The sequence below is a fragment of the Cygnus olor genome, chromosome 1, assembly GCF_009769625.2.
Source record: "Cygnus olor isolate bCygOlo1 chromosome 1, bCygOlo1.pri.v2, whole genome shotgun sequence".
Classification (NCBI taxonomy): Eukaryota; Metazoa; Chordata; class Aves; order Anseriformes; family Anatidae; genus Cygnus; species Cygnus olor.
This window is the reverse complement of record NC_049169.1, coordinates 28,784,581-28,856,669: the sequence shown is the minus strand read 5'-3', so window position 1 is coordinate 28,856,669 and position 72,089 is coordinate 28,784,581. Positions and strand designations below refer to the sequence as shown.

The 72,089-nt window shown below is 39.3% G+C and overlaps 1 protein-coding gene across 3 annotated transcripts; it reads right to left on the bottom strand.

Moving 5' to 3' along the window:
• Nucleotides 1-15,586: 15,586 nt before the first annotated feature.
• Nucleotides 15,587-61,055, bottom strand: GPR85 (G protein-coupled receptor 85). Of its 3 annotated transcripts, XR_005817976.1 has the most exons (4): nt 59,477-61,055; nt 57,796-57,890; nt 19,585-19,697; nt 15,587-16,584 (listed from the first exon to the last, which is right to left on the bottom strand). XR_005817976.1 is itself a non-coding variant. In XM_040550495.1 (2 exons), exon 2 carries the CDS (start codon nt 57,713-57,715, stop codon nt 56,603-56,605), a length of 1,113 nt encoding a protein of 370 aa, XP_040406429.1. In that variant the 5' UTR covers nt 57,716-57,890; nt 59,477-61,045; the 3' UTR covers nt 55,249-56,602. The 3 variants fall into 3 exon arrangements, 2 of the variants coding, with proteins under 2 accessions (XP_040406429.1, XP_040406437.1); XM_040550495.1 differs by lacking the exons at nt 15,587-16,584; nt 19,585-19,697 and having other exon boundaries at nt 55,249-57,890; nt 59,477-61,045; XM_040550503.1 differs by lacking the exons at nt 15,587-16,584; nt 19,585-19,697; nt 59,477-61,055 and adding an exon at nt 58,994-59,052 and having other exon boundaries at nt 55,249-57,890.
• Nucleotides 61,056-72,089: the final 11,034 nt, after the last annotated feature.

The following is a 72,089-nucleotide window of genomic DNA, read 5'->3' as shown; positions in this document are numbered from 1 at the left end:
GGTAGTTTTACAGGATTTAAAGTTCCTAGAGTGGGCCAGCACACAATATGCTTTGCTTGAAAAGCTTTCCCCTTCCTGGTCTGAGCAGAGCAGAGCAGTTCTCCTTGTCTCATGTTGGACACACAGGGACAGAAGGTCCTCAGTGTCTCGGTATCTATACACCCCCAGCCATCCCACCCTCCATCATACTGAAGTGTTGCAAGTGAGAGGTTTAATCACAGAATAACAGAATGGCTGAGGTTGGAAGGGACCTCTGGAGATCATGTAGTCCAACCCCAATGCCAAGCAGGATCACCTAGAGCACGTTGCACAGGATCACATCCAGGCGAGTTTGGAATATCTCTGGAGAAGTAGACCCCACGGCCTCTCTGGGCAACCTGTCCCAGTGCTCTGTCACCCTCACAGCAAAGAAATGTTTTCTCATATTCAGTTGGAACTTCCTGTGTTTCAGTTTGTGTCCTTTGCCTCTTGTCCTGTTGCTGGGCACCAATGAAAATAGTCTGGGCTCAGCCTCTTTATACCCTACCTTCAGATATTTAACAGAGAAGAAGACACAGAAAGAAGCTAATAGGATTCAGTTGTGAGACAAAAAGAAAAAAAAAAAGAAAAAAAAAGACAACCATTCATTCTGCTGCTTACAAATGGTTTCTTTTCATTTCCCCTTATAAAAAAACTCACTTCGTTTTTTATTGTCTTCTCCAGCTCCTTGTGAAACTCACACACACAGTAATCGTTCCTTGTTTCCTCCTGTCAAACAGAAGGTGACATACTGAACAGTTGAGGGGTTTTGTTCATAATAAGCTGCAATGTCTAAAATAAGAGAAAAAGACTCAATTTTAAAGTAGTCTGGAGAGTAAGAGGACAGTTTTCTGTCTCAAAGAAACCCAGTCTTAATTTATGTTAAAGTAGAAGCTTTTTTGTTAGGACTATGAAATAAATTGTACCACTCACGGCTTCTGATTTTCAGTATTAACACTAGCTGTGGGATCTAATCTAATCTAATCTACTTTCTATTGTCCCAACCTGAAATGATTAGTGATATATCATTAGCTAAGACTTTTTTTTTTTTTTTTTAATATTGAAAAACCCAGCCTCAATGAATACAACCCTTTTTCAATGAGCTCAGTCTCAATAGCACCCTGGTTCAGGCTGCCTGCACCTTGTGCCACTCTAAAACCAATTACAAAGCTGTCATCAGGAGACAGGCTGTGAAACAAATCTACACGTGTCCTGGTAATTTTCTGCACCTTGATACATCTTGTAGCGCTGGCTGCTTCAAAAACTCCCATGCCTGACCTGAAAGGCCAATTTTGCTTATTGTTCACTTGACTTCAAGTTTCAAACAGCTCAACACAGTGGTAACAGCTTAAATGAAGTTATATATAGGAAATAATATTCCATTGAATAGATTAGTTATAATATGTTTTCCAACTCCATTATGAATATTTTGAGGCTCTTTTTTTTTTTCTCAATTTGAGCATGAAAGGTGAAAAATCACTAAACTTGAAGTAACCTTGTGTGAATGGCAGATGAGATGCAAGTTAAACATGTTGCAATAAATAAATATACACTTTAAGTTCTATAATTTTCCATTGCATTAATTTGTCTGAATATATTTAGATCAGTAATTTAGACTGGAAATTAAGGCTGTTTATGGCAACTGCTCTATGTCGATGGAAATGTCGTTTGATGTGCTATATTTTAAAACCATGTCATTGACTTTTGAAAAGTGCTTCAAAGTTAAACACACAAAATTACTTTGACAAAACACTATTTTACCATACAATTAAAACATAAAAGATTAAAAGCTAAAGGTCTTGCATATTTTATGTATAAGATTTAATTTTTCTAAGAGCAATTTAACTGACCTGGAATTACTTCTATAGAAAGACATTGTCTGATGTAGTCAGACTATCTTATACAAATCTTTCTTTCTCTCTTTAGTTTTTAATTCTGCATTTATTAATATATGCACTAACTTAATGTTTGGCATTTTAATTTTTCAAAGCCTAGTTGAACAGTCCTATGGTGACAGAATGAAAGTGGAAATTTCAGGAAACTCAACGGGATCCCTGAATTAATATTCCTTTCCTAGGAGAACGTGCTGAAATTGCAGGTTTTCCTTTATAGCATCCATAGGCCACTTATGAACGAGAGCATCCTTTGCCTGTGTGCCTGTAGGTGGGTGTCCTTCGTTCTCCCAACTAGCTGCCCAGTTTTTGGTGAGCAAGCCCAAAACCTACACAAAGTCTTTACTTTCCAGAGGGGCCAGTGTTAGTGCCAGAAATAACATCAAGGATATGAGTCAAGCTTTGCCAATGTTGGGTGTCCAGAGCAACCAAAAGAAACAAGTGAGAACTTCCTACCAGGATACCTTACCTCAAGAATGATTGCCCAACTTCAGAAGAAGAAATACATGTTTTGCATGCTTCTAGAGATGTGTACTGGTGGGGGGGGAGTGAGGAGGCATGTAGCAGGGATGATTGTTCCTACTGGTCTTTGTGCTGGAAACCAGCAGGCTCCAAACATTGCCTACAGTGGCAAAAGGATGATTCTGGCAGGGAGGATGGGACTGTCTTCAAAGGGAAGAGCAAGAGGATGGGTATATGAGAATAGGGAAGAAAATTTAGCACAGGTAGTTGGGAAAGAAGGCCAATGATAGGAATAATAAAACACTCAAAATGAAACTATAATAGTTGTAAAATTGAATGCAGTTTTTAAATTAACAAGTAAAGCTTTGACACACATAAAAATTCCATTTCACTTAGAAAGAAAAGAAGAATGGAGAAGGTAAACTTCCATTAAATACAGAGAGAGTTTTCATTCTGTATTTTCTATTGTTGTCTCTGAAGGGGTGCTTGGATGAAAATGGAAACCTGGATGACTATGTGAATGCTTACTGAATCCACCTCTCCTCTTTCTAATTGAAAACCATGCATGGCAAAGCCCCTGTCTGACCGGCAACATTTTGAGAAGCAGACACTGACTCTGCGTGTCCCTGTTGTTGATTGCCTATTCTGATATGCTTTACTCTGTGCAATGACAATATGTAAGTAAACAGGCATGACTGGTAACTTGCTTGTAGATCCATAAGCTGCAATTGCATGACCATTGCACTGTTTGTAGACAGTGGCTTTCAACATTTCCATCCAGTTCAAGCTTAACAGAGACATTCATCATCCTAAATGTTTCCTCAATTTTTTTTTGACAGTGAGAAGTGAGAACTCTTTTTTCCCCTCTTTTTACATTTAAAGGTACTTAAAAATGAGTTGAGCCTGTTTAAAATATAGCTTGTTTGTAATAAAATGGAATCCTACATTAATGCTTTGAAAATCTTTAGGAATTAAAGGCCTTCGAACAGATTAAACTGTCAGATTCTGTCCACTGTGCTTAAAAGCACCCATATTATACAATTCCTTCCTTGAACTGCATTTTAAAAGCTTTCTTAAGCTATGATATTCCAGTGGAAAGATTGTTCCAAAGCTTCAGTTTGGTTTAGGTCTTCCTTCCAGTCCTTAGATGTGTGTCTACATCTTCTTTCTAATTTCAAGGGTGTGAGCAAGTACTACTCGCTTGTTTCTGTGTCAGTTTGTTTTGTGGCTTGGTATTTCTTTTCCCTTCCTGTTGTTTATCCCTGAGTCATATCCTTTGGTCTAATTACCAAACCAATTTTTTCTGATATGATAAACTGGGCTTCCCTAATCATCCAGGCACTCTTCAGACACACATCCATCTGGTGGTGCTGAGGACCCAGTGCCCATACATTCAGAAGGTCTTCATTTGGATTTAATTTAGTCTTTTTCTATGAACTGAATGCCCATGAGCAGTCGGTGCACTCTAAATGTGCCTGTGGAGCTTATTTTCCAGTTTAGATTTTCCTGAAATGAATCTGGCGTGTATGCTCTATGACCAGTGTGTGATGTGGATCAAGGCATCATGAGCAGTGATTCACCTAAAAAGCACCCTCTTCATCCAGACTAAAATGCTGCTGTAGACAAACCCTAATAAACTCCACACTTCCTCACTTCCTTGCGGAACTGGGATTTATTCCAATGTCCTTTTCCAAAATTCTTTTCATTTTCTTTATACCAAGGGTCATGCAGGACAATTGGTTGATGTCCTCCATTGTTGCCCATTAAAATAAACAGTAAAATTTTTAAAGAAAGCTAAAACAGAGTGTACTGTAGGCAATTAACAGATATGCTACTTCTTTCTATTCCAAATGTCTTGATATGATTTTTTTCTTGTAGGATAAGACAATTAAAAGAAAATACATTTTTTATTATGAAATAATTTTAAAATGCAAGTACTAAAAATAGTGATCATTTATGCACTTCAAATAAATGTGCTTCTGTTTTAACGGCTTTTTTTTTTTTTTTTTTTGGCTATTCCAAATGGCATGATTTTACTAGGATTTAAATGTGTTGAAAGGCACATTAACCAAGAGAGGGGAAAAAAAGGAGCTATATATAGTTTTACTGTCCCTTTAGGGAACCATTGCTTGAGCTTCATTAATATGCATTTTAGCACAATCTAATTTACTCATATGGCTGGCCCCAGGTGTTTGGAAAGGCAACCAGAGGAAAATCAGATCATACTAAAATTAGAGACAAGAAATATTGAATGCCTTCCCTTTTAGGTCCTTGAAAGGCACATATTAATTATAACTGGATGAATTTATGAAAACTAATACTATGAACAGCTCCAATAGCAATTATTTTTGAAAAATGATATCTACCAATATGTGTATTCAGATCAAAGTGCAGAGAAAATGCTCTGTTAAAGAAAATATGTATATACTGCCCCCTCAAAACATTAAATATTTAGTGCAGTGCCCCCGTGTCACTCTTTTGATGTAGATTTATTCACTGAAAACCACAACACAGAGCCTCATATCTTATGCGATGTTTCTTGCACAGCTTTCGATGGGGCAGAGCATTAGATATTGATGGATTTGCCCAGTCCTCCTAAAGAGCATATCTCTGCTGGGTTACAGAAAAACAAGGCCAATGACACTGGTGAGCAAAAAGCCACAAGGTGTGGGGGAAAAAAGGTTAAAAAACTGCTCTGCACTGTCACTGTGTCAATAGGAGGGTTTGGCAAGCAAGCGTTCACAGCTGGTCTCTGAACTGCTAACAGGATGTAGTGGTGCGATAAAGGGGCTTTATATATTAATTTCCTAAGTGTCTTCTTGATTTGCAGCAGGAAGCATAAGCAAAACAATGTCAAACAAATTAGCCCTGAAGGTGCCTTCGGAGCAGCGCTCAGCGATCTACCCTTGCCCGGGCGCTCTGAACTCTTCTACCGGGGAGGTGCTTGCCCAGGGAAAAGACTATTTCAGAATACGTCTTTAGGGCTGAAACAGCCTGAATTACAGCAGTGGCAAGCTACTGAAGACTGCATATGTTATGGAAACACTTAGTCATCTCCAGTGAGATTCTAATTTGAAATATCTAACCTTCCTAGGTTTCAAAAATAGTGAGACTTTGGCACAGAGAAAGGTAACAACGCACGTAGTAGGACAGGGACCTGTATTGCCGGGGCTTGGAGAAGTGCTCGGGTCTTTCCAGGCTTTGTGAAGACTGTGCAAAAGAACCAGGAGGGTATTTCACACTCAAGAGCTCGAAATAATTTTAGTCTTCTTACCAGAAATTTAGTGAGAGATCTTGCTATTTCAGCTTGGAGCCAAATCTACTTCTTCCTAAAGAAGCCAAGTTAATGCTGCTTCAGAAGGGTTTAATTTCAGAAGAAACCACACTGAAGCATACTCACATGCAAATCATCTGATGTTTGTCAGATATACTCTTCATTATACCTCAGTGAAGCACCACAGACAAACATTACTTTGATGTGATAAGCAGGGTGATATTAAAGGTGAATACTAGAGTGTGCTATTAAGATGGAGTTTTAAAAATGTACTTACTGAAAGGAATAAAGTCTCCACAGAGGGTGCCTTTTAAGAATAGTCCATCTAAAGAATATTCTCCTAAAGCAAAACATCAAAGAGAGGATAGAAAATATGTTTTAGGCCAGGATTCTTGAAAGAAATCAAAGACATACAAATTTCATTAAATCACCAAGGAGTTTAGGAGAAGTGGATTCAAAATCTACATGAAAAATATTGCAGCAAGTGAAGAGGGAAAATAAAATATCCAGCAATCTGAGAAAAAAATATAATCTGAGGAAAAAATGGAAATAGAATAATTCAGAAATACCTTAGAGAAAGTTACACTGACAGATGGAAAAACGTACGGGATACAGATTTTGATCGGACCACAAAACAAAACAAAACAAAAAACATAAGCAAAGACCATTTCCAGAACCAACCTGTACATAAATATGATCCTTCAACCTTGAGAAACTGATTATGAAACCTTCTACAAAGAAAAAAAGAGATGGTTGAAGCCTTCTTCTCATTGTATCTCCTAGACTGAAACAACGAGCAAGTTCATAGGAATGAAAATATTGCCTTTAATCATTTAACTACCTGTTAGCAAAAGTACATGCTTTTGCAATATGGCAGTAAATCCTCCTCCTCTGAGTGTCTCAATAACATTGCCACATGGGCAGGAATGACCATGGACCTTAATGAGAAGATGTTTTGTTCTGCCCTGGCAGTCCAGGAACCACTGTGACATTGTATACAGGAGCAGCTGAGGCTCATGGAGTTAAAAATCAGCAGCAAAAAGGATCAGAGGGAGCAAAATAAGTGCCTTGTAAACATTTTTGAACTCATGGGCTTCCAGCAAGCAGTAACTTGAGCAGCGGCATTGTAACGTGGTTTCCACTTTATCTCCTGTTCAGTTCATTCCTTTATCATTTAAATTACTTCCTTTATATCACAGGTTTGAATGCTTATTTGTCTGTTCTTTGAGTCAGAAGTTCGTTTCACCTTGGTTGAAAGTGGGGAGTATTTTGTACTGGCAGTGCTCTAGCTAATGCTTCTGCAAGGCTCCTCAGAGGTATGGGGGGACCCCATGGAGAGAGAAGAGCCAGGCTGCTGCTTCCTGGCTAAGCTGTTCAGGATCCTTCTGTGCCTTTTTGTTAAACAGTGCCAGTTAAGGTGCTGTGAATGCTGTACAAAAATACATGAGCAATGTTAATTATATCTATTCCACATGACATTTTGATGAATGAAATCATAGAAAAGCAAGGGTATCATCCAAATGATATTCTATGTGTCTTCATTACAGTTAGTTATACAGTGCCACTGATAAACGTGTTTCTGTACATAAAATTAGATCCACTAATAAGTACTTTTACCCAAGAGTGTGTCAACAGCTAATGGGTCAGGGACTTGTGTACATAAAAACCCCGATGAATTGGACTGTGGATGCTTATGCTGGATGGTTAAGTGTATGTAATCCTGATACTGTAGTTTAGCTAAGGATGCGCCATCAAAGTAAACTGTGATTAAAAATAGGGATATTTAAGGAAGTCATGATATGGACAGTAAAGAGGGAGAGTTTCGATTCATTCAGAGACAACTTCAGAAAGGAGCTGCCTCTGAAACAGGATGAAACAGCAGACCGGGAAGATAAGGTAAAACAGATAGGATTTGGATATTTGTATTACTCAAATGTGGAAAAAAGATTGTGCCTGAATTATACCGTATTTAAACCTGAGTTGTTCACATTTAAATTGTTGTGCAGGCTTGGGTAAGACATTATCTGTTTATAATTAACTGTGTTTCTTGGCATACATAACTGCACAATTTTGCTGCAGAGCAGGGAAAAGAAAATGTGTTGAGTTCTTGACCTTACTGACCCTGAGGAACCTATGCAAATTTATGCCCATAAATAAACTGTGCAATTGTTATTATTAGCTAGTTGCACTTCATTGAAGTCTAAAATTCCCTGCTTGTCACATGCCAATATGCTGTGAATGAATATTACCGTGCTCTGCTGTAAACTCTGTGTCCAATACACCTTTGCAGAAGCGTCTCTGCCCTTGCCATACCCTGGAGATGTTTGTGAGGTCTGTCTGAAAGTTCCTTGGGCATCTAAATACAAGCGGCATCTTCACTTGGGCATGTGCAGAAGCTGTTTCCTGATGAACAGCTGTTGTAACACAGAATTTAAATGCTTTTCCACCTCAGAGGTTCACCCCTTATGTGTGCTCTGAGAATCCTAATATCACTAAAAGTGAGGGCTGGGGGTCATCTAACCCTCTGCTAGGCTGGACAAGTCTGTGGCTGTATCCCAGCTGTCACTTAAGGCTTCCGGTGATGGAGTTTGTACCTTCTCCTCAGGTGGGCTGTTCCGGTGCAAGAAAATGCACCTTAGTATCTAGCTTAGATATGCTTTCTTTGATTAAAGGCTACTATTTTTTGTCTTATCACCACAGGCATGGATAACAGGATCCTTCTTTCTTTGCAAGAGCCGGTCTTTTAGCTGTACACATTTCTGATCATGTCCTCCACCAACAACACTAACTCTTCCATAATGTTCCCTGTAAGTTACCGGTTTCAGACCTTGCATCATTCTCACTGATACTTTGTTTTCTCTGTTTGGTTCCTGTCATCCATAGAGTGTGGTGTCAGCAACTTGACACTGCACAGAATAGCTCAGTTTAGGCCTCCCTGATATTGAATACTTGAGATTGAATCCAGAGGCCTTGCAAAAAAACATTGCTGTTTAATTCATTAACTAATGTGGTTCTACTTACGGCTGACATTTGGGAGCACCTACCGAAGAACAGGACACTCTGATGTCTACCCTTCCCTGAGCCTCTGAGTGTTTGGATCCACACTGCCCCTGTGCCAGGAGAATGCCCTGGTTTCTAGGTGGTGTGGGGAGCTCTGCCATCAGCTCCAGTTGATCTGCTCTGCAGCTAGAAAAAGATTTGCTTAGGCAGAGAAAAAAAATATCAGGAGGGAGAAATGCAACCAAATGGTTATGGCATTGAGATGGGAATGGCCTCTGCTGTTAATTGTTTTTTATGCTTGATAGTCCTCACTGTTTTATATTTTCATTGTCAGTCTACTTGAAAGAACTATAATATAGGGCAAACCAAAACAGAAGAATAAAATAAAAATTATAAGGGTTTGCTCTTCTTTGACAGACAGAGACAAGATTGGCGTGCTTAGGTTCAATTTGCACCATTATTCTTATTCCACATCACTGAGATGATGCCTCCATTTCCTAGAACCCACAATAGGTATGGTTCATGTATAAAAATAAAATTCAAACTTAAAAAAAACATGCATAAGTACTTTCAGGGTAAAGACCTGAGCCTTGGCCATAATGAATTCACTAGGAAATACTTTTCTGCAGAAGAACAGCCTTGGAATAACAAATCACCAAATAAAAATGTCTGTTCAAAGCAATGGAAAATTATGTCACTTATACTGTGTACATATATACAGGCAGGAAGGCGTGTATGTCTGAAAGAGAGACCTGAATTCTAACCTGAATTAAAATGCTAAAAATAGTAGGATCCTGTTTAGCAGAGGTGACATAAGAGGCCTCCTTAGTCTCCTAGTCACCCAGCAATGCACATCATTCTTTATTGGAAGACTCCTCTATTTTGATTACCGGTACATCATCATACATTACAGTGCTTCATATCTGAATCTTCATTGATTCCTCAGACATCCCACTGCATTATTGTACATTCTGGGACGGTCATGCTGCTTTTGCACATCATCCGTAGATACTCAGCTAAGATGATTTATTCATGCCGAGATAAGGAATTGCATGTTCAGGGTGGGCATGGAGTGTGACTTACCCATACAGTGCCCGTGTGCAACTCGGTGTTACTCATCTGTGTAATGTAGCAAATAAATCAAAGTCAGTCTGATGTCAGGACAAACAGAAATTTTCATCTTCCCTTCTTTCATCTTGAAAGTTTGCTGATGGTTAGATTTTCTTTAAAATCTGTGATTTCTCTTGCTCAATATTTTAGCTAGGATGGCATTGTGTGATGAAAGTGAGGTCAGGTGTGCATAAGGAAGGACAAACCATACATGAAAAAAAATTGCAATGCAATGCTTATGGAGAAGCTTAACTGTCACTAAAATGTCTGAAGTATGTGAGATAGTTTTGGTGCCAACCAGGTTTCATAGAGTTGGGTGATTGGACGGCAATGCCCTGGGGGCCTTCTATCATCAAATTCCTACCACATTTGCCAGGATGTTGGATACACAGACTATCGGGCTCTGTTGTTATGTGTCTAGGAAGCATAAAAATGCTTTGATAAGGATGGCAGCTGATACATAATGCTGTCTCCAACAGTGGGAGAAGAAAGCCCTTGAAAGTAAAAGTGAGTTTGTAGACTTAAAGGTCCCCTTATATAACCAGGTGGTGTAAATTGCCCCAGGTAAGAAGAAAATTAAGGTTTAATTTTTGCAATATGCCACTTGTCTCCACTTATTTGGAGACAAATTGGGACTATTTTTGAGGTGTTTCTGTAGCGGTGTGCTACATAAAAGGGAAATATATGAATAGGGAATGTTATATCTTTTACAAAAATGCATATTTAACATTTTTTTCAGTGGTCTTTTCAATATTATGCAGATTTAACAGTAGTTTGTTTATCCAGTTGAATTGGTATACATATAATTACTAGAAAAAGAGATATTGTTGCTCAAACAAAAACTTTAAGAGCATATTCGCTGTCCAGATGAGCTGAGAATCCACCAGCATATCCGTAACCCATGTGCAACATCAAAAAACTCAAACAACCAACCAACCAACCATCCAAGCAAACAAAAAAGCAAGATGCTCTATCGCGCTCGGCGTGGAGATGTTAGCCACCAGAGGGAGTCGTGTGAATACAGTACAAGTGGTTGCACTGGCACAGAAAAGGTCATTAGATATTCCAGAGGTAAGGCTCAAGGATCAAACATTTCTCTTTGTCCACAGCTAATTCCATAACAAATCAACATGCAATTAAAATCAGCTTAAAATTTTGGCTTTTGGCTAAACGTGCCTGGGTGAAAAATTTACTCGGCAGAAAAGCTATCTTGATGTTTCATACTTAACCTTCCTAATTTGTGCAAAGTATGTGTTTGCTCAATAAAACAAAATTGCTAAGTAAGCTATCCAAATTTTACGCTTGAAAATACAACTCTGGGACTGAAAATCAAGATGTGCTTTAAATACCACGGACACTTTCACTGAATTAGTATAAAAATCTCAGTAATCTGAAATTTTCCTGGCAACTGCTTTGCTGGTGATAAAGCAGATTACTTCTGATTGCTGTAATGGCTCTGCATTGCTGACAGCAGACTGAGCTGGAGAGCATCACGCGATGAATACTTTGGCTCTGGAGTTGAATAGAAGGTGGAAGAAATACAGTGTTGTTTTTACAGAATTATTCTTTTGATGTGATCCAAAGTTTAAAGAGGTATGGGATCTATTCCAAACAATACTGAAGACTTTTATCCTGCCAATGTGGTATAAAAGTGCCTTACAACAAACAAGAACAGAAGTTGATATGATCTGATGCTACAGCAAGAAAAAGAAGTCCTCTGGAGAAGTTAGTGCCTTGTTTGGTTTTACTTACTACACTTTAATTCCCATTAAATCTGATAGGTACTTTAATATGGAAATGCATGTGCATCCCTCCCTAAAGTAACAAACATATTAAAGGTTTAGGAAGCTTTTCATCACTCACTGAAAACCAGGCTCTTGTTAAGCATAACTGCATAGGGTTAGACACTGCATGTCAGGAGTAGGAAGAAGCAGGAGAATGAAAGCACTGAAATAGATGAGAAGTTGCAATTCCAAGCCCTGGGGATGTCATAGATCCCCCACAATGTTATGTGGAAGGTAAAGGGTGGTATTAGGACATATAACATAACACAACATAACATAACATAACAAAACATAACATAACATAACACAACATATATTTCTATCCATATTTTTTCCTTTGCTTTTCCCTACCTGCCACCTATTCCCCCTTCCTAGTAACCCACTCACTGTGACCTCTCTATAGCACCTACACAGTTTTTCTGCATGTTTTTGTCCAGAACAAAGTACATTTTAAGGCTAAAATGCGTCACTGAAGGGTGATGCTGAGTCTTTACATACTCTACTTTTTCTATGTGGGTGAATTTAAGAACTTATAGATTTCCTGCCTTTTGGGAACTGTGACATTTTTCATTCTACAGACCTAACATCCTTATGACCTTTGAAATTTCCATACTCCCATTTCCCTTAAACCTACAATAAACCTAAGATATAAAACTTGCAAAAGTCAAATCCAGACCATGAGGATCTTGCTTTCTAGCTTTCTTCTCATACATAGCAGAGAATTAAGCATCAGAGAAAGGAGCTCCTGTGGCAGTAACCTAGTAATTTTTTACTTTAAATTATTGCACACATAGAACACCATCTGTTCAGAAACACAAACATAATAATTAGGTTAAAATGTTTATAACATTTTTATTTTGCAACTTTCATACTTGAAGGCAATTTTTTAAAGTAATTAGAATTTTTAAATTAATTAGAAAAAAATTAATTTAGAAAAAGATAAAATGTAATATATAGTTTAGTTCAGCTAGGCTATTGCACATATTTGAGACTATTGACACTATCCTCATTCATTTCTATGGGGTGCAAACATGGAATTTCATCACAATTTACAGACATAGCTGTGAATCTGCTTTGCTCCTGATACTACACTATAACTCAAGCAAACTTTGTAGGTGTTGTTTTGCTAGCACTTCAGACTGGAGAATGACAGAATCTGCAAAGATTCATTGATCCTACTGTATATTCATCTCTATTCTTTTTTGTGTGTTTCACCCCAGAAAACTGTTATGGGATTTTTCTCTATATCACAACTCCTGTGCTTAGTGTTTCTGAGTGCTTTTATATGATATGTAATGGAGCTGCAGTGTTGTGCCTTCTGGAGCCCTTCGAGGCACAGATATTTGTAGAGGGAAGGAAAATGTCTTTTTCTTTAAAATCAATTAAAATTAATTCAACATATCTAACTGCTTACATTTACCATAAAACAATGGTAAATACAATTAGTACCTTTACATGTACCTTTGGAAGAAGAGAGGTGTAGTCACACAGTTTTAAACTGTCCACATGCAAAACTGTGTCCTTTTTCAATTTACAAGTTTTAAATATATGCTGAACTTCCTGGTGGAGTGGCTATTTCAATGACTATTTTACTTTAAAATTGTTCAGAAAGATTATTGGCTAAATTTCTGGCTACAGTTTTATTCACTTTTAAGTGTTAGTAAAATAAGTTTCTCCATTTTTAACAGATAATTTATTTAAATTGATTACATTTAATTAAGTACTAGAAAAGAAAAAATGTCTCATTTTTAATGAGATAAAGTTCTTAGTTCAACAAAGATTTTGATTCACTCTAAACTTCAGCGCTAGAGTATCAGATTGAATATGATATTGTTTCGTATATACTTTATAAAATCCTTATATAAAATATTGTGTTCAAATATTAAAAAAAAAATCATTGTACTTCAGCATAAATACAATTCCAGTTTCACATTTTTATCCCAGTTTGGAGATAAATATTTTGAAATATTAGACTTTCTGCAGAAATGAACATTTTCTTTTCTTACAGGTTGTATTTTACTTGCTTGAGGAATACTGCTACAAACAGTTCAAGCATGAGAACTAATGCATATAACAAACAAGATATTCATAATGATGTGCTTGCTGCCACGTTGGCTTGGAGACATTGAATCAGATTCTGTAAAATGCTTAGATTTGTAAATAGTTCTTAAAAACATGACTAGGCCAAATCCTTTATCTTTAGTAATATTTTAGGCAACAGAAGAAACTCAGCAATTAAAATGTTGTTCCCAAAGCTAGTTATTTCCCCAAGTCAAATGAGAAATATATGGATTAATTTTTTTGTGCATTTCCTTCTAATTTAGCAAGGAAAACAATGCAGAAGATGGGACATCTTCAGAGCTGATTAAAGAAACCTCTGATGTCAGGGAATACAGAGCTCTTTTAAGAATAAAAAGAATATTAAGTAGCTTTTGAGCAGCACAGCAATGTGACATTTTTACAAGGGACTCATTTGGAAACAAAGTAAAGAGATACTCAGAAGAGACTGAGAAGAATGGTGCTGTTTTGCTTTCATACCATTTGAAGATGGCAATGACTTATCCAATGGCAAGTCTCATCCTCAGGAAAGTATCCTTCAGTAAAACCAAATCTCAGAAAAATGGGGAGTGTAGATACTGTCTGATGTGACTGTCTTCTTAATTCCCTCCCTTTCTTAAAGTAACATTTGTGATTTCTAGGGCCTTGATTCTAATCTTGGAAAATTAACCAAGACGTTAACAGGTGAGAAGATACGAATGCTCATGTGAGGAAACAGGAGCACAGTCACAGATCCACTCACAAACAGTTCTTGGATACGAAAGAGCGATTTCCACAGGCAACGAGTTGAACACCAGTATATCAAACATTTTTATGAGAGAAAAGCCTCTGCAATATTTCAAAAGTATTTCTACCCAAAAGGCTACCTGAAAAAAAAAAAAAAAGCCCCCACAAAGCTCTTAAGGGCTTCATTGCTGGTCTTTCCTATGGGTGCTGCTCTGAGCATCCAGAGGAACCGACCCCAATTCTGGCAGGTCTGTTGGGATGTGCAACATCCAGTGGAGAGATGGTGACCTTCCCCAGGCCCCAAGACTGGGGCTTCCTCTCCCATTGAAATGCTGCTGTCACCCCTGAGAGAAGCTCCTCTTGATCCCACCTCCTAAGAGAAGGACCTAAGAGAAGAACAGACCCATCTGTCCTTCTCCTCCCCTCCCTCCATTGCAATACCTCCCTTACTCCGACTGATATGTGGATGTATAATGAATATAAAGCAGCTGCGTAGAATGCCCTGAAAAGCATGCCTGTTTTCAGCAGTGTGGAAAGCAGAGCAGTTTATTTGGATTCATAACTGCTGTGTGAAATCATGGGTTTTGATTCTCATTCAGGGTGCTCTGAGGTGAAATCCCACTGGAATCCTTTTGAAAACTGGGTAAATGCGAGAAGAATCAGGCTCATTTTATACAGTTATTCCCTGAATGTAGATAAATGCAGATCACCTCAACTCTTTATAAATTGCATTATTCAGCTGATGTATAACTCCCTTGTGGAAAGCCACAGCCTGCTGAAGTGAGTCTAGATCCAGACTGAGCTGCTTTAATTTGCCTTGCATCTGTTTATTTGCAAAGATATTAAAGGACAAAGTTTTATGAACCTCAACCTATACATGATGGCTTAAGGAAGAAAACCGTCTCTGGGTCTATTTGCCAACTGAAGTGGTAACATTTTCCCTGTGCACACCTTGAGAGCTTTATGATGGGGAAATTGCCATCCCTACTCAGAAAGTAAACCTTCTTCTAGTTAGGTACAACCAAGGCTACTCATGGCTACATTTCTTCCCTTTGTTTTCTTGTTTCGTGTCCTCTCTGCTGTGACAGGCTGCACTATCTGAGCAATGAGCCGTGAAACTGCATTTGTTCACAAAATGAAGCTAAAGTGATTTGGTCCCAATGCAGCAGAAATTCAGTCATTCGTCTTTACCTGTTAAAGAAGCTTTGTCCCAAGACTTACACAGTGAGATAAAAATAAACAACAAACAAATACATGCCAAAGACCTGGAATCCCTCTGTGGTGTACAGTAGGGATTTGTAAATCTTTATTTGTTCAAACAAACAAACAAAAATGCAAAAGAAGATGAACTCTGAATTTTGTGGCGCACCTCTAAGTGCAAATAATAAAATCATTTCAATAATTATAGCCATGTAACAACTGCTGGAAATCCAGAAATAGCTTGTTTTCCATATGAGGAAAAAGACTATGACAGAACCCCAATTAACAGAGGCTTGGAGCAGAACTGGTCAATATCTTCTTGGAGGTGAGCACACCAACATATCAGAAGGCTCCCAGCCTTCTGCCATAAAATGGTAAATGAAGGAGGCAGATTAAATACAAAGGTTTGAAAACAAATCTTCCAGCATCCTTGTGGGACAAGTCTTTTCTTCCAGAAGAAGCAGCTTCTTGTTTTCCAATCCAGCAGCTTTCAGTGGCTCCCTTTGTGGGGGCTCCTCAGAGTTCCCTGGAAAGCTTCTTGCTTTCCACAATCCTTAAGGTTGACACCATTCCTGTGCCCTGTTCCTTTCAAGCATCTCCTTCTTCAACTGAACAAGCACAGCTACATTTGAGGAAAGCACAGTCACCAGTGTTGTTGTGTTTGTTTGTTTTTTTTCTTCTTCTTCTTCTTCTTTCTTCCCTTTCTCTGATTACCTTCCTCACCTTCTGGTGCTTTATCCTCTGCCATGTAGCCACTGTATTATTTTAGATAAAACATACACTGTACAGAACCATTCACTGTAAACAAACAAACAAACAATAACCCCAAAACACTAACAACACACAAATCAAACAGTCATAGCCTCCATCACATGGGACAGAAAACAGGACAGGGGAACCCTATGCATCATTGTGAACTGCCAAATATCCTGCTCCTGTGGAAGAAGGGAGTGTGGAGGCACTTGAACAGGCGTTTGATGGAAAAGAATCCTCTTTTCCTCTTGTGGATTTTCCCAATGCCTGGCCACATTCCTCAGCTGGATGCACAAAAGATGTTTGCCTTAGGGAGATAAAACAAAGAAATGTTATGGAGACACAACATTAATGGAATTTAAAGGTTAAGACTGAAATAGCTTTCATTCTAATCCATTTAGTCCCTTTAATTTTCCGAGAAAATTTTGCATTTTAGCCCGATTGTGTTTCCAGGCAAGCCAAATGAGTTTGCTGTTTGATCTACGAAGACAAAGGTAAACCATGTGGAAGCCTCTTGCATCCTCCCAGATATCCACCAAGTGCTGTGCCCTTTCAGGGTCACCAAGCAAAGGCATGCAGTAGTTGTGGCAACCTGATGCAGGTCACTGACTCCGTGCATGATGCTCCTGCATTTTCTTTACTTTGAAAGTAGGGGGATGTTTGGAACTACTTTCACCTGCAGAAGATTTCTTCTGGGAATGGGACAATTTGTTCTCTATCAGAACAGCATCTTCGCTTAGCACTGGGAGCAAGCCTACCCTCCAACCTCATTGTGAGAAAGGGGAGAGACACAAGATATTTGCAAAGCTGGATGTCAAAGAAAAAAAAACAGACCTCTGAGTAAAAACAACCCAAATGACCCAGCTTTCATAATAACGAGGAAGCTACACCTCTGATTGCCTCTGGGGTTTTATTTAGTAAACAATCCCTGGCAAAAGCAGTTGACCAGTGCCTTCATTTGACCACTTGTATTTTGGTAAGGTTTGGCAGGTATTCAGCTTAAATATTTTTTTTTGTTGCAAAATTTTAAACTTGCCAAGGTGACAAGTTAGTTATGAACATTTCATCAGCTCTAACACTTTTTAAACCCTCAGAGAGATTTCTCTCTTATTTTATTGGAGGATGCCTTGGGTAGAGTGGAATAAAGGATAAGGTGTTAGTGCAGCTAGCTTGAGACCCAGGAGAACCAAGTTCAATTTTCAGCTCCACCATAATCTTCTTGTATGACAGTTCATTGTTTCTGCTTCAGTTCATCATTTTTATTACTTTTGAAACAGAGCTGAATATCTTTCTAGATTTCTTTTCTGACCATGAGTTGTTCAGTTCTGTCTAGTAGTCATTAAATGAAACTGAATGGCCTAAAAATATGGGATGCCAGAATGGGAAGTTTTTGTGTCTCTGGGAAATACAAATGATGCTATTTCCTTACTTAGAGCTGTAAAACATACTGCGATGTCAGTAGTTAGGCCATTAAAGTACAATAACTAAAAATAAAATAAAATGTTTCTTTAAATACCTGATACAACAAACATAGGGTTTTTTTGTTTGTTTGTTTTTTAACGGAAATCTTCAGTATTTGCTATGGAAGGGGGAAAGTATACAATTTTTCCAAAATTTGGAAATACTCTGTCAATAGTGATAGACTACATAAGACATCTGAATACATGATTATGTAAAAACATAAACAAATACTGACAAAACAACACAGCTGTATTGCAGAAGCTTGGTCCAAATTTTTTTAAGAAAACTCACATTTTTAATACACTTGTGTGGACATAAAATGAATTTACCAGTACTACTGGATAACAGTATGAAAGCAGTCACTGAATCTGCAAAAAATTAGAGTTGAGTTCCTGATTTTAGTGAATGAATAACAAATTGATTGCCATTGGCTCAATGGGCCCCAAATTTCACTCACAAAATTTTAATTCTTCTCTGGTCTCTAAAGTTATAGATGAGAATGGAAGTGTAGCAGACACAGATATTGTATTGGAAGGTTTTTCATTTACTCATACTAGTGACCATAAAATATGGAGTCTGGAGTTACAGTTTTTTGTTTGTTTGTTTGTTTGTTTGTTTGTTTTTTGAAGGGTATAAAATGGTTGAAAGACTTTAACACATCTAACACTCCCAGGGTTAGTAGGTCTTTAGCTGAATTTGACAATCCATTTCACACTTTATCTTCCCTTATATTAGAGAAGTGATGCCAGTGAGTTTAAAAAATGCTAAAACTTATGTCTAAAACTTGATTACTCAAAAAGAAATCAATGAGGATTTATCATACCGAGGCCTGAGAATGGGCTGTAAAACTGAATTTATTATGATGCAGTTCACAACAAATAGATTGCTTTGGATTAGAACTGAGAACTAGTGACTGAAGATCCAATTCAAGCATTATTTTTGGAATAATATTTAATATGAGCATGCTTGTTACTTATCAGTCAGAGAAAAAATTATTACTTAAGTTTTGAGAAGAGAGAAAATTAATTTTAAGTGTATTGAATTTCCTTGAGCAAATCTGTAATAACTGTCTGTTTTACTTGTTATTAACAGCTGAATGGATAAAGGTGCACGAGTCAGCCTTCTTCCTCTCTACACTGTCTTTTGGTAAGGACAGTTGTTCAGTTCACTATTTTTTCGAGAGCTCTTTATGATGCAAATGTACAGCAATGCTCTCTCCATGTCATTGAAAGAGACCAGTTTTGGCAGACCACCTTCCAGAAAGGATTAGAGTTTTTTAAGGATCAACACTTAACTTTATAGCTGTTGCCAGATATTTTATGTGATGCCATGTTGGCTTGTTTGGAAAAAGGATTTTTAGAAATAGGTCTATCTATCTGTCTATCTATCTGTCCATCTGTCCGTCCGTCCGTCCATCCGTCCATCCATCCATCCATCCATCCTAGTTTGAAAGTCAGGCAGACATTTGAGGCGGGAAAACTATAGAACACAAATGAGTCTTAAAGATGACATCTCTGTGTAGTAAAATGGAGGTCTAAGGCCACTGTGAGACATAGTCTTCAGTCATTCACATCATTTTAATGACTTTACATGATTTTTGAATCTATTTGTATGCCTGTTAGCTTAATACAAATGACAAATATGTAGCAAGTTTTAACTGTTTTCAGTATGGGAGTTAATTAATTTGTGAATGAATTTGCAGTGCTGACCTGTTCATGGCTTTGAGATAATTATGCTGTAATATGTAATCATAAATTACAAGAGAAAACAAATTCCAAGACTTGTCAAACCACAATATACAACATGATTTGGTTAAACAAATTTGACTAAACTAAAAGGTACTTACCTGAAGATGGAGAAAGTTGTTAGAATAAGTTTCCTAGATGTGATCCTGTCTTGAAAACAGGCTAACAGTTACGTAGCGTCATGTAGATAGGAGATACACAGACACTGCCTGTTCTGATGAATCAAAATAATGGGTTATCCTGCTTTTCTCAATATCCTATTGATATTAATAGATATCAGTTAAATCATTCCACAGATATGACAAACTGCACCTAAAGGTAAAGTTCTACAGAAGTTAATACTAAGCATATTTACAGACTTTTTTTTTTTTTTTGACCAAATGTATGGAATTTTGAACGATTTATCGCAGTCCATTACATTCTGAACATTTGTAGAATCACTTCAGTTGGACTATATTGATTTTCAATGGTTCTCTGGATTTCTAATTATACAGTTCTACAGGACTTGACAGCCCTTATCGATGACAAAAAACAGCTTCAATCAGACACTGAAAATGGGACAACCTTGATGAAATAACATGGTTTCATTAATGTCTGCTGCAGAACAGCATCCAGATGCTGTCCTTAGTCATGACTGACTTGCATTTAGAGTGATATAAAGACATAATAATAATGTATAAAACAGTAAAATTCACCTACTCTTTAGCAAGATTGAGGCTTTACTCAGAACTTTTTAACAAACTTGAGCTTACCAACTTATCTTCAGGCTTTTGCAGACTCCCACCAGCCACAAGTGGCACAATTCCTGTGCCACTACACAGGAATTTCTGCAGCAGGTAGCAATACGAGGGTGTAAGACAAAATAATGCAATAGATGTAAGTAACAGTAGCCCCTACATTCTTTAAAATTTAAAAGGTGCATAAATCCATCTCTTTTTAGGTCAACACTTGTACATGTGCTTTAATTTAAGCTTGTTTTTGAAGCCTACTGAGTCCAATAGGGTTTACCACACTTGTGCTTTCCTGAGCAGGAACCTGCAAGAAGTGTGTGAGGGAAGAAGTGAGCCAAGCTGCTGGAATGTGCTGCTACCAGAATGTAACTGTAATTTACATGACAAAATTCTACCAAGCAAATAAAACAAGTAGACAGCTGTAAAGCTCATTGCCTACACAAATAAATGATATTGTTAATAGAAGCAGTAATGCATACACAGAGAACTTAAGAACTTAGTTAAAAAGAAATATGTTCTTTGAAAACTTCATGAAACGTCGCCTTTACCTTTTGGCCATGATATATTTTATAACTTTATACTATCACATCTTCTGGAATTAAGTAAATTGCTGGCCTTAACATCTTGATAATGTGCTTCTCTATGGAAATATTACTTCCCTTGGAAAAGGAGAAAAGAGAATTGGATTTTCCTGAGACTTTTTGAGATGTATCCTCCTTAGTCCAGGAATAATTCATCTGAGAATTTTAATGAAAATTAAGAAAAGTCATAGAATCAAGATTTGGTGAGTGTATGGCTTCATTGAAGCTGATATACATTTTTTTTTCCTCTGATCTCCAAGTAGCTTGACTTTAACAACTTAGGCTATTTTACAGGTCTTGCTAAGCATCATTTAATAGGAGTTTTATTGTGTAAAATAAAGGTTGTTCCCCTATGCTCAACATTTAAGAGACATTGAGGGTTAAAACCAACACTTTTTTTTTTTCTTTCAGCGTTGGGCAGATACTAAGTAGGGAGGGAAATGGCTGGGGTCCAGAGCCTGGGACCTACAAATAAATGAAGCCAATTTAAATGTGAGAGAAAATGTGTTGACAAAGGACTTGAAACTAACTGCCTATGGAGAAGGGCTCAGGGAAAAACCCAGCATTCACGTGTCCAAGCTGGGTAACAAGAATTTGACATTCTCAGAATCCGTGGCTTTTTTGAAAATATTGACTCATTTTCACAAGTGTGTGTTTTCCTTCTCTCTAGAGACCACTCTTAAAGATGATTCTATTTCTAGACAGACAGATGCCAGTAACTTAATTTATTCTTCTTAGATTTCACATCTTACACTGTTTGTGAAAGCTGTGCCCAGCTCTGTGCTGTTTTGTTACTGCTGGAGATACTCTAAAAATAACATGTGTGAGAGTGATATTTTTAGTAATCATTTTAAATTACCTTGTCATTGGTTGCAATCACATTAATCATGTTGAACATTTTGGGTGCTCAAATAAATGCATGTACCTCCCTAGGAGCATCATTATAATTTAATACTAACATCCTTTCAATACAAGTGGTAGTTTCAATGAGAGAAGTGTAAGATACTAGTTGTTTGTGAGACTAATGTGAGTTTTTGGAAACTAACAGATTAACTTCTATTATTTTTCTCAAATAAGACTGATAGGCTAAAGAATAATATGAAACTGAAGTGGTCTAGAGGAACAGAAAGGAAGATAAAAATCTGACATCCAGATCTGTGAACAGATGCAGCGATGAGATTGATAAATCTTGGATCCTGAGACCATTGTCTACATTTCCAATCTTCACCTCTAATGGCGACAAGCCATTTTAGGAGGGATGGAGGTCCCTGGGCTGGGAGATGTTCTGTGTTAGTGGCCCAGCTGCTACAAAACCTGGATAATATATATCTTTTGTCCCTCTGAGGACAGTGACAAAGCTGCTGCCTGCCATCACTGGAAGAATCGATGCCCCGCCAAGGAGAGCAGCTCTCACTTGGGGATACAATTTGCATATAAGCACTGCTCCCATGGGTAAATTGCCATTACGTAAAATAAACCTTAACAAAGTTCTGCCTTGTGTCATTTTCTTATATGGTAAATGAGTATTACTAAAAGCTCTCTCCTTAAAAAAGGCATCTGTTTGTAGCCCAGCTCATCACTAAGCCATAAGCTTCTAATTTAATTGAGGTTTTTCGATTTAACAACATTTTCTTATTTAAGGCCAAGGTGGTCATTTTTTTTGTCTTGAAATTGTCTCTTATTGAATTCCTTTCCCATCAGTTAGGAGATAGTTTTTGACATCTTTAAGCCACTCAAATAATAACTTCTGACAGCATCAGTGTGTCTTAGTCATGGCATCCTGAAATGCTACTATTTCTAAAAATGTAAGGGAAGATGCCCATGATTTTTATAGTATACTGTAGGTAAATATAGATTTATTTTTAAGGTATTTTAAAAGAGCTTAGAAAATGCTGCTAGTACTTCAGCATCTTTTGTTGTGAGAAAGTGAACTGTTATTTCTGTCACTTGTTGAGAACTGCTATCTTAATGGCTTGTGCTTTGTGGCAGTCCTGAGCCTCACAAAGGCTAGGTTGAAAAAATTCATGTCCTTTTTGGAATTCAGGAAACCTGACTGTCTAAAAATTATAGTAAATTCTGCTATTAAAAAATGCTACAGCAAAGAGTTTTCATGCTGCTTTATTTTATTTAATGTAATATTAAAGTCGTCCTTAAAACTGCTTTGCAAATACTTGCACAAGGACAGTATTTTTTCATTGCCAATATGTTGTCTAAGTAGGAGTCCTCCAACAAAACATTTTTTGTTGTTTTACACAGATTTTTTTTTTTTTTACTATTTGGGACTCTTTTTTTTTTTTTTTTTTTTAATGGGCAGAAATATTAAATAAGCAAACATGGATAATTATATATGATATATAATATATATCTTATAATGTATATATATAATATATATTATATATAACTTATTCTGACATTGTTTCTATCAAGGAAACAAGTCTGTCCATCAAATAAATCTTAAGCATTTATTGGGAACTGGTAATCACAATGGTTCCACGATCATAGGAGCTCTATGAATTTTTGATCTACTAATATAGAAACACAAATCCAATTTTCCTTGCTTGTATCACAGTGCACAATACCATGTATAAATGCTCAAAAAACTCCAAATTTATGCTTTGTTTTCTTGCTGCAGTATGTTAGATATCAGAAAAAGCTTCATCTAATTACAGCATTCCTACAGAATATGTTATAGGGCATCACCTTCCTCTCTAAAATCCACTGCATTTTGCTGCAGTGATAGGATTTCTTTTTTCATATTATTCATCTCATATAACACACTCCCCCATCCCACTCTCTGAAAAATATCTTTTAAATCAAATCACAGTTCCCAGAAATGTATTTTCAAAGTCTTCTAAAACATTTGCTCCAGGGCTGAAATCTGCATCTTACCAAATTTCATCAACATAGCACTGCTTGTAAGCCTACAAATCTAAATTATTTAATAAAAGAACTCTTGAAAGAAATTTATATTTATTATGGTAATCTGAAAGTTTGAGTGCTAAAAGGTAGATCTTACCATGAACTGATCACAAAAATTATTGGAAATTAAACTGCTTTACTCATGAGCTCTACAACAGTGTTCAAGTGGAAACTGTGACATCAATGCCTGCAATGACACCGTAGCATTTTCGGTACTGTATTTCATGCCTGCGTCCTACAGGCCATCTGAAGTGAAGGACTATGTTTCAGCAGCACACAAGGTGTTTTTGTGTACAAAATAAAAGGCAAAGTTTGTCCCAGACCCCTTCTCGTTATAACCTTATGGGCAGGATTCCAGTCTCCCCCCTCTCTGCCAGAAATCACTGTTGCTGATCCTCTTAATCTTCACCTTTTATTTTGTGAAGGTTAGGTCAGGATGTGGACTAGAGATGTACAAATATGGTTATTATTTTCTATGCCTTTCTATGCCTAAGCTTTCTTTTTTTTTTTTTTCTTCCTCTTTCAGTTCTCCAAAATAAACAGGTGTTTTAGCAGGACACCTAGGTGTTCCTCTTATATGGTTCCAGTTAGTCTAAAATTCATCACTGTGGCTTTTTATTCCAGAGTATTCTGATGAAAGAGCCTTGAACTTCCAAAAAATGAGTCTTTCTCCCAGAGTCAATAGTCCAAACTTACAGTAATGCTAGTAGATAAACAACTATCAACTGCTCCTTAAAATAACTCTATTAGATTTAAAAGTTTTTTTTGTTGGTGTGTGTGTGATTTTTTGTTTGTTTTTATTTTTAATTATTTCTTGCATTTAGAGTGACCTTGAATTGGATTCAATCTTATTGATCCATAATTCTTGGGTTCAGTTTGAGTATCTTTTTAAAGGAGTAGTAGAACATTTTCCATACTCTAATTCTCCAGCAAAGATTTTAGCAACAGATTATATACCACTGCTTACCTCTGCTCTTCTTAAACACTTGCCTTGATTTTTATCAATAACATCAGATCTCAAAAGTATTTAAGAAATAAGGCAATGATTTTTATCAGAATTTTGGAGCTAAGGAAACAGAAACACGAGGTTGTGAAGTGACTGCTTCAAAATCAGTTGGAAGATCAGCGCCAGGGCTGAGAACTCAGATTTCCATTCCCACTGTGGAGGTAATGCTGTCTATCTTGACTTCCTTATTACCAGTGTTACTAGGAATTCCTTCTAGACTGTGGTACTAGTTTCCCTGTAATTTATTAATTTATTTTAGTGCTGTTTTGGATTTTAAAGTTGTCTAGTATTTATCAGAATGAGTAGGTGCTTCTATATTCTCTCTGATGAGCTATGATATAAAGAAGTATGTCTTGTCAGCAACATGTGTATGCTTGTGAGTGGTTTCCTTTAAAACTCTTTGATAGTTTAGCTAGATTTTCTCCAAAGTATGACCTATTATATGGATCCAGCCTGCTTAAACTGTTTTCCTACCCCACAACCTCCTCCTGCAGCCTCTTTTCCAAGTGTCTGCAGGCAGGAACAGGGAGTGGGCTGCTTGTTGAATTCACTGGTTTGTCAGCCTGTGACGTGTTCCCTGCCTCCTTCTTTCCGTCTCTCCACAGCCCCTTCATCAATAACACACGGCTAGATAGATGTGCCTCCAGCACATGATAAAGATAATAACATCTCCCATAATATTAGGAGTGTGTTTCTGGCCCTAGGAGTTCCCTTGTAGATGTGGCTGGATGCTGTTTGTGTGTTATGGTGCCTGATAATTTGTTTCTTTTCTTTTTGATGTCTTGATGTCCTTCTCCTCTGATACTGGAGCCTGCTGATGTTACTTGGTATAGTGCCTCCTTTACCTCTCAGATACAGGGCATGGTACTTACTGCTCCATTATTGGCAAGACGCCTCACACGAGAAATAGGTCTTACAGGATTTGCAAGGTAAACCTGATATGAAGACATTTGCTTGGCTAAGTTCATAGAAAATAATAAATAAAAGTATTAAGTCAGATCTCTCATGTAGATTAATATTCCTGCCTGGATCAGAGCAGATGGCTTGTCCTTGCATTCTTACAGCGAAGTCCTGGTACTGCAAAATAATTTCCTACCTATATTGGGCTTTGATTCTGCAGGTCTTTTTAGTCAGTATACTCTTGAAGTTTAAAACTTGCTTAAGTGTTTTACTTTTGATATGTTTATTTCAGTCTATAAGTGGGGAAATGGACATTTTTATTAGATGACCTACTTAAAATGATGACTTATTAAAAGAAGCTATGGTGCATTTTTCAGATAGTCCTTACTCCTTTCATAATTAGTCCTGTTTCTTGGAAAGTTTCTCATTCCCCTAGTCCCACCTGCCACTTTACTTACATGTTTCTGAAAGAGGAGAATTGTGTCCTGAACCAGCAAACTCAAAGACTCGCTTTTGCAAATCTGTTCTGTAAACAAGGGTGGGTTCAGTTGTGCGTTGAAGTAATTCCCTGAATTTCATTTATCTGAAACTTTTGCTTCAAAAGAGACTATAAGATCTTTTCTTTACTGTTTCTTTGTTTACCTAAGAAATCAAATATATAAACTTTTGTTGTCATTAATTATAGCAGTTCCCATTCCATCTTTAAAAATTGAATGATAAAGTTAAAACAGAATTGAAATTAAATATATACATATATATATATATTTTTTTTTCTCATACTAGCAACTGTTTTCTCTGGCACCTTGCAATAAATCAACTACAGAGGATGTCTGTAACCAACACTAGCAGCAAAGACTACTATTGCCAGGAGTAAGAAGTATCTTAGTAAATGGCTGAATTTGTTATGGACTCATTTTACCCACATATAAAGGGAGCTAACATATTTTCAGGAATACAGATCTGTTTAATTTGCTACTCTTTGCAGAGAACTCTTGGAGCTCCCAGAACATATCATCGACATTCTATAGAAATGTGAACTTATTATTTTTCAGAATATATAGTAAGCCTTATTTAAAAGAGTCTTGTGGAATTTGTAGATTCAAAGTGACAAATATTCTACATATATTGTGTGTTAGAAAAGATATTTTAGAACTTAGAATGACTTAATGAAATAATATTGTTAATATAAATTTTAAAGTAGTTTTCAAAGCAAATGATCTGTTCTTTATCATGGCTGAGCAAACCTAAGGATCAATTATAACATTCCTTTAAATTTTGTATCACTTTTCCTATGGGAATGATGGAACCATATCAGAATTTTGAAGCCCAAAACGCCTCTAGGGAACAATTGTGATGAAGATTTCTCTTAGAAAAATACACAGATGGAAAGGTTTGTTATGATCACAGTTGGATGAAAACCATCCTAGGGATTTGCAAATGGCAGTTGGCAGAAAATATGCAAATTATGATTCTGATATAGTAGATCTGGAAATAGATTTGTTATGAGTTACTAATTTTTATAGAGACTTATTCCTTGCTGTTTATTTGTTTTAAGTTGCTTTTGTTGGAAGTCATGACATGACAAAAGAACTTTGTGATAGGGGCTGAAATTACTGCCATCTTGAATGGAGATGGCACATTGTACTTTCTGTTAAATAACTGAAATAACTGAAAAGGAAAACAGAGGCAGAAATATTTCTTGATGGAAACAACTACTCCTTCAGTGGTGTAGACATGGAATAATATCAAAGATCATTTAATGATGAGTTACTACTTCAGATATGTGAAATCAGTAGGAAGCATTGGCAAGCTACAGTGAAATCTGCAACATTGAGAGATTACTACTGATAGAGAAAAAACATTTCTTTTCCTTCTGTCCCTAAAGCGTAATGAAAAATATGCACTAATTGATAAGAAGAGTCTGGAGAGAGCCATAATGGAAGAAAAAAATGACTGTGATGAGGGATGTTACATGCATAGGAGGAAGGAATATTTAAGACCAGATCTTTAGGAAGTCAACATCTGTTAAATATGCAAAACATAAGGAAAACAGTAAAACTGACATTTCTAATGACTGATATCACTAAGGAAACACACATCAGGGCATGGAAAGCTAATGAATCTGTGTTTGTAATGCTCAAATGTTTATTATAGTTCTACAAATAAATTATTCTCCTGTAAAAATTTTTACTTTGTCTTTTGGTTGAGGTCTGTACAGGCATGAAAAGTGTAAGTTTTACTAAGAGCTAGGATGCATGAACTTCCCACTGCTTCTGGGACAGTCTCAGTCTAGCCAGGAAGAAGTGCAAAACTGTCAGCAATTTTTCTTGTGATCCACAGCACTTATGGCACCCAAGGAAAGCCACTGCTTCTCTTGCTGTTCTTTTTTTTTTTTTTGTCTTAAAATAGATCAAACTCACACTTTTGTTTTAGAATAATGGGGACACATATCACAGTCACTGAGTAAAATACTGAATCTTTGCAGAAGTCATCAAAACTCTGTTCTCTTGACTATCTCTAACCATAGCAATGGAGTTCTGGTTCACAGAATTACAGAATTGTTGAAGTTGGAAGGGACCATCTGCTCCAAGCCCCTGCTCAAGCAGGACCATCCAGAGCAGTCTGTCCCCAGGTGTGGCCTCACTGGTGCTGAGTAGAGGGGAAGGATCACCTCCCACAGCTTGCTGACAGTGCAGCCCAGGATACCATTAGTCTCTGATGCAAGGGCATGTTGTTGGCATGTATTAAATTTGGTGTCCACCAGGACCCTCAAGTCCCTTTCTACATAGCTGATTTCCAGTCAGTTGGCCCCAGCCTGTACCAGTGTGTGTGGTTGTTCCTCCCCAGGTGCAGGACTTTGCAATTTTCCTTGTTGAACCTCATGAGATTCCTATCAGCCCATTTCTCCAACCTGTTGTGGTCCCTCTGGGTGGCAGCACAACTTCCTGGTGTATGCACCACTCCCCTCAGTTTTGTGTCATCAGCAGAATTGCTGAGGGTGCACTCTGCGCCATCTTCCAGATCTTGTTGACTAGCACTGCACACATTATTGACAATGCTATCTTGAACCATACACAAAACACTATGCAGGTGATTTAAAATAATCTTCCAACTTCTCATTTAATATCGTGCTTTGGGCATCGGCTGAAGTCTTCTGCTTCCAAATAAAGCCGAATGTTCTGCTTAAAATGGTGACTTTCGGACTAACATTTGAAGTACGTGCAGATCACTTCTCTGTTTGATCTATTCCATTTCCAAGTCAAACCCTCCATTAGTATGTTCAGAGTAAGTTAATATGATGGTTATATTACTTTCAGAAAGGACAGCGTGATATTTTTAGGATTATGAATTGCGATTATGGGATGCCAGTCTTTCAGATTTCATTTAGACAGACAGTGCTATCTTCCACATAATCATTGTTTTGGAACCTAAAATTCTTTTGTTGTAGGATCTGCTGTCATTTTCCCACTGACAATATCTCAGTATGAATGACTGTATAATACACAAATATAATATATTATTAGAATTAACATATGTACTGGGTACTGTGGGGTATAATGAATGTGTGCAAATTTGCCCAGTTCAGTGAAAGACCACATACACAGGGTACCAGTGATCCCTGCTTCAGGTAACTCTCACCTATAAACTCTACTAGGCTGATTATGGGATTTATAGTTGTTTTGCACAAAACAATGATATTTTGAGGGCAGGTATGAAATAAAAAGAAGATAGTGTGTTATTTATCAGCAATGGCAGCATAGCCTATGTGCTTCTTGCTGAACAAACCAAGAATCTGTAATGTTTTGCTGGAGAAAAATGTGAACTCTATGTAGGCCAAACAGGATTATCTTCTTAACGACAGCAATTTGCATTACTTTTAATAGGATTTATTCTTAGTGGCTTGTAGCAGAGAATGAAAGAAACATCTCAGCTCTTTAAACAAGATGTTCCCTAAATGAGTTCACAGGGTTACGTGTAATACTGGTATTGTATAGGCACCACTGTGAAACAAGGCTAAATTCAATGACACAACCAGGAAGAAACAGAGAGGAATTATTTTAGCCCTTCTGAACATAAGCGAACATTTTGTTAGTGAAAAGAAATCCTTAGATAATTTTGGCATGAGATGAGGCAAGGAGAAATAAAGACTATTAGATGTGTTCTTTAGTGCATTAGAGGAACTTTTTGTGAAAAGCAGAGTAGAGCATCTACAGTGGGTGCAGAGTGAATCAGAGAGCATCACAGAATCATTTAGGTTGGAAGAGACCTCCAAGATCACCCAGTCCAACCTCTGACCTAACACTAACAAGTCCTCCACTAAACCATATCACTAAGCTCTACATCTAAACATCTTTTAAATACCTCCAGGGATCGTGACTCAACCACTTCCCTGGGCAGCCCATTCCAATGCCTAACAACCCTTTCGGTATGAAAGTAGGATGGTTTTGCTCAGACAGCAGAGCCAGGCTGTCTGGCTGGGTTCTCAGAAGCTGCTCTGGTAACCTCCGCAGTGAAGGTGAGGGCAGATGCACAGAGCCTCCACTATTGACATACAAAGTGCAGAACAGCAAATGTGCAACTTAATAGTAACAGTTTTTCATATGTCATTTCACTCTTGCTACGAATCCCCACACAGTCTTTGCATAACTTAGGCCAACGTCTTTAAGCTGTGTCAAAAAGCAGATGACACTTTTGTGCTTCGCACTGGGGATGTGTAAGCTGCATAGTAAAACAGCTAACCAGATAGCCTTAACTACAAAACCTTGCTGATTTGTGAACTATCATCCCCCTTTACCCTTTTCTTGCATTTTATATGCTGTATCCTTGTGCATTTTTAAAGATAAAGGAGATCAAGCCCAACATTTAACACAGTATCATATGGTGTGATATTATTAGTAGCTAAAAAACATGTAATTTGTGTCAATGAAGAAGCTCTAACAGAAAACTAAAGCTATCTGTAGGCATTTTGGTATAAACTCCTCCAGCTGTCTCTATAATCTGACCACAGAATACTTCAAATATTGAACCATGTTAATTTGAATAGAAATATGATCTGCATCACACTTACTTCCCAATAATTGAATAGCTGATAAAGTATCTGCTTTGAATGAATACATTTAATTGAAGGAGAAGCCAGTATGAAATACGAGCCTTTACGAGGAACTAATTGTGTGGCTTAAGTTACGGAAAGATGTGACTGGCAGTTGACTGACTCTGAGTTCCCCAGAGGAAGTTTCACTTCCAAAGTAATTGTAACAACCCTACCAGTGTAGTGTGGCGATAATCAAGACTGATGCTTTCCCAGATTACCTCCTGTTGTTTGATTAACCAGGCAAAATGTCAAATGATTTCATGCCTTAATAAGGAGCTACATAAAAGTATGGGGTTATCAAGAAATATAGAGGATGTTACATAAATATTCTGTAGTCCTTGACTGCTCTATAGTCAGTTTTATTCACTGTAAAAATTGCTTGAGGCAATGGCCTTGAGTTACCTTCATAAGAGGTGAAAGAAAATAGTATGGGAGGGCAGGCTATTGACTGGTGCTAACGTATCAGACATTTGGGATAGGGCCCAGAATGTTGTACACTGTGATGGCACCAGCTATTGTGCACAAAGAAACACATTTTTCAAAGTTACAGAAAGAAATAATGTCAACACTTAGTTTTCCCATCAAATGGTAAGGAAGCATACAACTTGCAGACTGCAAGTGGGAAACCTGTTGCTTGGATTAGTGAAAATGCCCCTTGAATAGCAAAGACAAAACTCCTGCTGATAAACAGGGCACTGTCTTTTAATGTTTTATCACGACAGAATGGGACAAAACTGTGAAAGAGAATAGCAACACAGTTGTAGGAATGTGGATAACTCTCCTGATTGAACTCTGAGAAACTCATCAGTGCAACTATGAAAATGAGCTGCAAAATCCCCCTTCACATCAATTCCAGCTGGTAAACTGAAAGTCACTTTTGTACATGTAGTATTTACCTGAATAATAACTTGATTAAGTACTCCTCATCGGAGTCAAGAATCCTCTGAATAACTAGAATGCATGATCTGTACTTCTATTTTGCTTAATAGAAAGCCCAGCAATTATGTCGGTCAAATTATGCCAGTCAAATTAGACTATTGAGAAGAGAGAGAAATTCATTACACCAAGAAACTATGCTTCTGTACAGCATTACTGTAAATGAGCCCAAGTGGACTAAACCCATGAATCACTCATACTTCATGGTGAAGAGCACAAACAGCCACTTAGAATGAGTAAAACTCTTTGACTTGGCCTGAAAGCTAAAAATACGACCCTGTATCTCAACCTTCGGATAAAGTGCCAAAAGAGCTCAGGATACTGACTGAATTCCAAGGGAAGGGGATTTTCTTTAAAATTATCTACAGAATGCTGTAGGCTTTTATGCATGATAGTCTTGCATATATAAATGAAAAAAAAAATGTGGCTGTAAGGATTATTGGCTGTTAGTTGGCAAATGCAGAGGTTGTGGTCGGGAAGTGTCATAAAGCAATAAAACCAGGCCCTCATGGGGCACAGAGCACATACAACTATGCATGGTATTAATCTTGGGGTTGATCCCCACTTAGTAGATAAGGTCATTTTGAACTAATCTGGTACTTTCTGAGTACTAAATATCCTGTATACATTCCTAATATACTCAGAACAGCACAGACAATCCTGCAACTCCACTGGCACAAAAGCTTGACTGGCGTGAAGCAAGGGCCTGTATCAGAAAACAGTCTCATTTTAGTAGCAAAATCTTTGCGTGAAGTCAGCAGAAACAAAGATGGAAATCTGAATTTGCAACAGAATTGTGATAAGACTGAGCTGAGTCATTACCTTTTGAAAATATTAATGGCAAGCTCTAAGTCTGCAGTTTGCTTGAAATTCTTGTCTGCTTCATGAACTATTTTAACTAATGCAATTCTCTACTGCGCACTGACTAAAACACAGAGATCCCAAGAATGATGAAAAAACTCAAAGTGATCAGCCAAATGAGCTGGATGGTGTGGTTTAGATCTATTGCCCCTCTTGGATGCTGATCATACCCCATCTCCCATTACTGCAGCTGCATATGCACTCCTGGCACAGCCCCCGTGCATCAGGAATCTTCCCTCATCACAGCTTCTGCCTTTGTGGATAGGTGAGGAAAGAATATTTTGGTTTGACAGGACTTCTCTTCCTTAAGCTCCTGCCCCAGGTGGTGTTTGCTGCTCCTTGAAGAGTTTTTGCCTGGTTCAACTGCATGCAGCCAAGTAAGAAAGTATTGATGACAGAGCCTCTGACAGTAACACAAAATACACTCAGTACAACCTCTGTGGGCCAGATTGCTTCATACATGGCTGAACAGGACAATTATGCACTCTGTCCTTGGGCAGGATCAAGCAGCAAGGTAAAATCCAGTATCACTAAGTGGCAGTAGTGCAGTTTTATAATACTGAATAGCAGAAGCAGCTGTGGAAGCTGAGGGCTTTTTTGGTTTTGACTGCAGAAGCAAACTGGGACTGGGTATAGCACAAAAAGAAGAATATTAAAGAAAGGTATGCTAAAGTCTAATGCCATTTAGCATGAGAATGGCATAAAAAATGTAGGATAGAAGACATCTGTGATGTCTCTTTGTGTGTATATTACTGAGGATTCCTCTCAAAAGCATACAAGTATACAAATATTCACATTTTCTGTAGTTGTAAGGATGCCTGTAAGAGAATTACCTGTTTCATGTTATCTGTGGAAATGGTTCATTTTTAATAGTAATGCTTTAAATAATGAATCACTTCCAGGGCTGGGAGTAAGCAAAAGCATTTTCCATTTGGTTATTCATTCTCTTTATTTGCAGAGGCCATGTAGGAATTCAAATTAAATGAATCTAAAGTGGCTGTCTTTTAAGATGGAAAAATGTAAAAAAAGCCATATAACATTATTCTTTTTATGGCTTAAGAAGACATATATCCATATTGAAATTATACAAATTCTATTTTTCTGCGGCTATTGTACTTTTTTTCCCTTCTGATGTGAGCTTGAGAAAAAATTAGATTTGCTTTCCCAGTACAGCTTGAAATTAAATATTAAATAGCTGATTTACCAGGAAATGTAAGGTGTTTCCAAACAGTCTCCTTTTGCTTGAAACAAATTTATTGCAGGAACAGAAAAATGCATATTAGTCATCAAAAGCTGTTTATAGATGAGTTTAAAGTGCTATCAACTAAATGATTCTCATCATGTAGACTAAATTCCAGACCAATAATGCAGACGAGAATTAGTGGAGGATGGATTAAATAGCCAGAGGTAAACTGAAAATGAGGAACAGTAATAATTTGCATTTGGCTTGTGACATAAATCCAATAGAAAGGTTTGTATTTTCTAACTTGGTGTCATCCAAATCTTACTTTTGCTACTGAGGCCAAAATTTAAAAAGTGACTGCTTATTTTAGATCTGTATTTGATGGAGGCCAAGTCTGATCCTAAATATGTTAGGTTTTTAAGCTTGGAAATAATCCTGACTTTGAATACTACTGTATAATGCAGTGTCCTAGTCAAAAGAGATAAAGTTGTTTTTTTTTTTGTTTTGTTTTGTTTTGTTTTAATGGGTGAGGCATGAAAGCTGTGTCTGGACTGAGGGTGGATGTCTTCTGCTCTGCACCTCAAGGTCCCTCTTCCTCAGCCCTTCACCTCAATGGGATCTGCTCAATAGCATAGCAGTTTCCCTCCTGCCTCTCTATCCAGACTGAGCTAAACTGCTGCCACTCGGCCTTAAGCTTGACCTAAGCCTGCTTCATGGAGTTGACCTAACAAGGATGTAAGTGGGGACACTTAATGTGTGTCTTGACTGGGTAAGGGTGTGTAATAAACATTAAACTTTTCAGTCTAGGCAATATGGTTGAAGTTCTGGGTATGCACAATATTGGTATTACTGATAATTTTTCATCATCACCACAAACACAAAAATGCAGGAGTTGACAGCCTTACTAAGGAGCCAGGCATAGCTTTGAGGCCTACACCGCTGAAATTCATTGCTTCGGCTCCACAGAGGTCCCATGCCAGGTGCCAAGATACTTTGTGGATCTGGGCACCAGAACCTTCCCCAAGGTCCCACAGGAAACCTGTGTGAGTTTTTTGGGTGTGGGTTCAGCAGGGAATTTAACCTAGCTCTACATCTGAGACTAACCCTCCAAAATGCACAACCCTCTGCTTTAATCCTGTGTTCAGCAGTCACTTGTTAAAATATCAGGATTTCCAGATTTTGGATACTGCCTTTTATATTGAACTGAAAGCTACATTACCTGTACAGTATTGCTGTAAATTTATAGCTTGCAGAGCTTGTTGAAATCTTTTGGGATAAAAGGTCTTGTATAAATGCAGGTGTTTTATTAGTACGCCAGGGGAAAAAAACAGAACTACTGAGTAAATATCTGCAGGGTGATAAGAAAAGGTGAACTGTCACTGCCAGTCACACCAGGACAGTGACAAATGGCCTGAAAGAGATACTTTGAGGGCAACAGCAGATGCGTTAAAACTGGATGAAACACTGAAAACAGACACTTGGACCCTTTTGTTTTATAGGGTCTTTCTTAAGCATGGGAGTGAAAACACCCAAAGGATGATAAGCTTTTTCTTCCCTCAGAGTCCTCTTGGCAAAGGAGAATTAAACCTTTAGAACAAAATAGTTTGTCCTAAAGGCATGGGAAGAGGAGCCAACGGCTAATATGCAACAGAGAACACATTAAAGGTGTTTGGGATTGCAGGAATGTTTGGGAATAGAGGCAAAGCGGGTGGTTGAGGGCTGGGATAGTTTTGTAGACTTCAAGTTATAAATTGTCCTTTGTGGTTTTGCCATCTAATATCTCTATTCAAAATTGTATTGGCTGTAAGTAAATTAGATAAGGATATAGCATCTACTATTGTGACAACGTTTTCTTGTGGAGGCCAAACCTCTCTCATCAACAAAAAGCTTTGCCAGAATTGCTATTATATTTAATGAACCAGAAAATAATATACAGCCAGGTTAATATTCTTCCAAAACTTCTATTAGAGGCCACAGCCAGGGGAAAGGACACTGTATTAGTGACATGTTGCAGGAGGTCAATTACTGTGCAAATTCATTTCACCTGGTAATATTTAGTGCTCAAACTTTCATCTGGCTTGCATGGATTGGAAGGCAGCCTGCATGGGAAATGCCCTGTAAAAGCAGCGTTGCTTTCAGTGGTTTACTGCATTAAAAATTTAACTTTTGCTTTTTTGTCATTTACAAGCTAACAAATGGTGACAGCTCTGCCCTTTTAGTCATAATAACCTGTTGTCTACACCTTAACACCCTCCTCCCTAAGGACTAAGTTATTTTAATAGAAAAATTTAATTAGGATTTCCCCCCATCCTCATTTTTGCAAGCTAGTGCACTTCTAGACTTGGTGCTGAAATATAATGGAAAAATGCAGTTTCCCCAGGAATTGTTGCTTGACTAGATGTGATAAATATTAAATGTTTTAGGACAGTTTGTTCTAACGAGGCTAGAAACTAGTTCTGCTGATACAAATGATTAAGGTAGGATATGATAAACATAAGGTTCAGATAAGCACCAAGACTGTAAGGTGATTATCTAACCTGACCTACTCTCTTTCTCTTGTCCACCTGGTAGAGCAGTGACAGCAGCTGAGTCATGGGATCCTTTCTTTAATTTAGACTGCCTGTCCTTATAAGCTTTTGCCAGAGGAACAAGTGCAGAACCACTCACTCCAACAGGGCCCAGCACTGAGACACCACAGTCCTAACCCTCCCTGTACACATGCCACCAAGCCACCAAGGACTTGCGGTAGAGTCACTGTTTCATCAGCCTTTCTGCTGGCCTGTATCAGGCTGATCTTTCAGCAAAATGAATTTTTCTTTCCCAGATGGGATTAAATAGTAGCCCCACATAAAACAGTTCTTTTAATCTTTTAAGCTAAATAGTCTTTTCATGACTTTCTTTTAAGTGCTGCTGTGGGCTTCCCTAAATCTTGATTGGCTTTTCAGCGTTCACCAGGACAGAAACTGGTCACAGTTGTCCAGTGGCAGTCACATCAGTACCCAATGTGGAACCCCTTTACTACTGTTCACACAGTTTTATTTGTGTACTGAAGGATTTCATTTGGCTCCTTCAGCCACACTTGTGCACCAGGAGCCTACACCTGGCTGATATCTACCAGGACATCAAGTCATCCTTGCAATGACTGTTGGTTAGCATGCAGTTCCTGTTCTTCAAGAACAGCTTCAGCTGAAGAAAGATGTATACTGTTTGTTTGTGCCTGGTCAAAAGCACAATCTGAACTGTATCAGTGATCTGTCAGCTTCATCATTCACTGCCTCCTCAATTTCTGTAAACTTTCTCGGTCATGATTTTTTTTTCTTCCAGGTCACTGATAAAAAAATGAAATCATCTGAGGCCCAGAACAAATCCTTGAAGGCCCCCATAAAAAAAATCCTATTTGATGCAGATTCCCAGTCTACAGTGTCAGGCTGAGTTCTGTCATTTACCTAGTTTTCAATAGCTTTAATCAGTTATTTTTGTATCCTGTTTCTTAAGCAGAAAGTTGTACAGGTCTAGGTCAAATGATGCACAGAAGTTTAAGTATGTTATATCCTCAATATTGCTTTTAACAATCACATTTGTAATTTAATCAGAAATATTGAAATCTCTATTTATAGGTCAAGTAAAACTTTTTTGATTGGCAGTAATCATTCATTAACCATTCTTTAATCCTATCACAAATCCCATTATTAGGACTAATCGTTTTTTTTTTTTTTTTTTTTTTTCCAACTGTTTCTTTATCTGCTCTGATATCGATACCAGGCTAATCAGTTTGTATCTTGAGTAAATCTTTAGAAGCATAAATGCTTTTTGCAGACACTGGTCCAAGATTATCACCAACAATACAGGAGTTTGTTTATCAGGAAGGCAATACCTCTGAGCAAAGAGGTATATTCACTGGGCTATAACATCAAGTTCCCCCATGTTTGCTTTCTTTTCGGTTTCATCAGTCTCACAGCACTGATCAAACAATGATTCCATTTCAACAGGTTACGTCGTAGTCCAGTCTTGGAGCGTGGCATAAAACAACTGAAGGTTTGAATTCCTTCAGCCTGAGGAGGGATTGCATTATCAGGTCTCTAATCATTCCCAGAGTCCTGTTTTAAAATCCTCAGGAGAGGATTTTGTGTTCTGGATCTTGACTGGACAGGAAAGCCTCCTGGTGCTGAAGGTCAGAAGAGGGTTTCTGTGCCCACTGTGAGCTTCTTACTAGTGAGCTTTTATTTACTTTGTTTAGTTTGTAGACCTTCTAGGTTGCCCTCTGAGTAGGCGCCCCCTTCTTGTTAATCTGATATATCCTCTAAGGGTATGTTGCCACTCCACTGAATCAACATGTATGACATAGCTGCCTTATGTTCAGGCTTTCCAGTGTCTGAATTACAGGCACCTCAATAGTCATTTTAGTTCTCTACTTCATATTATTGAAGTCAAGGGTAAAGAGTCATTCACTCTGCTGGCAGTGTGCCTGGATGATAGTCTGAATCCCCAACTGTATATTGATTTCACTAATATCAGAGGACTTACAACGAATAAGGACTTGCTCTTAGCCTATATTTTGTAAATATTTAAATAATTGTTCTATCTTTTCTAAACATTGCCATTCTATTTATAAAGAAAAGTTGTAAGTTGTTTTGTATGGGTTTATTATTAATCTTTCATCTCATGTCACTTAAGTGTTGCATGCCCATATTTCCTAGTCAAATGAAAGTATAATTTAATAACTATACTTAAAATTGTACTTAATTCTTTTGTGTGTTGGGGATCTCAAGATTAAATTCAGTGGGGCCAATTCAATTTGATATACTGTAAACCTCAGTGAAGATGCCAGCTTCTGAAGACCATAGTTATTAATCACTATGAGCCACGTCATGTCCTCTGAGTTAGCTAAATACATACACAGAGCTGGAGTTAAACTGATATCCTTGAGGACAAGACCTTCAGCTCCTTTAAAGATTAGACAATGATAACAATGCTATCACTTAGCCTGACTGAAGACAAATTTGACTATACAAACCTAGCAATGAATGCTTTAAAGATTTTATATCTGACGGTATTTAAAGTAGAAATCATCCTAAAGATCTCAAGTAAAAAAGCTGTCATCCACTAAGACGTGTCTGGATGATACAGAAATACTTGTATAATCAATGCAAAGAAACAAAGTAAGTCCCACAATGATTTCTGATCACTGTTTTCTACTTTGTCATTTATTTATTTATTTTTCTCTAAGGACACTCTGAAATAAGAAGTTTATCCTTTCTACAGTGCATCTGTACACTGAATATACAGGGCTTTGCACAGGGAGCACGGGAGGCAAAGAGCTCTTCACCTTGGACAGAGATTAGTTTATCCTCCCATCTGGTGTTTTAAGATTAATTATTTATGAAAGAGTGAAATAAGTAAACTTTTGAATGCTGTATAGGAAATTTACATTTTCTAATAAAATACTGAAATGAAAAACAAACATCTCAGATTTCTGTGATCTATTTCTACTTTAGGGAAGGTAGGAATGGACCAATCTGCTTCATAAATTATCTTCCAAAAGCAGCTCTAATCCATGATCCTAAATTCAAATCCTATCTCACACCCAACCAGGACATGTGTTCTGCAAACTTTTTATTCCAAGTTTTTACAGTGAAGAGGAAAACCTATTTGAATTCCAGCTTCTGCCTCATAAATTTTACAAACTCCCGTGTTTGGAAAAGTCAGTTTTAAAGGGAAAAACAGTCTTTAAGAGACATTTACATGCACAGATACACAAATCAGCCAAGCTGACCCCATGGTATCTGGTTGGATCTGAAGTGAAATTAAACATGTTATTAAGCTATTAAACATTTGCACTAAGGATGAAGTCTGATAACTGTTACTTTCTATTATATACTGCAATGTTAGCATCAATATTTCATAACTAGCATCATAGGATAAAATGTATAATCATTTCTCTTCACTTTTTGCACAGTGGTCAACTCCACAAAACACTCGAACGTATGTAAATCCAGTAGTGCCAAACTAGATCTTATTCCCTAAGTAATGGAGAGAGGACAATAGAATTTGTGCTATCATTTACTTGGAATATCCTTCCCCATATATGTATCAGTCCTGCAAACATTCATGTGCATAATTAATTATTTGCATTGCAGAGGTACCACTGAGGCTAACTAAAGCTGTACTTGACATTTTTATATTTTATTACTCTAAATTCAGTTTATGAGGTGTCTTCAGAATTTCCCATTGTTTGTAGAAGCTCACTGTGCTGCCTGCTTGTTATTAGCAGGATAGAAAAAAAAAAAAGAAAAAAAAAGATTGTTATGCAACTTCTTCCTTTCTTCATGATACATTTGGGTTTCATTCAGTGTGCCCCAAAACCCTGGGGAAAATCTCTCTGGCTTAAACAGCTACTAGATCAAGCCCTGGGCGAATCATCCAGGAGCTCTGTTTCTATGATCAGACGTTCACTCACCAGGGGATGGCTGTTTCCCTTTTCTTGCCATTTCTGTTTGTTGCAATCCATTCCCTTTAGTCTACTGGTATTCAAATAACCTTTCTTTCAACTACAGCAACACAAGTCATTTATTCCCAAGTCATTATTTCAGCTCTTTTCATTGGCAGCTACTATCCTGATGATGTTTAATTGCACTACGAATTCCTCTCGGGAGGAATAGCCCCATGCATCGGCACAGGCTGGGGGCTGACTGTAAAGCAGCTTTGCAGAAAAGGCCCTTGGGGTCCTGGTGGACCCCAAATTGAACACAGGCCAGCAATGTGTCCCTCTGGCAAAGAAAGCCAACAGCATCTGGTCATCAGGTCAAGCGGTGGCATCCCTACCCTCTGCTCAGTGCCAATGAGATCCATCTGGAGTGCTGGGTCCAGTGCCGGACCACTCCATACAACACAGACAAAACCACACTGGAGTGAGTCCAGCAAAGGACCACAAAGAAAATTAACGGCATTGTCCACCTGACATATGGGAAGAGGCTGAGAGCTGGGACTGCTGAGCTGGGACTGCTTAAGGTGGGTCCTTATTGGCATGAATGAATGCCCAGTTGGGGAAGTAAAGAAGACAGGTCCTCCCATCTTCAGTGGCAGGATGAGAGGAAACAGGCGCAAATCAGAAAACAGAAAATACCTTGTAAAAATGAGAGAAGAAAAATCTTTGTTGTGAGGGTGGTCAAACACTGGAGCAAATTGCCCTAACAGGTTGTGGACTCTCCAGCCTTGCAAGCACTCAGAAGCTGACTGGATGTGGCCATGAACAACCTGTTCTACCTGACCCTCTGCTGAGCTGGTGTTTGGACTAGATGATCTCCAGGTGTTTTCCAACCTCAGCTTTTCTATGATTCTGTTTAGCTGAAACATGCTGTGTTGGGAAGCTGGTGTTGGAATGTGGTTCTTACATCCTTGAATCCAATTCTGCACACATGTATTACTGACAATAATATCCGCTCTCAGAAGGATCAGCAACGATGAGCTGTTGCTGGTTATAGGTTGTATTTGCAAGATTAGGCCTTTAATAAATTCAAGAAATTCACTTCTATCAAGCCCATGCTTTCAATTACGTGTTGTAGATTGTTCTTTAACAGAGCTTAGTACAGGACTGCATTCTATACACACTTCACTGGTTAGACAGGTTTGATGGAAGGAGGGAATCAATAATTTATGTTCTTTTAAAAATATGCATAAGTACATCACAGAGAATATCAAAACTTTGGGGAAAGGTGATATTATTATTTAATGCCTTGTTGATGAGGTTTATTTTGGTAAGCTCTTGACAGCACAAGGTAACATATCATCTTTGCATTGACACAAACACTACCAAAACGTGAAAGGATGCCTAGCAGTAAAAGATCTGCATCTAAAATAGATTTTTGAGAGAGCAAATTATTTTTTTCCTTCCCAATAGCTTGTTGATTTTTCTTTGTTAGAATTCTGCCAAGACCTCTGAGCAAAATTAAAAAGCATTTTTGTTATTATGTGCCATTCTCTCCAGGTCTGTTCTAAATTCTCAATTTCTTTCTGCCTTCCATTCAATGTTGAAAAATGTTTGTTGGTATTTGTGACGGGGATGAATGTCTTTATATTTCCATTGCTTTTGCAGTATAGCTGCTTTCATTACTCATTGCACTGTGCTATTCATTTTTACATTGGAGACCAAGGCCTTTTTCTATTTTTTTCCTTTATGTCCTTTGTTTGGCTTGTGATGAGAGTGATTCAGAATGCTCCAGAGGGCAGTGTTGTGCTGAAAGCCTCGGTTCTGTGGGCTTTGCCTGGATACTTTTTGGGCATCAGGAGGCTGAATGTTATTTATTCACACGCAGAGTCACTTAAATGACCTTAAGTTTTAATTCCACAACGGCCTTGGATATACACATTTTATGACTGGGGTCCTTGCAACAAAAAAAATTAATTGTGCTTGTGCACATAATATGATCTTCAAGGTTTTTCAAATGCTGAGTTAGATGGAGTCAATTAAAAAATACAATTAAAAAATCACAGTCATCTTAAATAACGACGTGCTAGCTTCACCAAACAGGCTCAATGGTTTGGAATACTAATTTCCCTTTTTGTGTCACATAGGGGAAAGGGAAGAGAGAAATCATCCCAATAAGGGTGCAAGACAATGCTGTTCCCATCCTCCCCTGGGAGTTCTGTGAAGGAGAAGCATTTCGCAGAGAGGCTGCAGGGAAAGCACTAAATCACACATCTCCTACAACTATGGCCTCCCATATTCTCCTTCTGCCTTGTCCTGCCCTTGGTGGGGTATGCGCCAGCATTGCTAGCTGGCCTGGAAGAGCCAGAATCGCTGGGTCCAATTGTCACTGACCCCCATAATCATTAAGAGCTTTCTGGCTGCATTTATCTTATTTTTAAGTAACTTTCAAATTCCTCTCTAAACCGAAGACACCTTGGCTGTGTCTAAACTAACCTAATTTAAGGGATGCCTACTAATGAAAGGTAACTTTCCGGCAGCCTTTCATACCACAGTAGCCTCCCATCCAGCCCAACATGCTGCCTCCTTTCCCCAAGACCCCTATACCTATTGCAGCCTCTCCACACCAGCTCTCTCCCCTGAGCATCCACACTGCTCCCAGGGACCCTCCCTGCTTTCAGTAAAATTTCTGCCATCTGCATATCCTCTCCAGCACACTGGAAACCACTGTCCATTTCCTTCTTCTGTGGCAGTTCCTCCCTTTGCCCACCTCGCTGGGCCCACGCACCCTGAGTCCCTCAGGGAGAGCTCCAGCTGCACGGTGTGCTGCTTGGCTTAGAGGCCTGAGCAATGACAACAAAGCTGTGAGTATCCTCACTAGTCAACCACTGGCTGGGGTGCTCATCCCACCTCAGTTCCTGAGGACAGAAGCACTTGCTCACCCCCTCAGACGGCTGAAATCCCCTTGAGAGCTGCGTGTGGCTTACAGCCACGGCATGAACTGTTTGGACACAAGACGGCACTCAGCAGGAGGCTTTCAAAAAGCTGACATGCCACCTTTTTTAAACGTGCCCTTTCAGCAGCAGCAGTGCAACAGGCCTAACCACAGCATGGCCTGAAGCCACCAGAGGGACCCCAGAACACCTGGCTGTTTGTGCAGGAGGTGCTGTGGGGTGGTCACTGCGAGCTGAAGGACCTGCGATGAACAGAACAAGGGTCATGGAGCGCTGTTGTGCCTCAGCTTGCTCCTGAGCCTCCCTAACACTGAACGACAAAGATGGAATAAAGACCAGATCCTGTAAATGCTTATAGATTTAAGCAGTCCTTGCAGGGAAAACCATAAAGTTGTCCCCTGGGAATGAGCTCTGCCGTCCCACAAGATGCCTGGAAGCAAGCACAGGGGCATCAAACAGCTCAAGACATGGATATACATTCACTTAATTTTTGTTGAGCAGGGACAAATGAGTTCTGCTGTTGTTGCCTTCCAAGAAGAAAATGTTCCAAGCGTGTAGAAACTGTAGGAGGAGAAAGGAAAAAATGGGCACAGGGTGGGGCGGTACTTGTGCAGAGGAAGTGGTGGCCCATGGCCAGAACAGAAATACCTAACGCCTATACCTCTGCTATCTACAGGTCCGCATTTTCTTCACCTGAATGCTGGCAGAAGTTTCTGCCATGTGGAAATACTGAAATCCATGTGGATTTTGATGATCTGCTAGAAGGCAGGGCCATTTCCTCCCACGCTGTGACATGGGTGCCTGCGAGAGCCTCACTGGCAGGAGCAGCACTGAGGGGCTACTCAGAAGTGCCCATGAGCAAAGCAGGCTCTCAGCATGTTCATGAGCATGTGAGAAATACATCACTCTTTAAACTGCTTGTACAGCAGAGGGAGGGTTTGCTATTAGCTCTCTTGATAAACATATCTCCAGATTCGTGACTTGAAGAGAGTGATGAGCTCCATGCCGAGAAAAGGGAGGGGAAAAGAAAATATTGCCATCTGCTTGTGTAGAAGTTTAAATTCATGCACAAGCCCTTCTGCACAGATAGAGAGGGATGATTCTTCCCTTTCTGCTAGATTCAGCCTTGAGAGTGCGGCAGTGTTCTCGCAGAGAGACCTGAAGAAAGACTGAATGAGTATTGACAGCATCAAACCTCAGGTTCTGCTTTAGGTGCGTACTTTGAAAGCCTGCAGCATTCAGAGAACCTCTCTCCAAGCCTATCAGTCAAACCATCAGCCTGTTTGCTGAAGCTCCACAGACAGCTGGGGGGGCCTAGGCTGCTTGCACAGCCTCCCAGGGGACACAGCCAGCATCCACAGTGCTACTGTTCCCATAGGGTCAGTACATAGAGTTTTGCAGGTTTGGGGTCTAGCATCGTATCGGTGTGACTGGGTTTCAAACATTAAGATGTTAGGTGTTGCTGAAATCCACCTAACTGACGACGGTATTGCTGTCTGGCAAAAGTAAATTTAAAAAAAATGAAATCAGGTAAAAATATTTGTTTTTATTTATAATATTTTTGGTAACCCAGATACGGAATTGCCCAGACAACTGTGCCTTCATCATGCGTAACTGCCAGCTTGCATTTTTGCAGGCATATCTATCCTGACAAAGGATTTTAATATTTAAAATCATGCAGATTATCTATTCAGCCCTCAGAAAACTCATTGTCATGAATTCGGTATCTCAGTTTCAGGCACTTCAACTGCTGACACCTTTCTTCAGGCTACAGAGAGACTTTCTTAATTGTATTAAAAATCCTGTGCAAACATTTAAAAATATTATTTAGTACTCAGTAAATTTTTTTTTATTTGAGTATGTTACCATCTATCTATGTTTTCATGAGTCTCTAGATCTCAGAAGTGGTTTTTTTATTCTCCTTTTAAAATGTATTTTTATTCTAAGAGCCTCTGTTTATGCAAATTTATCAGTCACGTCTACTCAGAAATGCTTATATCATATCTGAGGTCAGGAATTCAGCTGTATTTAAATTATATGCCAGATGGATGGGCAATGCATACATTTCAGTTCTTTGACAACTTAATGAACATATCTCTTGGCAAGATGAGGTTATCTGAACATCCCAAATCATCTGTCACAGTTGTCTCCAAACTTTTGGGCTGCAGTCTACCATCAGCAATGAAAGCTGACCACCACACTGTCTCGTCAACCTTTAGCTGAAAAGGCTCTAACAACTATTTGCTTGCCTAGGGTAGCTACAGGCTTCTCATCATGGCCTTGTCAATTACAAGGCCATGATGTAAATCCTGATTTGTAATGAGTTTCAGAAATCTAGAGACGTTAGCTAATTAATTCTCTCATCCTTCAAGTAAGTTATATTATCAGCCATTTTGCTCAACTGGCACATTATGCAAAAAAAATGCTTGGGGAAGAAAAAAAACAACCAAACAAAAAAAACAGAACAACAACAACAAAAAACACATTTTCAAGCTGACCAATAATCTGGCTATCTTATTTTGTTGTATCCTGAAATGCTGCTTGGCCTAATCTTTAAGAAGAGGTTAGGAAACAGAGCTTTTTTCACATAATATTTTGAGTTTCTCAAGAAGGAAAAATCTGAAAAGATGTTGAAATTTCCTGCAGGAGGCCAAGACTTGGCAAAATGTGCTAAACAAAACATTCTTCATCAGTTTTACCACCTACACACCTAGCACACTAACATAATCTGTACTTATTAGTGCTGCATTCCCTTGGAAATTGGTCATCTAGTGTCTTATATTAGGAGCCCAAAATGTCCTTGGATTGCTTAAAATTAACTGGGGATAACTGGAAAGTTGGCGTGTATAAATCATCCAAGGTCACCCATGCAATGATGTTAGCAGCAAAGCTGCAATGAGAACCTGGAAGTTACTGGCTTTCATCCTAATGGTCACTTCACCAGACCAAGATACCACCATTATGGGAGATAATGATAATAAAACACTGCAGTGCTCTCAAATTGCACAGGAGCTGCACTTTCACTGTTCTGAAAAGCTATCATTCAGTCTGAAAGTTATCAAAATTGCTGGCCCAACATACTCTAAATACAGAGTGTCACTTATGAAGAACATGTAGTTTTTCTTAGTAGAGTAACATTACAAAAAGAGAAAGAAAAAGAACATGGAAGTAGAACAGAAAATCCTGTTATAATGTTAAAAAGGAATGAATGGAAAATGATGGATATTATTCTGCTTTTCTTCAGGCTCCTGCTGAACTAGGATATAATAGTGGCTACAAGACACTGGGACCACTGCTGCCACACTGGGACCACAGTGGCTACACAGGCGCTGGCACCACTGCTGCCTAGACACCACTGAAGTTGGAAACCCTTGCCATTGCTTTCTTTTGCCATGGGTTAGCACAAAGTCATTGGCAAGGGGAACCTCGAATAGACTACAGCAACCTGCTCCTGTCTAGGTGACCCTCATTTCTGGCTCTTCATTTCTTTCACCCTCCCACTCCCCAGCTAATGCGACCCCCCTTTCTCCTTGTCCTTTCCATCTTTGCCTGAGTGCTTCTCCTCCTGGAACCTCAAATGTACATCTACTTGCTTTGATTTGTGGACAATCATCCAATTCTGGTCATTCTTACAGCCTTTCTTTCAGATATCCTCACCTCCCACCACTCTTTTGAATAACCAGACCTGTCCTTCAATCATTCTTGCTGGCTTCATCAGCTTCTTGCTGTCCTCTGACTCCCCCCATAACAGCTCAGGGGTTGTGTAGCCTCTTCCTTAATTTGGAAACAAAAACAAACAAGCAAACAAAAAAAGTCAGGCTTCTGTATCCCACTTATTTTGCCAACTACCCTGCTATCTTATTCTACCTCTCCTTTTTAAGCTCCCTGACTGCAGTCAGTACCTGGTGTCAATCTCCTTGGCTTTCCCCAGCTGTTTTCATTGAGCCTTACTTTCAACACGACCTCTAATGACCTCTTCCTACCTAATGCTGTGGATCAGCAGTTATTTTCTGTCCCTCATTCAGCTTCACCGCCACTTCTTTCTGCTCTTCTTGGCCTATCATCTTTCTTTCTTTATCGAGAGGTTCTGATCTGCTCATGTTGACAGGCTATCACTGACAATTATCACCGACAATTACATTTTCAGGAAACAGCCTTTGTACCTTCTCCCAAGCTGCTCTTCTCTGCTGAGAACCCATACCCTTGTTATTTTTCAATCCTTTGAAAACTCTCCTTTTCCATCATCTCTCTCCCTCTCTTCCTTTAAAAAAAAAAAGAAAAAGAAAAAAAGGAAAAAAAAAGATGGAGTATTCTGGGATCTCTTCTCCCATCACGCTTACCAACAAACACTGTCTCATAATTTCCTTGGAATCCCACTCGTCTGTACCCATCTTCTGTTATCTTTTAATTGTAAGCTTTTAGACAGAGGCTGCTTTTTCACAGAACCTAATACAAAGAGGTACTTGTCCGTAATGAGGCTATTAAGCAACATGGTTATATAAACACAAATTACAAAGGGAGTTCAGATTTCATTGCAGCAAGCATCATATGAAAACCTTGTCATGAAGAAAAGAGAACCAAAATGCTTAAGAATATGGTCAAGGCCTTAAAAACTCCATTCTTAGACATGCTGGGCATGCACAGGTGAATCTGCCATCTTTGGAAATTAAGGTTTATGCACAGCATTCAGACTTCACTGAAAGCAACAGGCCTTTTATTACTAAGTTCAATATGGCCAAGGCTTTTCTATCCGTGTCTTATCATACGGACTTTGTGAATATTTGCAAAGAAGCACTCCATTAGAATACACCTAACAATAACATTTCATAGTTATACTCAGTCACTAGGAATTATCTTGACAGCTTGATTTCTGATTTTGTATCAGGTCTGTATGCTAGGTCTGACAATACCCAGGTACCAAAGCCAATGTTTAATGGATCACAAACACAACTTAAGAAAACATAGCTTGTTTTGTTGCTTTACACAGCCTCTTCTGAACTTTCAATTAATAAATTATTTAGCACTTGTCCTTAGATGGCATGGCTGAGATGTCAATACCACCCAAAGCACCCACATTTACCAAGCCTATCCTGTATGAAAGGGGATGAAGATGTTTGTGTAAGGAAAATGTCAAAGCGGGAAATTAACCCCTTCGGGGGGTTTACACAGTCAAATATTGCAATGACATATCAGCATTCATCTGATGCCAAAGGATCACGATATCCCTGCTGATACTGTTTACCAGTTAGACTTGTGGTTCGCCTAGTTCAAAGAGGGCAATGGACTCTTTTTGTAACATTGCCTTTAAGTTGGTATGCTAATAAGCAAATATAACATGAAATTTTATTCCTAAAGATACAGTATTGAATTTTCTCCAATACAAAAGGACACAATAAATCTCACCTTTTGTGACGACACGTCTCTTAGAGGAAGGTCATCTATATAAAAGAGTCTCCACAAAAGCTGTTCTGTCTTTTTGGAGATTTACATTGGAAAGAGACTGAATGCTGATGGGGGCCGATCACTTCAGTCCCTTGTGTGCATATATGCTAACTAAGCTGAAATACAAGACTGTCTGAGAGACGTGGTAAAACCATGAGGGACTTCCACATCTATCTCCATCCTTTTGAAATTCCTCACACAAAGGTTGTGCTGAAAAGGATTTGATCTGCCCATTCATTCTCTTTACACACACCTCTTTTCTACCTATGAAAACCAGAAACTACTCACAGCAAACACTGAAAGAAAAACAAGCTTCACACATTCGAACAGCATGGACTGTGACCAAATAATCCACCTGGGCTAAATCCCTAGGCTGCTGGGTTTAGTGACCCAAACTACCACGCCAGCTGCCTGGGGCGGGAACCAACCTGTTATGCGTACTACTTCCAGTCTGCCCCTATGCAAAGAGGTGGGGGCAGCAGCATTCCACCCCACCTTACTGCAGATACCCTTACCAACGCTTAGGAACTTACAAATGAGTCCAAAAGCATTATCTACTCCTATTAGCACAGGTCCCTCACCTTCCTTGCACCTGTTTCTATACTCACTTGTCATGCTCTAGTGTGATGTTCTGTGCCTTCCTCAGGGGCTTGAACCGCCACTACTCGGAACCAACTACACCACACTCTATCAGAGAGCCTGAGAAAAGCCCATATATACACATATACATTCCCTCTTGAAACCAATCAAAAGATTAGTTTTGCACATAGACTATGACATAATTACGGTTCAAGTCCTGCTGTACCATGCTCTCACTGAGAACTAGTCAAGTAAAGAACATGAACACTTACGTAAATTATCAAGATCTTACAGACTTTATTGAGACAATTTCCACAAAAGAGAGGGAATTTTTTCCTTGAGTAGGGATTGCAAGAATATACCCAAAGTTACAGGGATTACATGTCAAATGGTACTCTATTTTCTTTTTTTTTTTTATGTCCATCTTGCTGTAGCTTCGACAGAATATGTTAATCAAAATCCTATAGAACTGTATTTAATTGTGTATTTAATTTTCATTTACATAATCATCTTACAAAAGGAGCATTTCTCCTTTGTGCTGGATGTCTTACGATTAAAAGTTGCAATTACCCAAATATGTTATTTTAGGAGCCCCATCACTATCGCTTCTATTGCTCAGTCATTACCATAAATTATTACACAGGAGCTAAATATACATTTCCAGTCTTCATGATGTCCAAACAGTCCTGCAGTCAGAGAGATCGAATGTTCCCTGCGGTGTGCCATAATAATCTGCATTGAGTGTTTTGGATCAAATAGGAGAAATTTCCAAAGCTTAAGGGCCTTAACAGGGAATTCAGGAAACACATAATTGCAGAGTGCCTTAATTTCAAAAATAGGATTTGTGTGCCTGTAACACAGGAATTGCTTATGGAAATGGGCAAGCACTTACACTGATATATATCTCCATAATCAGTGCAAAGCTACAAATGTTTTACTGCTAAATATGTATTGTAACGACTATACAAACTTGATTAAGCATAAAATCAACTTGTAAGGGGTGGGATATAGTGGAGTGGCAGAGACAGAATATATTTTCCAAAAAATAAAAAAATAAAAAATCAAGAGTAAAGCAGAAGATCTCAGTCACTTCTGAGGGGACAACAGAGCATGAAATACCAACCAGCTCACAAAAATGTTTACCTCTGGGCCTCTGCTTCTTCTGTTACTTCTGTTTTGAGAAGACAAATGCATAATCTATCTGTAGCCTATGAATATTGTCTAGGCATTTCTGCTCCCTGCTCAGTTTCACCCATTAACACTCAGGGTATGCACAAATAAAGTCCTACTTAATCTCAGCATGGAAGTGGGTCACAGGCTGGAGGTGAGCCAGTTCCACGGGAGGTGGTTTCACTGAGGGACAGCAGCAGGATTTTAGCTAGCTCATAAACAGGGGTTGAAACTTTGTTGTATCCTCCAAGCTGCTGCCTAAAGCAGTCATCATAAATAGGTACCCTGCTCTTAGACTGTCTCAAGAAGCTGATCCTCCAAAATTATTGTATTGCAAAACTATTTTTAGCAATTTCTTCAGTTTGCATAAGAATGTTAACATGCCTGAGCTTTACGGTTATAGAATGAAAACAAAAGGGGTCAGGAAAAGCTGCAGTTAATGGTAGCATGAGAATTCAATCTATGCTGCTTAAATGCGTTGGCAAAGCTTAGGCAAGCTGATAAACTAAAACCATGCAGAAAATGCAATACATACATGATAACCTTCTTCTTTGTGACGATAACCTCAACAAATGTATTTCTGGCTTGCCTTCTCTCCCCTCCAACATGCTTGTTTTCAGAGTTTGCCTTCAAATTCTTGAAATTGAAATTTTAGCATTTCATGCAAATAGGAGAGAGAATGAACTGGAAGCATGTCATTGGGTTTTGCTTTGTTTGTTTTCTAAATGATTGCTTACATTCTTCAACCATAGACCTTGTGGGTTTACTTAAAATATGACAACAGTATCATGGATAGGTGGCATAATAGTTGGAACTCAAATGTATCCTTTCAAACTTGGTATTTTTAATTCCACATTACAGAAGAACCTGTCTTGGCTAACAAATGAAAGGATGAAAAAAACATCTTTAACTAGATGGCTGTTTTACAAAGGTGAAGTAGACCTTTCCTGAATTAGCACAGGGATAATTTTGAATAATCTCTGGAGACAGTAATTTACCTAATATTTGGAGGAGAAGTTTTATTGTAACTAATGCAGTTTGTTGACGATTGTATCAGACAAATTCTGTTTTCAAATCTCATGCTCATTAAATGTAGTGCATAGTACAAAAACTGTGATGTGAAGAGTAAGTCTCACTGGACTGCATCAGTCACCTTACTGTCTAATGACATTGTTTTTTAAATGCATTGGGTACGTAAAATCACTATGTAGTGAAAATCTCAATTATTGCTTTGTTTCCTAAGTATTATGAAACACATGGTCAGCTACATTTATTTTACTTCAAATGGCTTGTTGTTACTTATTTCCTCTTTAGACTATTAAAACTCTGACTTATTTACTGTGGCACTCCTTTGACCATCATATACTTATGTAATTACACAGTTCAGATAAACAAAAACCACCACAAAAACTCTTTGCTATTTATAACGAGCAATCTTTAAAATTTACTTTTTGTTTTGTTTTGTTTTCTGATACTGGCTAGTTAAAGACTTTATCCATTTAAATGGACAGCTTCATCGTATCTTTTCTAAATATAAGCATGAGCTATTTTCAGGCCACTCAAGGAAAGTCATGGTGTGTAATATCAAATTCTTTGATTTGTTGCTGGCATATGCATCGCAAAATGACATCTTGACCTGCTGTTAATGGACACAGCCAGAGAATGCTTATGATCATTACTGATTTAGACCACTGATTTCTTTACATTCAAAATCACTTCAGTAAACAAAAGCAGAGAGCATACACTGAATTTTAGTTTTGAAGAATACTGTATCTCAGGCTGAGACTTCTCTTTTCTCTGAAAAGTCAATCAGATTAGTAGCGTGCACTTCCATAGCTCTCAATGAGTATAAACTGGAGGGAAGTTGTCTAAGTGGTATGCAGAACTGTACAGTCAACTCCTGGTTGTCTGTGGGTGTGTAACCCAGGTTGCAGATTAGCAGGGCTATGCTAAAACAAAGCAGAAATAAAAGGAAAAACACCCACCATTTTCCTTTGAATTTCTCCTGCAGCTTTTTAGTTCAGCTTAACTTCATTCCTCAAGAAATGTAATAAACATAGGAAGTTCTTACAGGCTAGCGTGCATATACTTTGTATTACCTATGTTTTATGCAAGTTAGTCTACACCATTTCTGTTTTCAATAATTGACAGCTGACTGTGTAACTATGGAAGAGCCTGGCAACCCATAGTTTTACTCAGTATTTGCTAAAAAACAAGTATTAGTCAAAGTACATCTTTAATTCTCCTCAAAAACCACTAGACTTCCCTTTGACTTTATTTATTAAACCCATGAATAATAGCAGCTTGCTGCAATACTGGGCTCGGATTAATGTAAGTAAAATGTTCTCATGCTTGGAAGGCAAAGCACAGACAATACAAGTGAGCAAACTCAATGCACTTAAAAGGAGATGGATACAGCAGGCTGCTCTGCCCTCGAGGCCTGGAGACTGCCTGAAAACCATTGTGTAATAATATTTTAGGGCTATACCAAAAACCTTGCATTAATTTGCTAACTATCCATTTTATTCATTTAGAGGATCAATGCAACAATAACTGTGGTTTCTTTATGAAGGAGTTGGGAGAGGGGAAATTGTTTCCTGTTGCACTCTCGCCATTATGCATTTTTCTCTGCATAACATAGACAGTGACTACTTCATGACCAAAGCCAAAAGACACAGATAGGCAGTGTGCTAGCCAAGCATCATAGCATGATAGCACCAGGAAGGCAGCTGGAAGGAACCAGTGGCCTCCCTCTGTCTTTAGGAGGGAAATCAGACACTGACAAACCTCGGGAAGCTGCTGCAAGAAGCTACTGCTGAGGAAAGTGGACTCATCTGCTGTGGAGGGAGGATGGCTGAGATACTTCTTAAGGAGCACTGGAGCAGAAGAAATACAGGACTCAATATATGAAATACTTCACATTGAACAAGAACTGATGGAGAGGTTACCAAAGGGCCAGTGGCACAACTAGAGGGCAAGAAAGCAAGAGGGGCAGACAGGCTTCTCGAGGGCACCTGTTCTTACTCTTTTTTTCTTACCCAGGAAAATTAAAACAACTAGCATCATATAACCCATGAGCATCAAAGATCAACGCAGACATAAAACACTGTGACACTCTTTGCTATTCTGAAATAGAAGAGTAACCTACCAGCCCTGTATAAGCTTTGGCACCGATTTTACTCCCGTACTAAAACGAGAGCAAAAAGCTTTTCATACTGTGACACAACCGTGTACTGAGCTGGAAGAAACCTTCTTGCTCTTTTGAATTTATCCCCCAATGCATGAGGTTTGATGTGCTGACTAGGATCAAACGACACCCATGGCAGAACCTGCAAGCACTGCCTTACTTCATGTCTACATGTAATGAACCTCTCTAAGGTACCGGACATCCTGCACCAGTGAGTTCCACTGAGTAATAACTTTGCATGGCATGTTACTCCATATGTTGGCTTTTAACTTCACTGCACATCCCCTTGTTCATTTAACACTGGAGAGAATAAAAGGAATTACATCTGTCACAAGACTTCTTATTGGAACAAGTATAAAAATTCACTTAGAGAAAGACCTCCCTTGTCAGGTAGCAATACACTCGTGTATTTTTCAGTTAGTCAAAGGAATTATGTTCATATCAAAAGAAAAACATTTAGCAAAATATTTGCTTTCAGACTTGTTTACTGTTTATTATTTTAATTTACATCAGTTACTGCTTGCAAAACTTCCAGGGAAATAATTTTAAATTGTTTTTTCCTTTTCCCACTGCATAGTAAATACAGCCTTCTTAGTATTTCAGAAGCATAGTACTATAGAAACGTGAGGGCCAGCTTCTGCTCCAAATGAAGTTAATGGGAAAACACCAACTGACTTTATTAGGAGCTAGGCCAGGCCCCGAATTCTCAGCTTGTGAAATTTCATAGTTGAAAATTTTCCGGCTAATCCTCAGAACCGACTACTTCTACAACTATAACACTATTTACAACTTTATTTATATGTACTTCTTTATTACAATATGTAATATCAATGTTCCTTGTAAAGGTTACTATTTTATAGAAATTAGACTGAAGTTATTGCCAATCAACCTTTTAATAAACTTAAGTGGGATAACTTTCAGAATTTTTCTCAACATACGATTCAGCTTTTATGCACTCCTGCTATCTTTGACAATTGCTTAACTACCTTAATTTCAAAGCCTTTTCGGTGTAGTAAAAAAGTCCTTTTGGTGGAAGTTTATTGGTCCCGTTTCAAATTACGTTCTGAAACATCCTTGTACTGATGATGACTTGGTATTTCAGCAAGTTTTCTGTTTCAACACAGTATATTAAGCCATGCCTCTCAACCAATCAACCTCAGTATAAAAGTGTAAGTGAGGTCAAACAGATTGCTCACTAAATCTTTGATCAAGTTGTCTGATCACATATAGACACAACTCTCTGAATTGTTGCATATGTTGTATAATGTTATCATACAAATTTAAGCATTTCCATTATTGACTGCTGCTCGTGTATGTATATATTAACTTGCTGGTCATAAAACTACAACAAAGAACAAGATACACCAATACTGAATTAAGACCTCTAGTCTTGTCTCTCAAAAAAATTAAGAAAAAAAATCAATGTTCTTTACGATCGACTGACTCATGATGTTGTGCTTCAAATATACACATTTTCCAAAATTAAACCGTGAAGTTAATGTCAAATACTGTGTTGTAACTTTAAATATAACTGACATATTAGAACAGATAGATGGGTAATTATGATAAACTACACAATAGTGCTACTGTAGATAATATCATTTATCAATCCTGTGGTCCCCATCATTCATGCATTTACAGTTCGGGAATACAGTGACTGCAAAGGATAATAATTCATAATGGCTACATTCTCAGTACTTCATGCTAGCTCACTAGACAAAATAAAAAAGGTTAATTGTATAACTGGAAAAATGTAAAATTTTATTCCAAGAAAATTAACAAGCTACACAGGTAAATTTTGGCAAATGCAACTTTATATTGAAATCCACACATCTGTATCTTAAAGAAGGAAAGACTCACAGACTCTAATGTATTTCTAAAATACTAAGAAATCATATTATATGCTTTCACAAGTTAAAACTTAAATAATTTAAAACAACCAATACACCAAAATGTGCAGAAAATATAAACAAGACTGTGCCTTCAGTAGAATAAATGCTTCACAAATTGTGCAAGATATCATACTAAGGCTGCGGTCTCCCCATGACAGCTGTCTTAAAATATAAACATACATCAACTGCCTGTGTTTCTCAGAACAAACTAGAAAGGGCGGCACACCTAGAAAAAAATCATATCATCCCAGTGATGTGCATACTGATTTTGGGAACCATTGGAGTAAAAAGGAAAAAAGAGGACTAAGTGATCTCTCATGCACTCCCAAATGACTGACCAGAGTTACTGATTCAATTTTCCTTGCTTATTTGCTTCAATGCTAAACAAAATGGAAGATACTAGATAACCCTTTAAGGCAACATGTGTTTATTCTGTATAATTATAACTGTTCAATTATGACTGGATATTATCATTAACGTTGCCTAACAGACTGATATCTAGCTTTTTAAAAAATATAAATAAGAGTCTATTAAACTTTATACCAAATCAGCAAAACCCACAGAATACAGTTAAATGTTAGTAATTTCACCGTTAAGGAAAATGGTATTTAGAAAGAGTAATATATTTGGGAAAAAGAAAAAAGAAAAAAAAAAAAAAAAAAGAAAAGTCTAAATCCGAACAAAAATACTGCTTTGGAATGCTCCCCAAAACTTACTCACAAGGCAAACAGATTTGTGTGATAATCCAATAATGCATGGCACATCTTTAATCAGTTACAGTACTTGAGTCCCCAGTTTTCAGTCTTTGCAAAACAATAATTGTATGAAATGTTTTAAAGGTCTTCAGATGTCTAAAATTAGTTTTATCAACACATTAACCTCATATCAACTTAATTTATTAAGATGTCCAATGCTAATCTTTTTGATGGTCTTATTTTATGTAGTGATATACACAGCATTTAGCACTGATACTTAGCACCTGCTACTTTCATAATCTAGATTTCAACCACATAAAGGAATTCAGGGCAGTAGTTCAGTCCTTTGTTCTTAATTACAAACCTTCAGCAGTGGTCAGCAGGAACATGTTTAGGTTTAAAATAGGATTAGAGGTGAGCTATTGCAAAGACTGCAGAATGTTGCCCAAATCCTTACAACTGCTGACATCCCATTCTTGATTTTCTTCTCAAGACATGGCTACAGGCCACAATTGCTTAGCAGAGAATGGTAGTGTTTCACAAGGCTAAAGATTTACAGATGCTCCCTCATATAACACAGTAAGGTTCCCTTGGTAACCTGGATTTTCTGCAGTAAAGAAGGGTTGTGCTGAAACAGCGCCTCAGCTCCCTGTTGGAGAAAATGCAGACAAAAGGATTGATTCCAGCTTGGGCAAAACTCATCCAGACAGCGGCCGTTAGAAATCCCCCTGGTACTACAGGCCCTCTTGCAAAAACTCTCCAGTAACAGGCTACCAAATAGGGACCCCACAAGGTCAGAAAGAGGAATGTCATGATGTAGAACATTCTGCTGATTCTCTTCTCCATTTTGAACTCGTCTAAAACCAGTAGCCTTCTCCTGCCTGTGGTGTTCGCGTTTTGCCTGATTCCCAACAAGGTTGGCGGTGTGGGACCCCTTCCAAATCCAGCCAGCCAATTAGCAGCCGCTTGACCGCTCGCTCCAGGACCATGGAAAGTCCAGTTCTGGCTCACTGCTGCAACAAACTGGACTGGCTTCATTTTCCTGCGGTCGTGAACAAAAAATATCAGCTTGAGGTAGACAAGCTGTGTGGCTAGGAGGATGAGGGCAAGAAGAAGCATAAATCCCAAAGAATCATTAGCCCTGAAGGAACGATGCTGGAAAGTGCATTGGTCTTCCTCCCTAATGAACGAGTAGGTGCCCACATCTAAAACTGGGGGGAAAGCCATGGCTACAGAGAGGGTCCACACCATACAGATAACGGCCAAACAAGTCCAGAAGGTCAGCCTTTTCGTATAAAAACGGTGGTGGGCAATAGCTAAGTATCTGGTGACGCTTATGCAGAACAACATGAAAGCAGTGTGAAAGCAGGACAAAACCCCCAAAAAGGCAATCACTTTGCAAGTAAGAGTCCCATACGTCCAAGTAGAGCCATTTTTTACAGAGGTGAAAACAAATGGGAAACAAATTGCAGATCTGAGGATATCTGAGCAGCAAAGATCCAACAGGAAGTAGTAAGGAGCTCTATGCAAGGTCTTATCTTTGACTAGCAAAATGGAGATCAGAAGGTTACCCACCACACTGACTCCTATTATGAAACCCAGTGAAGTCAGTTTCAGAAAAGCTGTTAAAGGAGAGAGATTTTGTAAAATGTTGTCAGCTGCATGGCTGTAGTTCGCCATAGATGGATGGATGATATGTATATTGCCTCAGTCAAGTCTCATGATCTATATATAAGAACAAGGAAAAAATAGATCCATACATCTTACTGAAAATGTAATCCACAAACAGAACTGATCTGGTGTCTAGTCATACAGTACATCCTCTTCTTTCTGATTTGTCATGCCATCAAAATATCTGAAAAAAAATCGAGCTATCAGTTCTTAAGTTAACAAGAAATGATGTCAGAAAGTGCTAACAAAGATGTTAATTTATGGAGAAGCAAATGAAGTTGTAAATTTGAGTACTATTGTTTGTTTTTAAAAATCTCGAGGCTTTTTTTTTGTTTTTTATACTTACTGTTTAGCATGTTTGATTATTGGCATTTCACAGATTTGGCTCATTACAGTTTCAGAACTGACCAGTGCCCCTTTTATTCGGTAGCATATATAATTTTACAGTTAAAGCCTCAGAGATTTTATGAATCAAAAAGATTCCTAGTTTGCAAGCCCAAGAGTTAATCACTGGCATCTTTAAAAAAATCCCCAAAGGCTGCTGATATTTTGACATTACCTATATTTATTTTACGGCTACAGTATTTGTCAATGTTTTAGAGGCAGCTGCTGTGTTGATACGGATCACACCCAAAGAAACCCTGCAGAATTTATGTTTTTTAACCCAAGTCACCAAAGCACATTAATCACACTGTGTTGGTTCATGCACATTGTAAGAGAAACAGTATTCATTATTCCCCTCCCTTCCTCCTATAAGCCGTAATTTTATCATTTGGGCTTCCAAATAAACAGGTATGCCAGACAGGCGATAGCACTATGCTTTAGGGTCCCCCCCCTCCCCGCTTTAATGCAAATCTTTAGAGCCTCAACATAATTCAGAATAAGCAACGCTCGATGTAAATACTGAGAAAAAATAGGCAACACACCCAAGATACAATGCCCATCCTTTCAGGAGGGCTGGTTTTGATTATGCTTAAATAAACATATAATAAATTGATATATATATATATATATATATATTTAGCTAATTAGGGCTCCGCGATTCCCACTAATCCTCCCGGTGAACCTCACTGGAACATCATTTCGTGCAATAAAATAAAATAAATTAAAGAACTGTCTGCTGTTGTTTTATTATTATTATTATTATTATTCCCCCTCCCTCCGGAGCCAGGGACGGGAGCCACAGCAGGCATGATCAGGCTCCTTCGCTCCCCACCCCGTGTTTCCACCTCGGGTGTGCACAAAGGATATTCCCACTGAATCCCAGCAAAACCCTTCCATTCTTACCGTCCACAAAAGAGCCTGATTGCTGCTGTGTAAACAGAGGCTGATCAGATCATGGCATCGTTTTAAAACCATGAAATCAGGCTCCCCCTCCCCCCCCCCCCTTCCCCCTCACCCCCCCGCCGCTTCCCCCTCCTCTGTGGAGCCGTCCCCGCCGCCCGGGCGGCCCTGCCTCCCCTCGCACCCACCCCACAGACCCCACACACCCCACACGCACCCCACAGACGCTCGCACCCCCCGGGAAAGAGCCGCCCGCCACCCGCGGCCATGCCGGGCACGACTGCGCCGCGCCGCCCGGGTGCCGCCGCCTGGCAGCCGCAGCTGCCGGCGCCCTGCGGGAGCCCCCCGCGGCGGGGAGCCGGGGCTTTGTCTGCGGGCTTCGGCTCTCATCGCTCCCCCGGACCCCATCCCCGAGCCCGGGGGGGTGTCCCCGCACCTGCTGCTGCGGCAGCCCCGGCTCGCCAGCCCCTGCCCTCCTCCTCCTACCTGTTGGTGCCGGCGGTGCCCACATGCCACAGCTGCTCCTCCAGCGCTGCTTTATCCCTTTTTTAAACCCCTTTTCGCTTTCCTCCGCCGCGTTCCGTTCTTCCCTCTCTCATTCCTTTAGGATTATTTTTATTTCTTTTTCCTTTTTTTTTTTTTTTTTTTTTTTTTTGCCTCGGTACCTCGCCTGAGGATTCAGTCAGCGGCTCGGCCGGCGCATGCCCGCTGCGCCTCCTCCCTGCGCGCCGAGCCCCGTCCTCCCTCCCGTGTCGCAGCGGCTCGGGCTCCCCCCGGCCCTTGGCGGCCTCAGCGGCGGCTGCTCCCTCGCTGGGGGCCGGGCAGCCCCCGCGGCGGTTGCTGTGTCCCCGCCGAGGGGATGGCGGCCCCCCCGGCAGCGGCAGCAGCCGCCGCTTCAGCGCGGGGAAGGCGGCAGCGCGTCCCCATCGCGATGCATAGCCCGGCTGGATTTATCGCCGAGGGAAGGGAGGGGGGAGGAAGTGGGTCCTGCGCTCCTTGTTTGTGCCGATGAACTCCCCCCCCCTCCCTCCCTTGTGCTGAAAATGGGGGGGGGGACGAGGGAGCGCCCCCTTCTCCTTCCCCCTGCTGGCCCCTGCGGCGGCGGGGAGAGGGAGGGGGGCTCCCGAAGAAAGCGCCGCGGTTCGGGGCGGGCGCCTCGGCTGCGGGGCCGCTAGGACACCGCACCTTCCCCCTGCCTCCCCCGCTGCCCCCCCGGCAGCCGGCGGCACGGCGGCGTTGCCAGCGTGCAGGCACGGCCGGCGCAGGGCGGCTGGCAGCGCTGCATGGCGGCGGGGCTGAATGCTAATGGCAGCCTGCTCCGGCCGGGGCGCGGCCCCCGGTTGTGCCTCGACGCGCACCGAGGGAGCGGGGAGACGCGAGGGGACGGGGTGGGTCGACGTCCCCCGAGATGGCACCCTTCGGCCCGGCCGTCCCCCAAAATGGCACCCTTCGGGGGGACCGAGGTGGTCATGGCGGGAGGCAGCCTGCAGCCCAGCTGCTGCGAGTGCCTGGCCGACCGCTGCCACTCGCAGAGGGTATAAAACCCGGGAAAGAAGCAGAGGGTTTGGCGAAAAACCTTGACAGAGCGTGGCCCTCAGCCCTCCGGCCTCTTGAATCTTTGTAGAGGTTTATCCCAGACAAGTGGGCACATTAACAAGAGAGATGCCCCAAAAGCCTTCGAGGAGGAAGTCATGGAACAAGATATTCCAGGGTAGAAAAAGGCTTGGTTTCTGAGGAACCTCTTCACAGGGAGCCTCCACTCAAGCCAAAATAAGTCCTTCTGGAGAATGGGTTTATGGGGTTGATTCATAATGTGTGGCACGTCTTCAGGATCGCCAGTAGACTACTAAAGCTGTTATCAAAGTTTGGATTCTTCTTGGTTTTGGCACTTTCTAAAAGTCTTTGGAATTAGTGGCCAAGCAACAAAATTAGCTTCAGGAGCAGCGTGATTGAGCCCAAAGGTCTGCAGCCACTGAGTAATACAGTTAACTCAGAACAAAAAATTGCAGTGTTTCAAGCATGTGACTTGCTTCAAATAAAACATTTTTCTGAGTAGAAAACTCACATAGAGCCTTATCATAGATACCTTATCATTTTTTCTTCTTTGTTTCTTTGTCTCTTTGTTTCTTTGTTTCTTTCATGAACGTAATTACTATGACCTTAGGTTGCTGCTCATCTTTGGGGCTGATCTCACTTCCAAAAATTGCCGTTTTGGGTGGTTATTAAAGCTACTACTTCAAGATGTGCTTCTCATGTCACAGTCAGCTGAGCTAAGCAGACCTCTCTGGCTACCCCTTTTCTGTTAAATATGTGTGCTTTCTCATAGAGCTGTTACAATTTATATCGCTATATAACATTTAAAAACTTGCTTTTCTTTTATACCTGTCATGGACTGCTGGAGTCCATAGACTTCAGAATTCATGGACTACTGTTCAACTGCTGCTTTAGCATAATCATCATATGTGTAATCTGAGAACTAATGCTCTAATTTTATTCAATGAAATATAGACATCTAGACTGAAGTTACATATAACTAAGCTAGTTTCCCATTGTAAATGGAAGAGAAGAGAAGAGAAGAGAAGAGAAGAGAAGAGAAGAGAAGAGAAGAGAAGAGAAGAGAAGAGAAGAGAAGAGAAGAGAGAATAGTTTAGTTGGAAGGGACCTACAGAGATCAAAAAGTCCAACTGCCTGACCACTTCAGGATTAAACAAAAGTTAAAACTTATTAGTGAGGCATTTTCCAAATGCCTCTTGAACACTGACAGGTATGGAGCATCAACCACTTCTCCAGGAAGCCTGTTCCAGTGTTTGGCCACCCTAACGGTAAAGAAATTTTCTGAATACCCAGTCTGAAACCTCCCCTGGTGCAGCTTCTTGCAGTTCCCATGCATCGTATCACCCATTACCAGGGAGCAGAGACCAGCACCTCCCTTTCCATTTCCCTCCTCAGGAAGCTGCAGAGAGCAATGAGGTTGCCTCTGAGCCTTCTTTTCTCCAGACTAGACAACCCAAGTGTCTTCGGCCTCTCCTTACAGTACGTGAGAAGATGTTTTAGGGATCAGATCACCTCATTTTGAAGCACAAGTCTAAAATAGGTCAGATGGATACACTATTCTCTGGGATAGAATTAAGCAAGAGCAACCCTTGTTACAAACGGAGAGATTTCTGGTGAAGTGTGAAATAACACTATGTTAAGCTGTTGTGCTGGGAGCAGGTCACTTTCCCCATGGATGGAAAGCAAATCCAGGAGTCGTGGACTGGGAATCTGGGAGATGAAAGGAGTGGTCTGTTAAAGATGGCTCCAGGAAGCATGAGCTGAAATGAATATGCCTTTGGAAGGGGGGGAGGAGAAAAGCTACAAAAGGACAGGTGAAGAGATCTGTCGTCAGTAGTTCTTCAGATCTGTACTCTTCAGTTCTTCAGGCTAGAGATCTGAAAGGTACAGAAAAAAAAAAAAAAAAGTGGGGAAGCCTTTGTTGTAAAGTGAGTTGATTAGGGGTAGCCAAGCAGAACTTCTTGGGGCTTTGCCACAAGAAGGGATCCTGAACTTGGAATAAATGGCCCGCTCCTCAGTGTAAGGGAGACAGCATTAAGGACAGCATTAAGGACAACAGGAAGGAAGTTTAAAAGAGAGGACTTGCATGCTATATAAACATCTCAGAGGACAGAAGTGATTACTCCTGGGAAGGTAAATAATCTTTCCCTGCTGTTTTTATGTAAGTTCTTGTCTGCTTTTCCCCAGGAAGGAAGGGGAAAGGGACAGAGAACAAGTCAAGTGTAAGAGCAAGAGCATTTATGTACCCCATTGGAGCTAACAGCAGAATGATTCAGGCGTTCCCTAGAAAATATGAGAGTCAAGACTCTTTCCCTCATTTCCTGATTTAGATCAAAGACGTGAACTATCTGCAGGTTTGGGTAACCCTACTGCAAATTTGTTGATCGTTATGGTACAGAGATCTTTCCATGTCTCCTGCTGGAGTTACTTATTTTTTTGTAAGTAAAGACCCACAGCCTAGAAAATAAAGGGGGAGGTACTCAGCATTGCTGTTGGTAACTGAGGATTCCATATTTTGACTGACATTTTTTTTTGCTATTTAGGTAATGTGTAAGAATAACCAAGGTCTGGGTCCAGTGAATTGGACCCACTAGGTCCATTCCCAGAACAGGATCACCTTATTAGAGAGTCATACTTTGAGACTTTTGGTCTTTGACAAGAGATTGCGGCAACCCATTGCCATGAGGTGGTGGAGATGTTTGGGTACCAGGAGTTCTGGCACCTGTGTGAGTGACAGTTGAGTACTATTGTAAAGGAACTTTGTTGGCATGTAAGAGCAGTTTGGGTACATGGCACTTGATTTCTTTTGAGGAATTGTGTACCAAAGTTATAAACCAGGTCGGGTTGATGGGTAGGTGATTCTCATTGTTTTGAGCTTTTTCCTCAGAATGGAAGAGGTTTTTTAGAAAAGTCTGACACTGACAAATCTCACTAATGGAGTCTGAGGTAGAGATTGGGCTGGAAGACAGGCTAGTGATGACGAGTAGCTATCAGTTGAAAAGATGGGGTGAGATATTGGCCTCACCAAGGTCAGTAACAACTCTCACCAATTTCAGCGGAATCAAGATTTCAGTCCAGGGCCAGAAGCTGTGAGCAGCTAAACTGTAAAATATTCATGTCTCTATTCTCTTGATCATTTGAGTAATTAAAGCGTTTATTAGTGGTTCTGAAATTTGGATGTATGTGTTGCCTGTGCAGTCTGCAAAATGCAAACTGTGAAGCACTGTGGGATTTTGTGACATCTCTACAAAACCAGAGATACTCTGCAAGGTGTACCCACCTCTGTGCAGAGGTCAGCACAAGATTTATGTATTGCTTAAGAGACTGTGATAGATGCTATCAAAGTACATCCTTTTCAAAGGGCTCAAGGAATTCTTCCAAGGGAAGTTTCATGCCAGCGCTGTAGATTTGTGCAACTTTGAAATAGTATTTAAGTACAACTTATGTAATACAGAGACCTGTGAAAGACCCCTGCACAACAGAGAATTTCACCTGCAATATATTTGGTTCCTGTGCTTTGTAAAGTGTTTGCAGAGTAAAGACATTGATGGTAGTGTCTGGCTGCGGGGTTGGCTCTGAGCACAGACATAAATTTCACCCCACGCTAAAGATGCCTGAACTGGTCTCCACCTCAGTGATGCCTGGTTTCACGTATAGCAAAACCACATTCATATGAATATTGAGAACAATTCCTGTGGGTAATTATTGCAATTTTTAAAATTAATGTTTTGCCAGATCCTCAGTTGTTTTATAAATATTTCTCAGAAGTGTTTAATGAGGTATTTAAAAAATGTTTCCAAAGTGCCCTTTGAAAGTTAATTTTATTCTTAAAAATTGAACTATGTTGCATGCTAACACTGTGATAAATAAAGGTTTAAGGGCCAATATACATAAACTTGTCTGCTGAGCACATAAAAAGGCTTTGTCTTGCAGAGGGAAACAACAGCTCTGTGTGACTCTAATGGCTGTGAGAAACCAACGTGCTTCTGAAAATCGCATTAGATACTCATCGGTGTCCTCAAGCTTCTAAACATCTTTTAACATTTTTTTCATTACAACTATATCTGAAAGACTGGACACACGTCTTCTGCATCTAGTTTTCATAGATATACTGTTAAATAAATATTGCAGTGTTACGTTCAGTTATTTTTTATGCAATTTAGGTAGTGTGGACAAGTAATTACTTGACTTCACTTGCTATCAGGTAGTCAGAAATGCAAATGAACTTAACCATGCCCATGACTAATTACCAATGTTAAATTGCACTGCTAATTACTTGTTTCTACAAAAAGATAAACTACATTTTTAAATTGCTGGACTTCACAAGTGGCCTTTTTATATATTTGAGAGAGAGAGAGAGGCAAAGAAGGGTTCATGCTGCCTTTGTGGTTTGTACTCCATATGTATGTTGTAATGTACTGAAGAATTACCAAATTTCTTATTTTCACAGCCAAGGTGGAGTGATAATAAATAACTGATTAAAGACACAGATAATCACATCCACAGTGATGTGAATAGATGATTTATTACCACAGAAGTATATTAAAAAAAAAAAAAAGATAAAAGGAACTTTATAGTAGATGAAGATGTAGTTTCATGTAGATACATTTTTGAATGGCTGAGAATATTTGTCTAATATTGGCGTCTTGGATTTCTTGTAAATTGTATGCATAGATAATGGTGTATTTAAAATTTAATCTTTGAATAATTTGTTTAGCTCAAATTTACAAAAAAAAAATAGCAAAACAGAGGGTAAACTCTTATCTTGTGTGTCCATATTATCTATTTTTCTAAATGTGAATAATGCTGTATTTGCAATTTTGTTAGTGTAAAGTATTGAAATTCTCCTCCAGTCAACAGTTTTTAGTTAATATGAGCAACAACGTAGCCTTCAGTGAGGTCCTGAGCTGCTGACCTTGGAAGGACACTTGGTGTTATTCCCTGCCCTCCTGGGAAGGAGAATGAACCTCTCATCAGGACTCGAGAGAATGCGGACCAAGCTTAGGAAATTACCCGCTATATCCAGTCTTTCTGCTCTCCTCCCGTGCCAGAAATTCTGTTGGTGTTTTGGTAATTGAATGTGGAATGGCTGGAAATAACTTTCTTCTGTCTCCCTAACCAAAAATAAAATACCATTGCTTACAAACGTGGTAGATGGGACTTGTTGAAGCATGTGCACAGACACTGGGAATAGTCTTACAGAAATAGCGATTCATTTATTTAATATATTTTCATCTGTGCCTTAATTAATCCAATTAATTGTACATATTTTAGTATAAGCTATATACAATATGTCTTTCAACTCCTGTAAATACATTCCATTCGCCGATACATTTTCCTGTGCATGACATATGGCTATGTGAATACATCATAGTGGTACAATTCAGCAACCAAGATAGTTGAAAGGAACAATGCTGACAAGTTATGAATTCATGACTAAATCACCATTGGTGAAAGCTGTATCTTTTGCAAGTGCCTTGTCTAGCCAGTAATACAAAACCAATCTGGTAAGAAACTGGTAGAGTCTTTCAGAATCCAAAAAAAGAACTGGGAGAACTGATGAGGGCCATGCTAATGACTTTTTGGCTCCAATGCATGGCTAAGCAGGCTTGGCCTCCCTGACTGTTCTCCACAGACGTTACCTTCTGACAGCATGCTAACCGTGTTTTGGTAAGAGTGGAGCATCCCCACTCAAGGTAATATTTCTAGCCAATGCAAGCAGCACTCACCATTAACATAGAAAGCTAAGTTCATTTACTCCGGTAGGGAAATCTGTTACCGTGATTTTAGAAGTGTAGTCTACTAGCTTTACAAACCGATGATAGACAAAAGCTTGCAGATTTTTTTATTTTTTTTTAAACAAAGGAAGTGTTTGGTTTGCATTTGCCCACCTCACCCCTTCTTAAGTATTATGTTTGATGGTCCTTTTGTCTAGGCTATTTTAACACTTGAGCTTCAATAAAATGCTTACTCAGAGGCTATGCAATGCTCCTGGTTTACTTTACTAAATGGAAAGTCAGGACTTGAAATAAGCCAACCACTGCTGAAGCACACAGCGGCTCTGCAGTGTCATGGTCATTAACCGTGCCAATCACTGCATTCAAGAGCCTTTTTTTTTTTATATATATATATCACCATTACAGGTGCCACTGCAACACTGTGGAGCAAAATGAATAGAGTTGGTGACATTACAGAGACTGCTTGCCTTGAGAGAGCAACCTAAAAATGCAGGAGAGACAGGGGAAGGATGACTTCTTCCAGCTGAGCTGTGTCCAGCATTTTCATGCACCCAGTGTTAAGTGCAGACAGCCCCGTGTTTGTGATGCATGTAGCTATACCAGTTATGTAAAGCTATTCTGTCCTGAGGTCTTGTGTAGTTTTCCAGCCTGTATGGGTATGTGTGCAGTGCTTCTTCAGCTTTCTGGGGTGGTTCCTGGGCTGGTACGGTGCCAGGTATTGCTCCCATCTATTTTTTGTGCAGTTGGCTCAATGGAGATTATTAGGAAGTGGTTGGGACCTGGTGAAAGAAGTGATTATGGTTCATTATTTTTCATATACTTTCTATCATGAAGCTAGATAATGACTAAGTAAATTTATGCACATTTCCTCCCCTTCACTGAACCTGAAGACTCTTTTTAGTGAAGTTAGATACATGAGCAGAGAGGTCTCACAGGCAAATGAGATTCCTGTAAATTTTGTGAATGTAGGTGTTGGCATCTTGTCCTAGAGTTTACCTTTTTCCCTTGCTCTTCTTTCTCATGGGCCACCACTTGTGATCTCAGGACACCCTAGGGACTGGCTGATGCCTGACACTTCAGGTTACAACCATCTATCCACTGGTCAAAACCAGCCATGGCCTGGAGTCTTAATCCGTCCTCATCCAAACACTTCATGACCAGGCTTGGCTCCGCTCAGCTGTGCAGCTGACCAGGGAAGGAATGACAAGTAGCAAGCACAGCACTGTTAGAACCAAGGGCTTTGCTGGTTCTGCGAGTCTGAAGATATCCTGTTTGGTAGTTTAGTATCAAACCATCCAACAGGAACACTGCTGAGCCCCTCCTTGCTTCTGTTGCACAGTTACTTCTCCATTTCTTCTGGTGCTCACAGAAATATTTGCATGACCACTATTGGTGTGCAGCAGTATACCTCAGTCACTTTTTGCAGAGCCGAGTTATATCACTTCTCCCATTTTCTACCATCTTTAAGGCTAGGTTAGAGGTGAACCATGAATGGACAATATGTTGTAGGATTAAAGAGACTATTTGGCAATAACATTTTCTATTTCTAGCAATATACTGAGAAGGGGATTTAAAAATAATAGGATAAAGTAGGATAACTGTCACTGACAGCTTTCAGGGAACTTTTAGGGCCTTCTCAGGGACAAAAATTCAGTGTTGGTATTAGAAATATGTATTTTTGCTGATACAATTGGTTCACAGCTAGGCATTAAACTTCCTACTAATTTATTGTTTCAATTGAAGGTAATATAGGCATACAGTATATGGGCTCTGAATCGATTTAAAGCTCTGCAAAGAAAATATAAAGTGGTTAAAAAGTGTTATCCTGAATGATAATTGCTTTGAATGCATAAGATTTAGACAATGGAGAATCAAGTCTCTAGCATCAGAGATGGAGAGTGAATGCTGACTTTGTGAGCAGTTAGCATGAATATATGTTCTACTCATTATATTTAGGTCTTATGGTCTAGAAAGTGGAAATGCTCCTGGATACTACTGTGTCACTTGTTACCTGTTTGATGCAACTAATTTGACATATGAAACCTGGTGCCATGGTTTCATTTTGTCAATTTGTAGGTTATTAAGTTTGAAATGCTCTGATTTATATATGGAAAAAGGTGAAGCAATTTTAAGTCATAGAATCACAGAGTGGTTTGGGTTGGAAGGGACCTTAAAGATCATGTGGTTCCAACCTCTTCACCATGGGCAGGGACACCTCCCACCAGACCAGGTTGCCCAAAGCCCCATCCAGCCTGATCCTGAACACTTCCAGGGATGGAGCATCCGCAGCTTCTCTGGGCAACCTGTGCCAGTGCCTCACCACCTTCAGAGCAGAAAAAATTCTTCCTAATATTTAATCTAAATCTGCCCTCTGATAGCTTAAAGCCATTCTTTCTTGTCCTGTCACTAGGATAGTGATAATCATTCCCCTGACAAAGAATCTCTCCCCATCTTTCTTGTAGGCCCCCTTTAGGTACTGTGAGGGGGGAAGACTGGAGGTCTTATGATACCGATGAGGATGCAGAAAACAGTCTCTGGGTAAGGGTAAGCCATCTATAAGAAACGTGACAGTTGGAATTGTTCAGACACTATGAGAACAGCATGGCGATGGCACAGTAGGAGGAAGTGCATGATTGCAGCTCTATGATGCAATTGTAAATACAAAATTATTATTGAATTGCCTGTTTCGTGGAGGTATGAAAGAATGAATGTTTTATTGAACTGTCACCTACAAAACTAATCTAGCCTAATGTTAGCAAATGGCAATATCTGGTGCTTAATTGGACTAGTATTTGCATATAATTAGGCAATGTTTGAATGCCTAATGGTATTTAAAGAAAAGAGTGGAAAATAGAGCAGGAACAGGATATTGCACTGCACTAAATCAGACACTCAGCTGGCAAGAGAAACTCATGGGTTCTGATCCCTGCTACCTGCACTGTTTAGTGTTGGTTTTGGTTTGTTTCCTCACTGGCTGCATAAGGTCAGGCCATGGAGCAACAATCAAGACCCAAATCTTACCAGAAGAGGCGTGTCCTAGGCAGTGCACATGGGAGTCAGTTTCTGTTTTCAGTTTTTGTTTTCTGGTTCCATTGCTCTTGCATTTCTGCATATAGGGGATCCAGGATGAACAGGAATTCCAGATCTTCTTTCATGTGTTGCAACTGCTAGGCGGTAGTGCAGAAGGAGGGCTTCCTGCAGTATTTGTGCATTCGCTGGGCTCAGCACTGCTGCTGATATACCTTACCTGGCCACACCAGTCAGATCAGACTCTTTTAGAGTCTTTCTGGGGGGGATGGAGGCACTTAGGTTATGCTCCGTCTCACATCTGGATCACAGAGGTTCTGAGCTGCGTACTCTTGGGCAGTCCTGCACATGGATGGGAAACTTGTGAATGCAGGTCCAAAGCATAAATGCCAAAGTGAAAAGTGAGCACTGATAAGTCTTGCTGTTGCTGCAGTGAAGGGTTCCTGGGTCACTTTTTGGAGGATTTATGTCCTAAATTCTTTTCAAGTCATGGTTTAGATATCTAAATCATGTCTGAAGCTCTTGCACTTCCACACTACATAATTTTGTTAAACTTCAGTGAACTTATTCACTCTCCATTATTAATATAAAATGTGGAAATAAGAGACCTAAATACTAGTGATCTGTTCTCCTTAATCTGGGATATGTGCCTGGACATAAAAGCACTCCTTTGATGAGTGAATTTACCGGTTCCTCACAGTACAGGACAGGGAGCCAAGGAAAAAGTACCTGTTGGGTAATTCTGTACTGCATTGCAAGTTTGGTATTAATGTTATGCTTCAAAAGCTAACAGAACATTTAGTTGATATACTGTATATCTCTATTATGTATAATATCTCCTCATAAATATGCATGCATAACAAAACTGTGGCAATTTGAGGAATTTATGTAAAACTTACGAATTCTCTTTGATATCATGGGTCCTCAAGATATATCTGTTTCAACCTGCATGCTCTCTACTGAAAAGGGAACATTTTTTTATCTCTTCTTTTTCCTAAGCTTTTCAGCGTATTGAATTTTAAAAGGACATTGCCATGAGGCCAACCATGGAAAATAATGAAATGCTGACAACCTGAAATAGAATGGAGGACCCTCAGACAAAAAGAGCTGGCAATTGCTCAGAATGATTTATTTGCCGAAGTGGGTTAGTTGCTAAAACACAGACCGCAACACAGGAAAACCTGGTGATGCTGAAACAGAAGGAAAGGTTAAAAAGGGAAGGGCCATTCTGGAGTAAGACAGACATCAGAAGAAAAAGCTTGTTGCAGGAATGTAAGAAGGTGGTTTTTATTTTTTTATTTTTTTCCCTGCTGTCATGAGCAGACATAGAATCAGTGGAATTGCAAGACTAGATTTAAACGTACTTTTTGTTGAGGTGAGCCTAGTTAGGTAATGGAGCTGGGGTAGCCTTCAGTAGATACAGCGAGAAGTAAGAGACAGCTAAAGTTACAGTCTTAATTATGAAACTTTCAGACTTCTGCTTTGCTTTGCAGTCTTGGAGTGCAATTATGAACCTGCTTATACCAAAACTATTTTTAAGGTGAGGTAGGTGTTCAACTCTTAAACCCTTTAACATTTACGGAAAAAATCTGCTAAACTGGGGATATGGATTCAAATATGGCTCCTAATGAACAGATTACAACACATTTCAAAACAGGAAATAATGCTAAATACTTCTTTTTAATGTAAAAAAAAAAACGAACAAACAAACAAACAACGTACATGTTAAATTATGCCTTGAGGTTTCTGAAATTCAGAGAAGCATAGATTCGCTTAGGTTGGAAAAAACCTCCAAGAACATCAAGTCCAACCTTTAACCTAGCACTGCCAAGTCTACCAGTGAACCATGTCCCTAAGCACCACATCCATTGAGTGATATAAGAAAGAGTAAGAGGATGAATAACTACTAGTACTAAGAATATGTTGAGGTTTTAACATTGGGTTACCAAGTGCTAAAATGAAGAAAGGAATGCACGTTTAGTAGAATTTGAATCAGCATTATGGCTTAAGGCTTGGGTATGCTGTAATGTGAATAAAACTGCATTACACAGCAGTTTTAAGAAAGGATTTCTGAAGTGCCTGTACCAGGGGATGGTGAAAGATTTGTTCTGGTCTGTTTAGTGAGTAAATCCTAGAAGGAACTGTTTGAACCAGTGTAGTTTATGGGGTTTTATTATTTCTGTGGCAAATTTAGAGAAGCATATGTACTTATACAACTCTTCGCAAATGTCCCAGTTCCATATAAGTTGCACATTTCTCAGTCTTGGTAATGAGACCAGAAATAGTTACTGTAAGCAGGTGGTAGGGATCAAGTGGTTCAACAAGGGAAAAAACAATCTTTCACTCATGAAGTTTACTCCCTTAGCGTTTGTTTCTTGACAAATAAGAATGTAGCTGTTGCAAACACAGGACAAAAGGAAATAGTTTTTTCCACACCAAATAGCGAAAAAACGAAAGCCCAGTCCTGTAAGAGGATGTGAAATCCTTACTGAACAAACAGCTCAGCTGCTACTACATGAAAGAGGGTGTATATAAGGTGAGTCTGTCAGCACCTCTTCACCTTGTTCTGTGACATTTGCTTTGCAAAGCCTGTATTTTGCCATAAATCCAGTAACTGTCATTGTCCTGCGTTAAGACATTTGGCATCATGATATATTAAGGCAGCAATCTGACAATGAGTATGTACGGTCCATTTCAGCTTACTGGGACTTTGCTTTGAATACACTAAATTTATTTTGGTAGGGTGCATAAAGTGACCACGTGCTGTACATTCGGTATTG

Coding starts and splice junctions, on each gene's coding strand:
- GPR85 (XM_040550495.1), bottom strand. CDS start 57,715: ATGGCGAACTACAGCCATGCAGCTGACAACATTTTACAAAATCTCTCT.